Source organism: Lycium ferocissimum, chromosome 6 (assembly GCF_029784015.1).
Source record: "Lycium ferocissimum isolate CSIRO_LF1 chromosome 6, AGI_CSIRO_Lferr_CH_V1, whole genome shotgun sequence".
NCBI classification, from domain to species: domain Eukaryota; kingdom Viridiplantae; phylum Streptophyta; class Magnoliopsida; order Solanales; family Solanaceae; genus Lycium; species Lycium ferocissimum.
This window is the reverse complement of record NC_081347.1, coordinates 62,375,362-62,446,610: the sequence shown is the minus strand read 5'-3', so window position 1 is coordinate 62,446,610 and position 71,249 is coordinate 62,375,362. Positions and strand designations below refer to the sequence as shown.

The following is a 71,249-nucleotide window of genomic DNA, read 5'->3' as shown; positions in this document are numbered from 1 at the left end:
AGAACGGATAGAGAGAAAGAAGGAGAGTAAAAAATTAGGAAGATTATGAGGGATAATGTTTTCCAAAATTGGAGCCTGAAATTGTTCATGCTTCTAGTCCTCTTGTTGTACCTTAGTTTTACTCTATTTTGTGGAAAGATACACAAGGAGAGGGAGGCGGGGCAAGGGAAGAACGTGAAAAGTAAAGAGAAAGAGAAGGGAAAGAAAAGTAGGAAGCTTATGAGGGACAATTTTTACCTAAATTGGAGCCTAAAATTGTTTCGCTTGTAGGTCCTCTTGTTGTACTATATTTCTACTCTATTTTTGTGGGAAAAAATTGGAAGATTATGAGGGATAATTTTTATCAAAATTGGAGCCTGAAATTAATGGATATATCTATTCCCTGAAGCTGCCACAAAGAAAAAAATTGTTATACAGGGTAATTATTCGAAGTTAACATATAAAATATAATCAAAGCTCCTAAATTATCATGTGATATAAAATTATCAAATTTTTCTTAAATAATAGTTAAGACATCTGCCATATATCTAATTCAAAATGGTTAAATGATTTCATCTAGGCTTCTCCAATCAACAAGATATTGACGATAGTAATAAATGAATCAAGAAAAAAAGGAAAGAGTACACCTCTTTTATTTTTTATTTTCTATTTTTAATTACGGTCCAACTGGGCTATTTTATTAATTAATAAAGGGAAAAGCAAATATCTTGCAGAAATAAAGAATAGGAAAGAGACCAACCTAAAAAGTAACAGATCCAAACTCAAACCCTAATTTGAAACCTAGAGTTGCTTCTGGGGCTAATAACGAATTCCACCTCAAAATGCACTCCTCTTTCTCTTTAGATTCGCTGCTGGAGCTCCAGGATGATGGCGCGATTAAGTTGTAATCCATTCCTCTTGGCTTTACGATTTGAGTTTGCATTCGATGCTTTTGAGGGTGGTGATTTGAACATGAATCGCCCAGTCGATTGTCATGTCTAAGATGAAGATCCGCCGATTGCAACTCTTCTAGTATGTTTTCTAGTGTCTTTGTTGAATTCCCTGTGCATTTGTTAGAAATTGTGTTGGTATTTCATTTATGGCATTGTAACTACATCTGTATGAATGTTTCCATTGTTACTACTGTCTGTGGTGTTTCTTGATGTGTCTGCTCACCTTCTAATTTACGTGATATTATTTCCTTTTTTAGTTTGTTCTAAAAAGATTAATCCTTGTCTAAATTCATAAAGAATCCAATTTAACTTATCATTTTATCCTTAATAACAAACTAATATTATAATATTGTATATTTCAGTTGTCTTATGATCTCACAAATATTAGGATACGTTCAAAATCATAAATTTTAAAATATTTTATTTCTTAAATTTTGTATCTAACTAAATAAGTTCACCCAAAAAATGTTATGAAGGAAGTAGAAACTTAAAAAAGAAAAGAGAGAATGGTCAATAAGACACCTCAAGTATCACTTTTTTGTGAGTTTTATATTATCATTGCACTATCAAGTGCTTGCGTTTTCTACCGAATATTACTATCAAAACACACCCCCACTAATATCTGTGTTTGTGTTTAAAAATTTGCCAAATAAAATTAAAATAAAATAAAATATAATGGTCAAAAACTCATCTGAAGTATCACTTTTTTGCGAATTTGGAGCAGCATCAGATATTAGTCGAGGCGTATTTGTATAAATAGTTGGTGAAAGTTCAGGTAAGATATACGGACACTTGATAGTATTTGTGTGTTTTGATAAATGGTTGGTGATAGTTTAGGTAGGAAAGTCTATTTTTTAAAGAAGTACACAAACTACAATATTATTGATTACATTAATTATTATCGTGACAAAATTACTGTAATTAGTAAATTAACAGTTTAAAATCCAACTTGATTAATATATTACGTCATACTTGAGCTTAAGGTATTACTCCCTCCAGCTCAAACTAAGAGTTTGTTTGGAAAGCCACTTGGTGATTGGAATTGGTGTAATTACTAGGGTAGTAATTACACAGTATAGTAATTACGACGACATGGTTGTTTATCATAACATAATTACAGTTAATTACAATCGTACGATTTGGTTGCGCAAGTAGTTACACAGTTAAATTAAATTTTAAATAAAGTAATTATCGCAACTTAAAAGTTAATACGATAAATATATGCCTATAAATGATTTTTTTATAAGTATAAATGATATTAGATTTGGTATGTAAGATACATATTTTTTCTTGAAAATATATAAATTAGTAATCATATATTTATAACTAATATTGTAAACATAATTGATATATATTTTCCAAATTAATAATATTTTAATTTAATTAATTATAAAAACTAAAAGCACACGTTTTGTAAGAACGTCATGTAATGCATGTTTGATAAAATAAATTAATATTTATAAATATAATGTCATAACATTATTCAAATGTTTGACAAAACTAATCTATTAATTCTAACTAAAAAATGAACAACATGCAATGTGAAATAACAAGTCAATACTACTAAAGCAAGTAAATTGGAACCGTAATTATTATAATTCCAAAATCCAATTTATATATATATATATATATAGTTTAACATATGTGAAATTCCAACATAATATAAAATAAGTTCCAATATAACTTAAGTAAATATAATTCAAAAGAAAAAGAAAACATAATAAGTTTATAACCTCATTCAACAATGAAATTCTACTTTAATGACATCACTCATTATATGCCAAGTTTGTCAATGACTCTTTATTTCTAATATTAAGAGGTATAGTTTCACAAACTAGAATAATAACACAGTTTCGCTAAATGAAGAAAATAAAACAAATAAGAAACAAAAAAAATACGAGCAAGTACTTGGAATCACAAGAAGCAAAGGTAAAGAAAAAGAACAAAAGATAAATAATGTAAGAAAAATATATTTTAAAATTAAAAAGTAAAAATAAAAAGAAATTAGAAAATATAAAGAAAATAAATAAAACAAAAACAAAAAACAAAAAAGGAAAGAAATTGAAAAGTAACCTTGTAATTACGTAGTGTAATTACCACCAATTCTCACCTCCCCCTTGAGAATTGAAGAGTGTAATTACACTCCTCCAATTACACCCAATTTCATGTTGACTAAGTAATTTCATGACCAGACAAGCATGTCAAACTGTGTAATTACACCAATTACGCCCTAATCCAATTCCTAGGTGGCTTTCCAAATAGGCTCTAAGTGTCCGCTTAGCTTTTTTTACACCTCTTAAGATAACACTAACTCCTTGAAAATAATACTCCCTCCCTCCCAATTTATGTGATATAGTTTGACTGGGCACGGAGTTTAAGAAATATAGGAATGCTTTTGAATCTTGTGTTCTAAATAAGCCAAAGATATTTGTGTAGTTATAGATCATCTCGTTAAGCATAAAAGGTAAAGTTTGAAGTTAAATTGTTGTCAAATAAGGAAATGTATCATTCTTTTTGGAACAGGTTAAAAAGGAAAGTGTATCACATAAATTGGCACACAGGGAGTAGGCATTTTGATTGAATTATCAATTTTTAGTAAGACTCTTGCTTGTTTATTACTTTGAGTAAATAGGGGCAAATCTGAAAAAATAAGTTAATTCCTTCTTGATTTTGTAAATGGACACTTATACTGAACAAAAATAGAAAGGCTAAGTGGACACTTATTTTGAACCGTAGGGAGTAATTTTTATTGTTAAAATATTTCCGATGTCCTATATTAGTTGTCATGTTTTGCTTCTCGAGAGTTAATTTGACTAATATTTTGAGCTAAATTGGATTAGATTAATTCAATATTCTAAAATTACAATTTAGATACTTAAAAACTAAACGAAAACTACTATAAGTTGTAATTTTTCTCATATTAATATGGTAAAAAAAAATACATCTTAAAATGTTAGTCAAAGTTCATATAACTTTTAAGAAGAGAATTGTGACAACTACTATAAGCCGGATGGAGTAATTAGGCGAGCTAAATCCTAAAGTACAGCTTGGCTTAAAGCTCAGGCCAGCTAATTCTTTGACAATATGTAATAATCTTTTGTCTCATATGTTGAAATGTCAAATTAAGCGTAGATAAGAAGTAATATAATAAATAAATAAATAAATCCATCATGTATTAATAAGTTTTTATGAATATACCCTCATGAGCTAGCTTTTTGTGTCAAAATAAAAAAGAACAAGAAAAGTAACAATAGCAATAGCAACAGTAATAGTAATAACAAAAGCAAGGTCAATGAGACCGGGCGACATGGGTTTTTAGTCCTTTATAAACTTTTTTTATTTTATGACTAATTTACAAGAGGTTCATTTTTTACACATAAGAAATTTAAAGGGAAAAAAAATAAGAGATTTGAAAAAGACATTTTCTTCTATTCAAATTGTAAGAGAGCAAGAAATCTCATTTCCTCCTTACATTGGCTAGTAGTTCAATAGGACATTATATTTATGGATGATATTTCGCCTTTGCTATACTTGGTTGAAATGGAGAGAGGTGGGTTTTTAACCTTTTATGTCTTAAAATGGAGAGTTTCAGTTTTATATATATGAGATCTGAAAATGCCATTTAGTTCTATTCAATTTGCAAGTGGTCATAAGAGATCATTTTCTCATTGTGGGTAAATTTCTTTATTTTATTTTTTGCTTTTGTTTAGTTGGGAATAAATGAAGATGTAGTATATTTATTAGCTACTCCCTCTCATATACTGGATGAATCATAAAAATAAAAACAAGGTCCAGTCATTAATCATGAATAGGGCGTTATCTCAAGAAGACCATGTGATAAGAAATTCAAGCTTAAACAATATAAAACTTATAAGAAATGAGTATGGCTTCTACAGTATCAAGAAAATGCCCAGGTTCTGATATTTGTAAATCCGCTAAGTGGAATTCCATTTAAGTTCAGAAGAATGATTGAAAAATAAAATCCATCCAAGAGAAAAATGCTTCATATACACTTTTCAGTACTCACTAACCCGACTAATCTGGATTCACGCCACACAAGGTCCATTCATGCACACTCGCTCAAGTATAGACTTGCAAAGCTCAGACAGATTTGTCTATAGGTAGTTGAATTCCTTGAACAAGCATAAAACGTATCAGATTAGACAAGTAAATATATTGTGTGTGTGTGTTTATATATCAATCAATTACTATGCATCAGTCCAGAACAAAGTGGAGAGATAAATCGGTTGTAATACTATCTTAAAGAAATGTACACAATAGCAAGACCAGGAAAGCATTTCAGAAGAATTAAAGGTGGCAAATCTCAAGTCCATTCTACTTCAATAAACCTAATAATCATAACTGATAACAAAGAGACATGCAGGACTTGATTTTTTTATCGATAAAAGAAAACATTTTTTTTTAAATAATCACAGCACTAAACACGCTAAGCCTGTCAGAGTTCACATATTCTATCAAGGTCTCTACTTCATGAAGAAATTTCATTTTACACCAAAATGCTTGTACTAATAAATATGAACACTTGTATTTCAGGCTAAGAACGGATTGGGACATGCAGGAATTCTGACAGACCAAATGTCACTAATTGGCTTGGAGATGAACGATGTATTACAGTGCCAAGTTTGAAAACATAAGAGAAATACAAGCAACTACTAACATTTATCCACTAACATTTGAACATCAAGGATGTATCTCAATTTATACCATTAGTCCTATTACGAAAGAAACAAGGGACTGCAATGCTCACTTTACTGTGCCTCCCTACGCCTTCCTACCTCGACCATTTTGTTTCTTCTTTAACTTCGTAGATAATCTCGAGTCCCTCAGAAGTGTAGTACCTGGATCGGCCCCATCCTCCTGGCCCTTGGGAAGCCTCCCACGACGCTTATTTTTTTGTTGCTTCAAGTGCACCTCATCCTGAGAACCATCCAAACATGACACCTCCTCATTTGTTTCCAATGCCGAAATTGTACTATTACCTTGTTTGGCCCCATCCTCCTTGAACTTAGCAAGCCTCCCGCGACGCTGTTGTTTTGGTTGCTCCAAGTGCACCTCATGCTAAGGATCAGTCAAATTCAATGCCTCCTCCCTTGTTGCTAATCCCAAAGGCTCTTTCGTTTCCAAAGGCTCTTCCATATGTATTATATCTTGATCTGATGAGGCACAGAATGGCAATGGTTCCACACTTGAGAGGTACTTACTGATTTAGGTTCACCCGGGGTTTTTCTCCAGCGCTTCAGTTGTCTTTGTGCATGATCATTTTGAAATGACTTCTCAATGGATGCTGCCTCAAATCCTGTAGGACTTTGTAGAAGCAAAATATCAGGTTTATACTCCACATTGAGCTTCTCCGACGTAGTAGATCTTCCATCTTCTGGTTGCTGCTTCTTTTCAGATGACGGTTCAACTGTTGCAAGTTCAATCTCGTGAGATCCTTCCATCTTTGACAGTTCTGTCAGTTGCTGTGCTTCTCGCATGTTTGTCCAAATTCCCATAAATATCTGGAAGTATCATTTCAATTGGCTTATCTACCTGCTGCTTAGTTTCAAGTGAATTCTTTTGCTCTAAATGTTTTATGGAAAACACTTGAGGATGATGGAGGTTGAGTTATGATCCCTATTTGCTGAGTTCTTGTTCTTTTTATTCGAATGGACAGCTGATTGGGTTCTAATGTGCTCTCCAGTGCTAACTCTGAAATATGTTACTCCTGCTGCTGAGCTCCTATCTTCTTACTGAGGCTACAAGGCTTACCTACTTGCTGCTTAGTTTCAGCTGAATTCTCTTGCTCTAGATGTTTCGAGGCAAATAAATCTATCGATACTTCAGGTTGACTATTTTTGATCATTTTCAGCTGAGTTCTTGTCATTTTTTTTTGGAATGGACCGCTGCTTGGGTTCTGATGAGCTCTTTATTGGTGCATTTGGAGTTACTGTTCCTTTCCTTTGTGCCCTTGTCAAAGTCCGCGTTGGCCTCTTTGTTTGCTGTCCACCACGGTGCTCCTTTTGCTGCTTCTTAGTCTTCAACAGATCCTCAGCAACAGACTCCTCTTCTAACCTTTCAGTAGCTAAGCTCTGCTGCTCATTCTGGTTTAAGGACCAAACAGTTTCTGATGGCACAGATTCATCACTGGTGTGTCTTTGCTGCTTTGGACTCTCTTTAGACAATTTTAATGCATCGGACAAGTCATCCATTCTAGGTACTTGGTCCTCAGCAGGTCTCTCAGAACAATACAGTCTTCCTTCGGTGAGTCCAAACCTACCGACGAGGAGTTATGCGCTTTATTTGCTGTGGCATCCTCCTCCGCCCTAAACTCAAAACCTAGAGGCGCTTCAAGACTTAAAATTTGAGGCAGGTTAACTCCAGGTTGTTTGTTTGCCACAATTTTTGTGGACATAAGTTAATGATATCAGCTGTTTACTCAACTCTGCTGACACTAAACTTCAGTTGCTGCAATTTTGGATCCTCTAATTGCTCAATCTCTTCTGTCATTATACACCTGGGAGGTTCAACAGGCCAGATCCTTCTTTAGCATCAAGCTTGTGCTTCCCTTTCTGTTTATGTACTACTCTGATCCTTTGAGCTCTTTTGGGAAGAACTTTATTTCCAGTTACAGAATTTTACTGCGCATTTAATTGTCCATCTTCTTTATCTGTGCTCGGTTCTTTATGATGCCCATCCAACACCCGATATTCTTTATGTACTCGATTTTCTTGCCCCTGTTTTCCATCAACAGTGACTTCATTTTGTTGCTCATCCAGCTTCTTCTGTTCTTTAACAATTTCTACATCATCATGCTGCACACGCTTTTCCTCTCCTTTGGCTTCTTCCGCGGCTTCTTTTGTTTAACTTCCCAATCCGGCCTTCTCTTCCTCTTTCTTTTTCTTTTTCTCTTTTGATTCATGCTTTTGTTGTCACCAGGAAGCGAAAACCGTCCTCCATTAGTCATAAAGACTTCTCCCTTTTCAGACATCATCTGTAGATGATGTTTCAGCAATGATGAGTTATGAGATGTTGTAGTTTTGATGATTTGACAAACACACCAAGGACTAGGTCCTTGATAAGGTCCCCTGAGCACTATACGAAACATGATGTAAATTACTTGCACCGTTGTATGGTTAAAAAACCTATGACGTTAAAAGACAAAGTATGTGTGTTACTAGCTACTAGTCCTTGGAAAATCACCATCCATGGTCACATGTTTCTCACATGCTCTCTACTTTGGTCTCATATATATACAACATGTTGGGATTAGTTTGACCTAACACTTGCAAATCCAAAAAGATATATTTTTCAAGTGTACCCGCCACCCTTATCAAGGTGTTAAAACAAGCTCAACAAGCCAAAAAAGGGCCAGATCCCGTAATCAAGATGCTTTAAGTCCTTAGGTTGTTGAGTCTTTGTTTCTTTGTACTATAAATTGTAAACCTACTCTTCTCTTTTAAGAAGCTATTTGTAGGTGCTTGAATTCCAAGGGGATTGCTTGTAAGATGGTTAGCTTTACAAGTTCTGAGAGGTACACTAGGCTAGAGTTAGTCTAGGTGTATTAGTTTAAATTCTCAGAAGGTGTTTGCGGGCTGTTCACCCACTTAACCTTTTGAGTGGTACATTTGTCTAAGTGAAGGCAAGGTGTATTAGTTTCCTTGGCTAGAGATAGTCGAGAGTTGCTTACAAATAGAGCATTTATAAGGGAGAGGAATTAAAAGTTTAATTTCTAGGTTGCAATAGGTTGTAACTTGAACATTGCTCAGTTTAGTGAAGTTGGAAATCCTACTAGGGTAGGTCGTGGTTTTTAATTCCTTGAGCATGGAGTTTTTCACGTAAATACCTTGCCTCATTTACCTTCCATTATTATCTGTGAAAACAGCTTAGGGACCAGGTCCCTTAGACTGTTTTGGTGATCTCTCAGGTGGTGAACACTAAAAAGGTGAACTCATAGGTTCTTTCAATTGGTATCAGAGCATGTTCTTTCTAAAAGGGTAATACCTAGAAAGGATCCTTGTCATGGCTAGTTCGCCAAACATGGAGATAGGAAAATTTATCACAAGACCACCAAGGTTCAACGGAAAATGTCATGAATGGTGGAAGTCAAGGATGCAGTATTTTATCTTGACAGAGGACCCTAAATTGTGGTACACTATTTGTAATGGTCCTCGTGTTTTTGTCAAGGATTGTGAGGTTGAAGAAAAGACAGATCCAAAAGAAAAGAAGAAACTCAGTGACACTGATAAAGAAGCCATTCAAAAGGATCTTAAAGCCAAGAAAATCCTTATTCGCAGTCTTGGGTCAGAAGAGTATAATCTCATTGCCTTCTGCAAAACGGCAAAGGAAATCTGGGATGTTCTTAAAATGTCTATGAAGAATCTAGCAGAACAAAGCATCTCAAAACTGAGACGCTTACCACAAAGTATAATTTTTCAAAATGAAGGAAAGTGAATTTGTTCATGATATGTACACTAGATTCTCCTCCATCATTTTGGAGATAAATACCAATTAGAAGGTCTGAGACGACCCCCTTTAAATGCTTCCCCCTTAGAATAGAGTCAAGACGCCGAGGAGCATCTGCTTCCACCGGTGGCTCGCAAATGGTCCAAAGGACACGCCAACTTTATGGGAAGAGTCCAAAATCCACCGTTCCATTTTCCTTCTTGTTCATCAATCGGAAATCAAGACAAACCGGGCACTACGGCAGACGACAAAACACCCGATCATGAGTCCGATCATCTTGTTTGCAAATCAAGAACTCTAAGTGAGTTACAGAAAAAAATGAAGAAATCCATGAACCGATCATTGAAAGATGGAAGAAAAAAACGAAGAAATCAAGAAGCAAAGATAAAAGAAGAAGAAGAAGAAGAAGAAGAAGAAGAAGAAGAAGAAGAAGAAGAAGAAGAAGAAAGGTGTCAAACCAGAAGAGAAAAGTGATTCAAGTGGAGATGAGTTTGAAATGTTTCACATCACTAAAGGCTTGTCAAAGTTAGTAAGGAGAATCAGAAATGTCGAAGAAGAAAAAGAGCAGTACCTGGTCCCTGAGGACTAGCTCAACTCAAAAACGGAAGTCGACACCTTGGTTGACAAAGCTTTAGCTGATTGGGAAGATTCCTCTGATGGATCTGAAAATGGCAAGGATGCAAGGGAAACATCCATGATGAACACTGATGATGAAGATTTCGGATATAAATCTAACTTTACCCTGATGGCAAGATTAGAAGATGACAATGACAAGGAAAAGAAATATATCTCTGGATCTGAAGGATGGTGTTGGACTCATTATGATCATGCTGGTCATTCTGAGGACTTGAGTAAAGATAAAGTTCAGTCATCACAGAGAAACAGAGAGAATGTTGAAAGCAAACCAAGATGTGAAGTACATGGTCTTAAAACAAAGAAAAACTTGTTACCTGCATGGACAAGAAGACATCTAGTTCATCCATTCTATCATCACTTAGGACCCAAGCTGATTTGGGTTCCTAAGTTCTGTAAGTAATTGGAGAAATAGTGTGGAGTGAGAAAGGAGCAGTCAACAAGGTGTTGGTAAATATGACTGCTCTAAGCGCAAAATTGAAGAAATGGTTAACCTTCTCTCACTCAAGGCCTTGAAGGTGGGAGTGTGTCAAGTGGTAGCGTGAAGAGATTATGCACTCTTTATGTGAACAAAAGTCGGCAAGATCTCATGAATTTGAATGTGCATACCATGCTGGAGGGATGAATTGTAAGTATACTAAGATAGATCAGCTAATGGGAATTTATCATGGTTAATCTTATATTGTCAGCAGATATATGCGTGGTCCCTATCAATAACAAATAAAAAGGGCAAAAATTCTGGAGGACCAGGTTCATATGAGATCAACAATAAATGACAATAAGTGGTGTGCTAAAGATAATAGGAGGGAAATCGTGTGTGCTCTGTCTCTAGAACTCTTCACTATCTCCTTTGGGAAAACAAAGACAAGACTCGTGAAAAATCTGCCAAGACATGATGAGAGGTGGTATTTTCATTAGGCCTATGCTAAATGAATGTGTGTCTGAGATCCTGTTCCTAAGGATTCATCGTGAGATGACTAAGTGCAAAAAGGTCCAAGCTGAATTGTCTAAAGAGGTGTGAGTGTGAATCCTTCTATCTAAATGATCATGAAAAAGACTTGAAAAGAGCTCAACTCTAAGGGTATGAAGAACTCCTCTTTGGACCTTTTAATTAAATTTTCTGAAAAGGAACGAAGATCACAAAGGTAAGAGACAGGCGTAAGGTCGTAGATAAAAATTCAAGCAAAGGAAGAAGGTCCAGGTGTCCAAGGATATAAAAGAACCCGATCCCTTCGGGCCCACAGTGACACGAGGTTCTAAGCTATTATTTCAACTTAATAAGGTTGCTCACTACTCAAGGCAAGCACTTTAAACATCAAAAGCTCTTCACAAAGATGACTTGAGAGGAGAGAAGAGAGGGATGTCTAACTTATGGACAAAAAGTTCTGAACAAAGGATAGAAATCACTTCTTGTCAGAAGACATCACTAGCATGTTGGATATGTTGAAGTCCCTTGAATTAAGGTTTGTATGAATTTAAAGAGCACTCATGGAAAGTAGTTGAATATGCAATCAGTGATGTCATCTAAATCCTTGAAATGACGCTTGAAGCTTCATAGATGATGTCAGTGATGTTGTGGGTGTTCAAAATCATCAAATGGCTCCTCTATAAATAGCTTGTTGAGAAAAGAGGTACAATGCTGAAGTGTTTTTTTTTTTAGATATCTAACTCATCCTTATACCGTTACAGGTATGCTCACATGGCAATTCCAGAACAACCTAACATTGGAGACATCACACTCTTCAGAGTTCTCATGCTCTAAGTCAGTCTCTTCATAAAGGTCAAAGGACCAGGTCCCTATGACTCAGGTTAGTAGTCCTTTCAAGCATGTACATATTTTTTAATTTTTCCTAAGTGCCATGTCTTCATCAATTCCCGTTTCTTTTAAGCCAAATGTCTCTTTTTTTCTGAACCGACCCGGTTGTAAAACCCTTTTTTTTTATCAAACCAATAGAAATCGGTTCCTTCTACCATATAAGCCTTTCTACACTCCTCCTTCCTTTCTCACATAATCTCTTAAACCCTTACACTTCATCTCTTCACTCAAAATAGACCATGTCAAATTGTGAGCCCCCCTTCTCTGATGGAACAGAAATTAACCGCACTCTCTCACCTCCTAAAGAACCCATTCTAGCAGACCCACTATCATTCTCTCTTTCTCAAAAAGATCACATTTCCACCATCCAAAAACCTAATGTACCTTCACCTAAAACCGGTCGTTCCCGGGTCCCTCTAAAACTCGAAGCTGTTAATCAAAAGATTTCATCTTTGAATCTACAAACCCTTTTTTCCGACAAACCCCGACTCGACATCGCTAAAATCATTACTACCTCCTAACCCCTTGCTTCGGGAAGAAACGAGTGATAATGGTGATGGAATAGAGGTGTCAAGTCAAAACAACGTGCTTAAATCTATAGGCTAGTAAAAGTGATACATGAGAACGAGGAGAGGATTACAGAAGAACATCCTCAAAAATCGAAAATCCAACCCTTAACCGGTACGGAAGAAGTAAAAAGTTCCGAAAATGTCGATAACGCGACCGGGTAGTTGTGAAAAAAAGGTGGAGTTGTCCGTAAGGAATATTATCTTAGATACGGGGTTGAAAGAGGAAGGACGATGTAGCAAATGAAAGTGAGAGTTAGTGAAAAGATTCAGTAAAAAGTGCAAAAGATATAGCGGTCACCCAGGATAGTGATATTGCTAAAGTGAGAAGTGAAAATGTGAATGTTTGTTTAGATAACGCTAACATAACCTTGATGACATCTACGAAATATTGTAAGTGATATTGCGAGGAAAGAAGTGATCGAAAGGGGCTCGAAAAAGTAAGTTTGGAAGCTCAAGAGAAACCTGGAGAGATTAAGAAAAAGGTGGTAGAAAATGAAGTAGAACAGAGGAACCGTGGTGAAATAGAGTATGTGAATAAGGGACCTGGTCTCGAGGAACACTGTTTGGACATTGTAACCCCCGTCCTCCATTTGTGTATCTCTAGAAGGATGCTCAGGAAGGGAATTTGGTGATTTAAAATCATCTAGGAAAGGAAACATTACCAAAAGTAAACATATTGCCAAAAGGAAAGTGGTATCCCAGCCTAGCAAGAAACCCTTCACTATCAAACTCAGAACTCAAACACAATCGGACTCCACTTCTAAGTCTAACAAAGAGAAGAGTCCAAAGAGTAGAAGAAGAGTCGTGAGGCCAGGAAACAAAGAAGAGGCGAAAATGTGGTTGATGGCCAAGGAAAGAAAGAAGAAGAGTCTCACCGAGAAAGAAAAGCTCAAAAAGAAGGTGAAAGTGAGAAGTGAGAAAGATACTTCGAACTACACAAGTCTCGAGAAAATCTCTAAATCCTAAGAAAAGGAAGGACGTCAAATTGAGGAAACAGGTCCATCCAAAAGGAAAAAGGTGGAAGTCGGAAGGGAGCTAGTCCTTCACTACAGGACCACTCAAGAAAACGAAGAGATTTTGAGAATCAAGAATCGAGGAAAAAAAGTGTGTGTGTGTGTGTGTGTGTGCTTGATCCCGAAATAATTGGACATCGGGATTGAATGAATTGATGGAAATCTTAAAAGCTCAGCAATGGGATCATCTATTTGAAGGTCCTGCTCTTGCTTATGAAAGATTTCTTTGCAAATCCAAAGTACATTGCCAGCCATATCTTAGTATGTAGAGCTGGAGGAGTCAATTTCACTTTGGATGAAACTCAGCTAGGCGAGATTGGAGGTGTTCCAACTGAGGGAATGCAAATGATGGGAAATGAAAAAAATATCAAAGCCTGCGATGACTTCAAAAGTTTCATAGTTAAGATTGAGAACAAGTAACCACCGACACTCTATATGTAGAAGAAACGAAGCCACAATTTCAGCTTCTTTTTGAGTTGGTCAACAAGGTGGTATTGCCTAGAGCTGAGAAAAGGTGTATTGCATCTAAGAGGGATATGTTCTTGATGGAGATCTTGGATGAAGGACACTTAGTCAGTCTACCCTCCATCATGATTGCGCATATGATTAAAGTCGTAAATACAAAAGACATGAAAAAAAGTTTTTGATCACTCCATTTTTATGGTTTTCTCTTTGACCCAACACAAAGTTGTTTGATCACTTCAAGGTTGTTACTGGGAAAGCCACTAAAGGAATAAGGAAACAGATGTTCTCTTTGAGCACACTAAAAGAATGTGGCATATACAAAAAAAAAGGGGGGGGGGGGGGGGATAGGGGAGCACCTCTACTATCTCAAGTCTCATTGAGGCAAACCAGAAAATGTTAGTTGACATAGAGAGGTTGCAGGTTGAAAATGCCCTGTTAAAAGCAGAAAATGCTAAGTTAAAGGTTGGAGGACCTGTTCCTAGAGAGACACTGACGGAAGAGGTTGCCAAGTTAAGAGGTGAAAATTAAAATCTACAGCCGAAAGTTAGACGACTTCAGGAGAAGATATTGAAAAATCACAGAGCTGCAGATGCCAGGCTGGATATGATGCTCAAAGCTTTCAACCCTATCAAACCTGCAAACATATGATCCATCTCCTTTTTATACTTTTTTAGTCCCCTTGCCTACCCCTGGTTCTAATTCTGTAAAATCTCTTTTTGGCTTAATGACTATAGCACTATGGCACTATGGAAACTTTATTTTGTATGTTTATGCTTCAACTGACTGCTACTTTTCAATGACAATTGCTCTGCTTTGTGCACATGTTTTCTCCTTCTTTTGTCCGTTGTTCGTCATCGTTCCTTTCCGAGTTTCCCAAGTGGTCTGAGTTAATGACTTTGAACTTCTTCTAGCTTGTGTTAATATTTTATCCCTTTTTAATGATGCCAAAAGGGAGAAAATTGGAATTGATATTGATGTTAACGGACCACAGTCTCAGGAGGAAGTCCCAAATAAATTGTTGTTTGTGTTGTGTGGTTGTTGTCTGTGCGGTGTGTTGTGTTGTGTGTAGGTTGTTGTTTGGTTGTGATGCGGTGTGTTGTGGGAAGATTTGTGTGTTGTCAACCTGGTGTGATGATGAGGGATATGTCCTTAGGTCCTTAGGAGGAATTCCTGGATACAAGCTTGGTTGAATATTTAGGGGGAATTGCTGGATTCAAGCCGGTTGAATATTGCACAGCTGTAAAATGAAATGGGGATACAATTAAATTGGGGCGCACTTGTTGTTAATGGCCATGCCCCCAAGGGGGACATCAATTACAAGTTTGTCATCATCAAAAAGGGGGAAATTGATGAGTTATGAGATGTTGTAGTTTTGATGATTTGACAAACACACCAAGGACCAGGTCCCCTGAGCACTATACGAAACATAACAGCTGGTAAAGGCGTGCATGGTTCGCAAAACCGGAGCACAAACTTCGTATGTGTGCTAGGAGCTACTAGTCCTTGGAAAGTCACCATCTATAGTCACATGTTTCTCACATGCTCTCTACTTTGGTCTCATATATATATACAACATGTTGGGATTAGTTTGACCTAACACTTGCAAATCCAAAAAGATATATTTTTCTCAAGTGCGCACCGCCACCCTTATCAAGGTGCTACAAGAACAAGCCTCAACAAGCCAAAGGACCAGATCCCTGAATTGAAGATGCTTTAAGTCCTTAGGTTGTTGAGTCTTTGTTTCTTTGTCCTATAAATTGTAAACCTACCCTTCTGTTTTAAGAAGCTGTTTGTAGGTGCTTGAATTCCAAGGGGATTTATGGTTAGCTTTACAAGTTCTGAGAGGTACACTAGGCTAGAGCTAGTCTAGGTGTATTAGTTTAAATTCTCAGAAGGTGTTTGCAGGCTGTTCACCCACTTAACCTTTTGAGTGGTACATTTGTCTAAGTGAAGGCAAGGTGTATTAGTTTGCTTGGCTAGAGGTAGTCGAGAGTTGCTTACAAATAGAGCATTTGTAAGGGAGAGGAATTAAGAGTTTAATTCCTAGGTTGCAATAGGTTTTAACTTGAACATTGCTCAGTTTAGTGAAGTTGGAAATCCTACTAAGGTAGGTTGTGGTTTTAATCCCTTGAGCATGGAGTTCTCCACGTAAATACCTTGCCTCATTTACCTTCCATTATTATCTGTGAAAGCAGCTTAGGGACTAGGTCCCTTAGACTGTTCTGGTGATCTCTCAGGTGGTGAACACTAAAAGGTTGAACTCATAGGTTCTTTCAAGCAGGGTCGTATAAGCCCATGGCAAACTGTCATATTTTTTCTTGATAAACTCCGATATTAAGTCTTCACTTGATCCTCATCCATCCAATTCCTGCTAGGCCTTTTCAATCATCTATAGCAAGAGAAAACATTGGATTAGACAATAAACTCACATTTGTGGATGGAAAAATCTTCAACTATGTGGAAACTTTGGAAAAATCCCATGAATAGCTGGAAGTATCATTTCTATTGGCTTATCTTACCTGCTACCTAGTATCAGGTGAATTCTCTTTCTCTAGATGTTGCATGGCAAACAAATTTATCGATGATGGAGGTTGAGTTATGATCCCTATTAGCCGAGTTCTTGTTCTTTTTCTTCGAATGGACAGCAAAATGCGGAATTTGTTGTTCCCGCTACTGAGCTCCTCTCCTATCTTCTTACTAAGGCTACAAGGCTTACCAACTTGTTGCTTAGTTTCAGGTGAACTCTCTTGCACGCAAATAAATCTGTTGTCATGTAATTTTGTGTTTTTTTAAAGTAAGATAGTCAAGACTGTAACTATACAAAAATTTGGTTTTGATTCTTGAACTTCAACCTATACTGTTATAGATCCCTTTTTCATCTTATCTGAAATGATTTAAGTAATAACTACATTACAGGACACTAAAGAATGCATCTCCTCATTCTTTACTTCCTTCTGAATCCAAAAATCTACTATAATGGTTAGCTTTCACGGTTCTAAAATCATAAGTTGATATCGACCAAAATATGCAGTCAACAAAAGATAACATCAAAATTTTAGTTAAATTGTACTCCATAGAAGTCCGTATACTAAAATTAAGAGGTTTATTGAAAGAAATCATCACCTACGTAAAATAGAAAAGGTAGACAAATTTCATAAGATTTTTGTCTTATCAAAGAAAAAAAAAGACTTCCCCGAGATCTCTTAAACTTGTTTTCCTGAGAAACAATGGCCGCTAAATTACATGTCCATTTACATTCAAAGTGAAAAGAAAAAAAGCAAAGATCAGAACTCCAAGTGTACTCATATGGTTTTCAGATATCAACTGTTTGATTCCTTCATGACTTGCCTCTGAACTAACATCAATCCCATTGCTTCGCAACTTCTTATTTTATTCTTTCTTCTGCATCCAAAAAATCTACAACAATAGTTAACTTTTACGATTCTCAAATCATAAGCTGATATCAAGCAAAATATATAGAAAATTATGGAAAGAACTCATTATCATTCAAAAACAATTGAAGGACCAAATAGAAAATGTGAAAATATTCACATATCTTAATTAAATTTCATACACACATCAGGAAATTGTGAATAATGTAGCTCGCCTTATTTATCATATAGAAAAACTTCATAGTCAACAATACAAAATCATGGGAGAAATATCCTAAGTTTCCGTGAGCATCCATGATAATTTCTTGAAAACTCTACTTCTAATAATTTCAAATGGATGCAATTGTCACGCGAAGAATAATATGCTAGAAGTGAAAGATAAATCGAGAAGATGAATATACGTCCACGTTCAAAGAATAAAACATCAAATGGAGCATCAGCTAAATCCGATGTGTTAGCTTTTACATCAAATAATAATATAGCCTACAATTATATCAATTACCAAAGAATATCATCAAAAAATCCCCCCCTGTTTGGATGGTTGTTTCCCGTGGTTCATTATTGTATTGTTTTTTATGAAATCATGTTTATTTTCATTATTCTTAAAATAATGTTGTATAGTGTTGTAAAGCCGTTGTAATTTCGTGTTTCCATGAAAAACCCCAATTTTTGTAACCACGGATTTTGTGATTTTTGCGTGGTTACGTATTTTATTTCTCCATTATATCTCCACCCCGCCTACCCACCTCCATCACACCCAAACCCACCTACCCCACTACCCCACCCCCAACAATCCCCACCCCAATCACCCACCCACCACCACCCTTCCACCCAACCACCACCACCACCTACTTATTTTTTAAAGTTCATATTCTATCCTCTACCTAAGTTTTATTAATATGTACTAAAGGTTAGGGTATTTTGGTTAACTTACATATTATTATACCGTACAATAAAGTCAAACCAGACAATAAAAATGTTATTAAACCACAACAAACAAACGAAAAAGTCTATCCAAATATTGTATTCATTAATACAATACAATACAATATGATACTGTACATTATGAAACCATGGGTAACGACCATCCAAACAAAGTTTCAGCAAATGAAAACATACGTGAAGTAATACCCTGCATTCATAGTCCCAGTCCCATTTGAGGTTCTCCCTCTATGTCAAGCAAAGTACTTGTTAATGCGCCTTTTGGGGTTTTCCAACAGAGGGCAGTGACTGTTGTTTGTAATTAGTCGTGACTGTTGCAATTTAATTAATACATTAAGATTGAATGTAAAAATTAGGCTAAAACGAAAAAAAATGATAGTAAAAAAGATAAATAGCATTCTAGGCGTTAGAAAGCGTGTCACGTCAACATCAATTTGCACGATTATGGTCTTTAATTTTTGTCCCTCAAATTCTAATTTTTTGCCCTTCGCCTATATATAGATATAGAATTTGCACGATTGGCCTTATTCAAAAGTGTTTTTCAAAAAAATGCTTTTGGAGAAAAGCCACTTGTTTTTGAAGGGAAATCTAAAAAAAAAAATGTTTAAAAATTAAATCCACTAACCCGCCTGATTCGTTTATAGCTCCGCTTGGTCGAGCTTAAAATCACCCGTGTTCTTAGTTTAAAAAACCAAAAGTTTCTTGGCCAAACACCTCACTTTTTTAAAATAAGCACTTTTTGAGAAAAATAAGCACTTTTGGAGAAAAATAAGCTTGGCCAAACAAGCTACTCTATCATCCCTGCTTGTGCTTCTGGCTTGAAGGATTAGGGATACATAGGAGGATCATGAATGACTATAGAAATATTCAAATTTTAATGGTTGAAGTCATCGACAGACCCTTCAACTTGTCCGTATATTTCACTTAGACCGTCCAACTGACACTTGTACCATCTGAACCCTCCAAGAAGATATTTATTGGGTCACTTAAACACAAAATTAATATGCAACCAAACACAAAAAGAGTGTGCAATTCACACACCAAACTAACAAATAAAATCGTGACACGTGGATTTTAATTTAAACAAATAAAAAAGGATTAAAAAACAATTAAAACATTGTTTCTCTTTCTTCCCAAAAAAGACCACCTCCGCCCCCCCCCCCCCCCCCCCGCCGGTCCCTCCTTCTTCTCTGCCATTGTTCCTCTTCTTTTCCCGTCGAACTTATAGCTCCGGTGACGAGAAAAACCATTGTTTCTTGTGACTGTTAACATATTTTTTTAATTTCTTTGTTCTAATCAGTTGTTCTTATTATATTATGTTTTTAAAGGCAAAAAAGAGTCCAAATACAAGCCAAACGTGCTATTCCGAAAGTCTTTCCGTGATTTTTCGTTGAAAAGTTTCCCTTTCCCCCCCGACCTTCATTGCTTTCAGTGTTACCAGATCCGCCTGGGTTCGACGTTTTAGTGAATGTTTTGTACTTTTGACTGGCCGGAAAACACTATCTCCGACAAGCTTTGTCTTGCTTACGCTACTCCCTTAAAGCTATGGCTCTATTTTTGGATGCCTATTTAGCAACAAAAGTAGGGATTGTGATCATGGTGGTTATGGGGGTGTGGAGGCGGTTGTTATAATAGTGGTTACGGAGGTAGTGGATATGGTGGGGCGGAGGCAAAATGAAGGAGAAGAGAAAAAAGTTATATTTTTGGTTTGTTTTCTTAGTTGACACATGTCCATTGGGGTCCCACTTTGGTAGCATTATATATTTGTTCACGCTCCCATGAGATGTGAGATACGTGCACAATGCTATGTGTTTAAGTGACACAGTAAACATCTTCTTGGAGGGTTCAGATGGTCCAAGTCTCGGTTGGAGGGTCTAAGTGGAATATACGAACAAGTTGGAGGGTCTATCAATGACTTCCTACCAATTTTAATTAGAAGTTTTCTATTGTGGAACCTAGGATTTTTACGGATACTAATGAAGCTAGTGTACTAGGGCATATATGCTATTTTGACTTGTTTACTCTATGTTATACGCTTTCGCGGTTGTTCGTAACATAATATTGTTAAGTTGTAAAGATATGAAGTTTACATGTTTAACGAAAATTGAGCATGACATCCTAGTATTCATTGACATGAAGCAAGTTAGTCTTATTTGACGTTATTGTACGTGTTTATGACTTGTATCATGAGATAATAATCAAATGATGTTGTTATGTTTGTACTATGTCGTCGTACTTGCGCCATTTATTTGAGTTAGTTAATACTCTTTTTGTGATTTTGGTTTAGCCATCCTATCGGTGAGGCTATGCGGGTACATTTAGTCTAGTCATTCTAATGACAAGGTCCTACGATACTGGTCCAATAATTTTATTTGCCATAAAATAATGACTTTGAACTGGCAGTCTGATCTGTATATGGCCTATGAATTGGTCTAGTAGGTGCACACACGTGAATCTAGCGCATTATGTGGTTGTTATAGTATTTTATACTCATTGGTTAGTTTTTACTTGTTATGGTTATTATCAGATATTGTTATATATCGTGTTTTTCTTTCCATGTATTATTTTAAAAACTTGCTCCACAGGGTATAACGGAAGAGCGGATCAATGACCTCACTGGTACATGTGACTCACCATTTGTTGCACTTTGTAAATCCTTGTACTAGCAATGCTGCGGGACATACTTGATCTAGTTCAAAGTCGCATCAAAATTCAATTGAGGTAACTCAATCGCTTTGGTTCGTGATGGATGCTATTATCTATTTTTTTTTTTTTTGGTTCTTGTCCAGTATTATGGATGGGGAACCATGTCTTTCATGCTTCGATATTCATAAATGTGCCTTAACAATGTATAATGGGTTTGACTTGTGGGTTTTACTTTGAAATTCTAACTTTCTGCTGCTTATGAGATATAGGACTTTTTTTAATTTTTTCTAAAGTCCCAATTTTATTATAGTCGTGTTGACTTTTATTAATGGGATGATTTACCTAAGGGTGAGTAGTAGCTCCTTAGGTTCCGGTTATGAGTAGCGAAACTGAGTCGTGACAATAGAATATATGAAAGATATACATATGACATACAGTGATGTACATGTGACATGCACAACATATACCACTTGTATATCATATGTATGCCACATTCACAAATCACATCAATTCTCCAGGAAACTCACTCAAATTCGAAATTTTGACTCTCCGAGATTTCCAACCAAATCCAAAAACACCCAATCAAAAAAAACAACAACTTTGCAAACTCGCTTTTTTGAACCCATACCTCGAGCAAGATTCAATGGTGAACTGCTTAGTTTTTCACGTTTTGTAATTCCCAAATTAGTATATAACCAAGTCATAAGCTATATTCCGTATTTTCAAACAAAACTTGACATCAAATTTCACAAATACCCAAAAATATTTTCAAGTCCTTGTTATTTTTCTCATGGTGATTGGCTTAGATTTGTTGGAGGTTTCCATACAAGTGCTAGCAAGCTCCTTTTTTTCATACTTCCTTTTAGTGATTGGTTTTCATTAGAGTTCCTACTTCTAGTCCTCTTGTTATAATTTATATTTACTCTAATCTAGAAACTAGAGTCGATTCTGGAGCTTATAACGAATTTCATCTCAAAATTGCACTCCTCTTGATCTTTAGATTCGCTGCTGGAGCTCCAGGATGAAGGCCCAGTTAAGTTGTAATCCATTGGCTTTACGATTTGATTTTGAGTTCGATGTTGTTGAGGGGGGTGACTTGAACTTGAATCGCCTAATCGATAGTCATGTCTGAGTTGAAATCCATCGATTGCTGCTCTTCCGGTATGTTTTCTAGCGTCTTTGTTGAATTCCCTATGCTTTTGTTAGAAATTGTGTTGGCGTTCCATTTATGGCATGACTACATCTGTATGAATGTTTCCAATGATTCTACTATCTATGTTTCTTGATGTGTTTTCTCATCTTCTAGTTTACGTGCTATTAATTTCCTCTTTTAGTTTATTCCTAAAAGTCTAGATTAGTAAAGAATCCAATTTAAACTTCTTCTTTTTTATCCTTAACAACAAACTTCCATAATCACGCTAGTATTAGTAATATTTTAAGACTCATATTTCAAATGTCTTATAATCTCACAAATATTAGAAAACATTCAAAATCATAAACTTTAAAATACTTTTATTTCTTAAATTCTGTATCTAATCAAAATAAGTTCACCTAAAAAATGTTATGAAGGAAGTAGAAACTTAAGAAAGAAAAAAGTACATAACGAGTTGAAGGAGGAATCTTCTTTAAAACCCCCCAAAAAAAAAAAAAGAGCAGTAAGGAAAAGGGGAAAAGGGCCAAAATACCTTCAACTTTGTGATATAGAGAAAATAAATCCCTCATTAGAAAATGTCACACCCCAATCTTACTAGGGTGTGATGGGCACCCGACCCCACATTCGGAGCCGAGCGAACCCACTGACTCTTATTACATACATAAACTTTCGGACTCTTAATCAGACAAAATGATAAGTACAACAAATATTTTGGAAATATCCTTTGTAGTTTACAAATCGACAGAATCTGTAATCATATGGAATCTACTGCAAAATACAGAATGACACGTCGGCTGATGGAGCCGCTCACAGTCGACATTCGTAACCCACAACTCAAAAGCCTCTAACAGATAATCGAACACATAACATGCATAATCGACTCGGCAAAGCACTCCGGAGCAAATGGAGCTTGCCAACGCCGCCGGAACATCTCCTACAAAAACCTGTTTCATCTGGGTGTACCTGCGCGTGAAACGCGTCCAATATTATCAGTACGGAATATGTACTGAGTATGTAAAGCATAGAGACCAACAAACAGAATTATAACTAAACAGAGGATACGGAACATAAATGTAATAATCGGAGTATCAGAAATGCTTACTCATAACACATAAGCAAATGCATAGCAGAAAACATGCCATAGCCGGTCCCCATCAAGAGACTCGGCAAACAGAAAGTGGTCGCCCCCCCGACATTGGCGCCACAGCATATCAGATCAAATCAGAAATGTGCACATATCATAGCATATCAGATGGCCATATCAAATCATATCATATCAGAGTGTGTACATGGCACAGCATACTCCACAACCCATGTACATGTATACCTGCCCCCTCACATCGAGGCACGGCGAACAATGCAAAGGGAAAACGCTTGATAACATATCCCTGGCCCGGGCTCGGTGAAGGAAGCATTGAGGCATCCACGAGTGGAGTAGTGAGAAACTTATGCATCATAAAATATTTACAAAGACTCGACGAGTAATCCGATCATTTAGGAAAGAAATCGACGATAGTCATAGCACGTACCTTACGGACGTCGCGGGAAATTGTATCAAATTAAAACTTCTGGGGTTATTTGTGCATATGAAAATATAAGACGTTTACAGAAATTCGATGGCATAATTCAGATGACGAATCATATAAAAGAAATTGAGCGACAATCATAGTGTATGTCTTTCGGATGTTGGAACGGTTTGTGTCAAATAATCTTTCTGAAATCATTTTCATGTTTTAAACCTATTACGTCTTTCACTAAAATAATTAAAACGACTGTCATATAGTGGTTAGTGAAGGTAGCCAAGAGTTTCCCTTGAGTTTTTCCCAAAAACAAGTCAAGCGGAATATTACCGAAAAACTCGGGAATAGTGGGTCCGCCTCGGTCAAATGAGGTGGTAAACACATATTACGTACTTTAGACTTCATGACGTCACTTATAAGAGTTTTAGGGTAGTCGGATTCAATTTGCGCAAAGTCTTGATATTTAAACAATTTTTTTCCAATTGTTCACAAAATATTTTAATTCAATTCTACTGAATGAAAAAGGGATAAATTTGGACGTAGATTCCAAAGAGTAGAGTCGTCCCCGAGACCCGAATTCAAACCTATTACATCTAGGACATGCCAAGAGAAGGAAGGGTGGAGCCTTACATACCTTTCTTGCCTTTTATGCTCGCCAACATTCAATTTCCGTTTCGTCCAAAACCTACAAATGGTCACGTTTACCAATTGACAATTGTAAGGCTTTTAGCATTCAAATCTTTGACTCACTAATTGTCTATAAAAATTTGGGCAGCATCTCCCCTATACATACAACATCCCCGAGATTCAAACTCAGCAAAAACAACAACAGCCATACCAACAACAATATAAACAACACCAACAATCGACTAGAAACGCATTCTAGCGCAATTGGTTTTATTTTCCCAATTAATGCAACAATTCCAAGTCCAACTTTACACTTATAAATCAATATCCATATTTTCATGTTCACATACTAATTCAAAATCATTCAAACATAAACCAAGGGTATTTCAAGCCTTATATCCAATGTTCAACATTTTCATATTCCATCCAAAATTCCCATATATGCTAGAAAACCACCCCAACACATTTTCTACTTACTACTTCATCACTAACAACCATAATCCACACTTTAACAACTTCATTATCTTAATACCATAAAATCACATTAATAGGACATAATTCTCTACGTTTCATTTTCATGCCAACTTAACCCATATATCCTTCATTTACATTAATAAAGTCACAACAACACAACTAACATACTAAACAAAATAAATCCATCATGATTCCCCTATCACATACCACACGGCCTTAGGCCAAATTCCAACTTCATCCAATTTTTATCCAACTTTCATTTCCAATGCAAATTCCACAATAACCACAACTAGAATACAACATAAGATTTATTCATCTTGCCTATACAACATATACATACACACGGCCACATGCATATTCATGCAACCACCATGCAAACTCCTATATTCTCATGAGTTTCACCCTTTTCTACGTACTACAACATCAACAAAGCCTTTATAACATATAAAAAGGGATTGAATCATACCTTTTTCTTCAAACTTCTTCACTCCACCAAATTGTCCAAACGACGAAACGAACGACTTATCTTCCGAAATAATTATACCACGTTGGAGAGGACCCTTTGAATTAGTAGGAATACAACAAGAAAATAATTTTTAGAACAAGATTTCATGGGGGGAAAATTCCCCCATCTTGGCCGAAAATGGCCATGGTTCTTTCTCCTTGTTCTTTCTTTTCTTTCTCTCAAGTTTTCTTGAAATTTCTTAAGGCATATGATGAATTAATTCATCCATGTGCCTTATATTAAAATAAGTTCACCACACACCCATGTGCATGGCACATGCCACCTTGTTTCTATTTTCTTACTTTCTTTTTTTTTTTCATGAACAAAATTTGCCAATTCCAATTTTGCCCTTGGCCTTTCACAATATTTCCTTGAGCCACTTTGTGAATTTCCCTTTTTACCCCTAGTCTTTCCTAATATTTCCACATCCAAATTTTTCATAACCAACTTATGTATCAAACAAGGTCAAATTATAATCTTGTCCTTAACTTTGCCATTATCTCAAATTATCCGAACGCGAAAAATACGTGGTATAACAGAAAAGTAGTGCAAATATACCCTTTTTCGATTGTGGTTGTTGAATAAAACATTAGAGAGATATTTTTCTTATATCTGTCGGGTCTGGGTCGAGTCAAGAATAAAGACTAATAGGTCACCATTATTAAAGAAAAAATGTACACATTTTAATTTTTAAAAAGGGTAAATGATTTTTAATTCAAAAGCCAGGAGATTGTTAGCAAAAAGGTTAATATACACCCTTTGTGTAACAACAAGAGTATATTTGCATGAAAAATACCAACTTTATTTTTAAACCCGTGTGAGAAGCATGAGAAGGATTTTTTTTTGTTAAACCCATGTGAGAACTCTTCTCAAGAAAGCTCAATCAAGAAAAGTTATGCAGAAATCAACAAAAATCATGGGTGAAAATCATTTTCACTCTCCAACTTTGCTTTAAAAATCAATTCCCCCCCTCAACTTTGCTTTAAAAATTAACTCCCCTCTCAACTTTGAACAATAGTCATTCTCCCTCCTTTATCCTAATTAACTTTTTTAAATACCTATTTTACCCTTATATTATCAACTTGTCTTTTTCTTTTATTTCTTTAAAATCATGATGTTTTTTATCATCTTAATCTATGTAACTAATTTTCTATAAGAAAATAAATATTATTTTTGAGTCGGAAAAAGAAATCTAAAAGAGTATATAACTTAATTTCGTTCTATTATAAAATATACGAGAAGAATAAGATTTTTTTTAATTAATAATAACCAAAAATCTAACATCTGTATTTATACAAATAAAAATAACAAGTAATAATAACTTTATAAATATATTTCAATGCAAGTAATAAAAACTAATAAATAAAAATAGATGTATATTATTTAAAAATATTCCATTAATGACAACCAAAACTTGTTTATATATTGACAATAGAGAATAAGAGAGAACTGAAACTTATAATATGTATGTACGCGCGCGCGTGTGTGTGTGTACATGCATGTATATTAAAATATCAATCATAGTAACATTAGATTTTGTGATAAATTCATAAAAGGATTATTCTACTTATATATGAACTTAAATAAAAATTTATAAATACCTAGGTTAAAAAAATATATATATAATATAAAATGGTATTACATAGATGGAGGATTAAAAATGTCAATGGTAAAATAGATATTGTATAGGATAAAGGGGGGAGAATGTCTATTGTTCATAGTTGAGGGGGGAGTTTGATTTTCAAAGCAAAGTTGGGGGTGAAAGTGATTTTCACCCAAAAATCATTGATCCAAGAATATTTAAAAACTCAATATTAGCAAAAGATTCATCTCGAGAGTCTGTTTGGAAAGCCACCTGGTAATTGGAATTGGTGTAATTACTAGGGTAGTAATTACGCAGCCTAGTAATTACAAAGACCTGTTTGTTTTTCATAACGTAATTACAATGTAATTACAAGCGTGTTGTTTGGCTGCACAAGTGTAATTACACAATTAGTTTAATTTAAAAATAAAATTTAATTATCAAAAATTAATATTTGAAAATATGTGGCTTTATAAATGATATTAAATTAGGTATTTAACAACACATTGTTTCTTGAAAATATATTAATTATTAATCACATATTTGTAACTAATATTTTAAAATATAATTGCTATATATTTTTTAAATTAATAATTTTTTAACTTAAATTAATTATAAAAATTAAAAGCAGACTTTTTTGTGAGAATATCATGAATTGGATGTTTGACAAAAAAAAATTAATATTTATAAATATAATGCCATAACATAATTCAAATGTTTGGCCAAAAAAAAAAATCTATCAATTGTAAGTGAAAAACAAATAGCGTGGAATGTGAAATAACAAGTCAATAATCAAAGCAAATAAATTAAAAAATCAAAAATATAACCAAAATTCTAAATCTAAAAGAAAAAGTTTAACATAATGCTCTTATGTCAAATTCCAACATAAACATAAGTAAGTTCTAATATAACTTAAGTAAATATAATTTAAAAGAAAGGGAAAATATAAGTCTATAATCTACTTTAATAACATCACTCATTATATGTCAAGTTTGTTAATGATTCATTCTCTCTAATATTAAGATGTGTAGTTTTAAAAATTAGAATAATAACACAATTATGCTAAAAGAATAAAATAAAAAATAAAAAAAATACGAGCAATTACATGGAACCACAAGAAATAAAGGTTGAGAATGAGAAGAAAAAAAATGAAAGATAAATAATATAAATAGAAAAATATATTTTAAAAATATAAATAATTAAAAAGTGAAAATAAAAAAGAAATTAAATAATAGAAATAAAAATGAATTAAAAAAGAAAAGAAATTAAAATTAAAAAAAAAAACTAAAAAAGAATCCTGTAATTACACCCAATTCTCGGCCCCCCCCCACCCCCCCCCCCTCTCCCCTGAGAATTGAAAGTGTAATTATAACCTTTCAATTATCTTTGACTCCCCACCTAACCAAGTCAAACAAACGAGCTGATCAAACTCGAATTACACTTAATTCTAATTACTTGGTGGCTTTCCAAACAGGCCCTTAATTTTTATTATATAGAAATGTGAAGAAGTGGGATGACCAAGGGCATCATGGTCATTTCAAGAAATTCCTTCATTATTTGCTTACGCATCATGCTTCAAAGCTTGATCATAAATTTCCAATGACAAAAAAACCAAGTCCTCCCCAGTGATGTCAGATCTCACATGGACCCCGCATGTCCCCACTACAACTTTTCTTAAGTGTTTTGTGTCGGTATTCATTAATGATTTTTTTTTTTAAGAGAATTGCTCTTTTCTGTTCTCTTTTTATGGGGTAAATTTTCATTTTTATTTATTCGAATGTCCACACAAAGGGAAGAATGAATTGTTATTTGCACATTTGATTATTGCACAAAATAATTATTGTAATAAAAAATATTATCATATGTAAAAGGTATTCATCTATCCACGTCTTTTGGAAGCAATTTCAAATTGCAACTTTCATATATTTAAAAGTAGAATTTGTCAAACCTCATAAGTTAAAAGGTGATGAGTTTTGTTCATACTGTATTATGAGACTACAATTTCTACGCGTAATTAACGTGAGGATATAATTTAAGTAATATAATATAAATAAAGAATTTTTACTATCAGGTCACATAAGGATATCTATAAGTAAGTCTTCAGAAAAAGTAAAATTTGTAATTTTAAAATATGACAGATTTCACGCTACAATAGATAAATGAAACTTGATAGTGTAAAATTTAACACACGAACAATATATATAACATAAACTCATTTAATATGTATTGTTTGCACTCGATTTCCATGAGTAACTTTTAGCTATTAATAAATTGTCTTAAGAATTTTTTTTTTTGTAAACTCATTATGAAAATTAACATATGATATATCTATACAAACAAAAAAAATGATTTCATCTCCTTAATAATGCATTAATTTATTTACTTTTACTCTTATACTATATTAGGTAAAGAAGACTATACTTTCTTTATTGTAAATGATTTAGAATACGTATTATTTATATGGAATAACATCCAAATGTTTATTATCTTATCACCAGTTAATGTCACTTTTAAAAGAGTTATATAAAACATAATTCTACTACCTCATTAAATTACTATAATTTATATCAGTTTGATCTTTGTTAGTGCCTTTTAGTTCTCTTTATTTGAGATAGTACATTGCCTTATCATATATGCAAATTCCTTTAAAAATTCTATTTGCTTACTGTACTAAATTATTCTCTTAGATTTTGTTGTGTATAAGACATGAAGTAAAGTCGTAGTTTCCTTTTGTTTCTCTCCATCTTTTATCATGTTACAAAATAATAAAGTTTGTTTTAACTTTCATCAAGTGTGTGATTATTTTCACAGATAAACACTTGCAAGACAAACTTACACGTATTTGAGATTAGTTTACATGTAGGTTGATATGTTTTTTGCTTTGTCTAATTCTATAAATTTATTAATATAAATGAAGACTATCGTTGTAATCTATACTTGTAGAATTTTCAGATACATTATGAAAAGGATGCTATTGAAATTAATTTTTTTAATTTGATATATGTTTTTTACATAATGTTGAAATGAGTATTAAAGCACATAATCTTTTGATGTTAATTGTGATAACTAGATAAGTTATATTTAATTTTATAGAAATAGAAAAGACAATTTATTGTAGCGTGATTCCTATTATAATTCTCTATCGTTCTTAGCTGGAAATAGATGATCAATTTATTGTTCAGGAAACATAATTGAACACCTAATACTTTTTAAGATTATAATATTGGGCCCATAAGTGGGCCCCTTCATATTTAGTGAAGAAGCAAACAGTTGTAGAAGTTGCTCGTCAACTAAACCAAAAATTTAATACAGAACCAGAGCAATCTCTGGGCGGAGCTAACTGTCCGTTAATATTTTGAGAGTTTGTTAGTTGAAGGATCAAAATCATACTTATAATATAATTGAAGATCGAAATAGTGGTATGTTGGATAACACAAGCACTAAACTTAGAATATGACATTAACACGAGAACTAAGAGCTCGTTTGGTTGGGAAACAACTAATCCCGGGATAAGTTATCCCGGGATTAGTTATTCCGCCCTCAAGGTGGGATAGAATAATTAATCCCGGATAACTAATTTCGGGATTAGTTATTCGGATTTTTATTAAAACCAAACATGAAATAAGGAGCGTTAAAATTTTATCTTGACTATTTTTTATCCTTCACACCGAATGACCCCTAAAAGTGCTATTTGCCCCCCCCCCCCCCCCCCCCCCCCCCCCCAAAAAAAAAAAAAGAATCACACTCTCACAAACACAACTATATCAGGAAATTCTAATTTTGATCCTTGTGATATCTGACTAGGCATAATTACCCTTCAATTTATGAAATGTATGCTTTTGATCCATCTTACTTGTGAATATTATTAGCCGTTCCATCACTTAATTACTCATGTATTATTTTAAGCTTGTACTATTACTCAGTATTTGACGGCAATATAATTCTAAAAGTAGTTCAAATACAACATAATTCTTACATAAAAGGACTAAAACACACATTTCGATTAATTGAAAGTTAAATATGCTCCATGAGATATCACAGGGACCAGACCGTAATATACCTATCATTTTGGGACTAAAACTGCTATTATCCCAAAAAAAAAAAAAAAAAAAAAAAAACATGATACTCACTCATACAGTTACACATACACACTCAACGCATCAGTTATCTCTTCAAAATACTGCTCAAAACCCTAATTTTTCTGGGAAAAAGAATCAAGAAAAGGGTATGGATAAGTTAAGAGAATCAATCTTGAAACTTGCAAATAGCGAACCAAATGTACCATTGAGTGCTACCCAAAATTCACTTCTTCAAGAAAAACTTAATCATTTTCTTTATTGTCTTCATACTGGTCCAGATCATCCTCCTTATACTTGGGTAAGTCATTTTTTCATGTAAAGTTCGTATTTTTTGTTGTAAATTTAAGTTTTACTGCATTCATTAATGTATTTTTGGAAAAATGAGTATAAAATTGGACCCAATTTGTGGAAAAATGTTTTTGTTGATGTGGATGATGATGATGATGTTGTTGCTGTTGTTGCTGTTGTTGTTGTTATGGTTGTTATTGATGATGATGTTGTTGTTGTAGATGTTGTTCTTCTTGTTATTGTTGTTGTTGATGTTGATGATGATGTTGTTGTTGATGTTGTTGTTGATGTTGATGATGATGATGTTGTTGTTGATGTTGTTGTTGATGTTGATGATGATGTTGTTGTTGATGTTGTTGTTGATGTTGATGATGATGATGTTGTTGTTGATGTTGTTGTTGATGTTGATGATGATGATGTTGTTGTTGATGTTGATGATGATGTTGTTGTTGATGTTGTCGTTGTTGATGATGATGATGATGATGTTGTTGCTGTTCTTGATGATGATATTGTTGGGTAAAGTTTTACTGCACTGGTTAATCTTTTTGAAAAAGTCGGTATGAGATTGGAGAAAATTAGGGTTAATTTTAAGAGGGGTTATCTCTTAGATGACTCAAATTATTAAGCCATGGAGAAGTTGAGAGAATGTTGGTGTTTTTTCACGTAAAGTTGGTATTTTTCATGTAAAATCGGTGTTTTTTCATGTAAAGTTAGTATTTTTCATGTAAAGTTGGTATTTTTTCATGTGTAGTTGAAAGTCGGGTTATTTCATGTAAAATTGTTTTTGTTTTCATGTAAAGTTGGTTTTTTTCATGTAAAGTTGGCTTTTTTCATGGAAAGTTGGTGTTTTTTATTGTAAAGTTAGTATTTTCCATTGTAAATTGTAGTACAAGTGATTGTTGGGTACAGAGTTTTTTTGAAAAATGTAAATTGGAAAAAATTAGGGTTAATTTGAGGAGGGCTTACCTCTTAGATGACTCAAATTGTTAAGCTATTGAAACTGTGCCCTAAGCTTTTTAATAGCAAAGCAAGTATGCGGAGGGTCCGGTTATGTGTCTGATATCTTTTGTAAGGTACATTGTCTTGTTCTAAACAATGATGGCAGGTATTTCCCATTTGTATGAGATGCATATATGGATCAGGTTTTTTGTGTCTGTATTTATCGTGTTTGATAAATAATTGGATAAATTTATCATGTGGGTCTGCTGGAAAAAAATGAACTCTTGGATTATAGTTTTCAGTTTGACTGCTTGGGAAGTTAACCTGCCTATGTGTATATGAGTCCAGATTCCCTGATTATGTGTTGGGGTTAGATTATTCGGTAATCATTATTCTTTTGAAAAAGGAAATATTTATTCTCATTTTTGTTAACATGTGTTTGTCATAGTTTTGTTGGTTCTGTTCATTTCACATTATTGGATTTGTATGTATTCGGGAAAAAGTGAGATTTTTCATTTGTTATTATGATGTCAATACCTTCCTCAGACACTAGCCAAAAGATTTGTTTTTGAAAGTTTTTTCTTAATTAAGTGCTTGATTAATCAAAGTAGCAATCCAAGTTCCGAACTGGGAGACTTGATTAGCTATTTCTCTTCCCATTCATTGCTTAACGAGTAACAGTGAATAGTTTTGAAGCCTCTATATTTGGATTTTTGTAAAGTTTCCATTGTTGAAGCTTTTTCCATCCACAAATGTGAGTTTATTGTCTAATCCAATGTTTTCTTTTGTTATAGATGATTGAAAAGGCCTTGCAGGAATTGGATGAAGGAGGAGGATCCAGTGAAGATTCAATATCGGAGTTTATCAAGAAAGAATATGACAGTTTGCCATGGGCTCATACGATCCTGCTGAAACGTCATCTACAGATGATGTCTGAAAAGGGTGAAGTCCTGATGACAGATGGAGGACGGTTTTCGCTTCCTGGTGACAGCAAAAGCATGAATCAAAAGAGAAAAAGAAAGAGGAAGAGAAGGCTGGATTGGGAAGTTAAACAAAAGAAGCTGCGGAAGAAGCAAAAGAATGGGGGAAAGCGGGTGCAGCGCGATGGTGGCGAAGTTGCTAAAGAACAGAAGAAGCTGGATGAGCAACAAAATGAAGTCACTGTTGATGTGAAACAGGGGCAAGAAAATCAAGTACATGGAGAATATCGGGAGTTGGTTGTGCATCATAATGAACCAAGCAGGGGCAAAGAAGATGAACAGTTAAATGCGCAGAAAAATTCTGTAACTGGACAGAAAGTTCTTCCCAAAAGAGCTCAAAGGATCAGAGTAGTACATAGACAGAAAGGGACGCAAAATCTTGATGCTACAGAAGGATCTGTGCCTGTTGAGCCTCCCAGGTGTATGATGACAGAAGAGATTGAACAACTAGAGGATCCAAAACTGCAGCAACTGAAGTTTAGTGTCAGCAGAGTTGAGAAAACAGCTGACATCAGTAACTCATGTCCACAAGATATTGTGGAAAACGAACAACCTGGAGTTAACCTGCCTCAAATTTTAAGTCCTGAAGCGCCTCCAGGTTTTGAGTTTGGGGCGGAGGAGGATGCCACCACAAATAAAGCGCATAACTCCTCGTCGGTAGGTTTGGACTCCTCGAAGGAAGACCGTGTTGTGGATCAGAGTTCTGAGAGACCTGCTGAGGACCAAGTACCTAGAATAGATGACTTGTCCGATGCAGTAAAACAGGCTAAAGAGAATCCAAAGCAGCAGAGACACACCGGTGATGAATCTGTGCCATCAGAAGCTGTTTTGTCCTTGAACCAGAATGAGCAGCAGACCTTAGATACTGAAAGGTTAGAAGAGGATCTGTTAAAGACTAAGAAGCAGCAAAAGGAGCAGCGTGGTGGGCAGCAAACAAATAGGCCAACGCGGACTTTGACGAGGGCGCAAAGGAAAGGAACAGTAACTCCAAATGCACCAATGGAGAGCTCATCAGAACCAGAGCAGCCGTCCATTCCAAGAAAAATGACAAGATTTCAGCTACAAAAGATCAAAAGTCAACCTGTTAAATAAAAAATAAGCAAAAACTACTCAAAATAAAAATACTAATTAGTTTCGATAATAATATATATGCATTTGTACACACAAACTATGTTGAAATCCTCTTTCATATATACTCACAAGAAAAATCCCATCTTCACTCTGATTCTTTCTTTTACTTGGAAAATTCAAATAATGCTGGTCCTTCCCTTTGAGAAAAATGGTAGAGAAAACAAAGATGGATCATCAATGCGAAAACCAAACTGATGAACTCAAACTTTAAAAAGTATAGTGAATATATTATTCATCATTAAATTGTTGTAATTTCTAGTCTCAGTATTATAATTTCTTTTTCTATATTACAAATTTTATTTTTATAATATTCACTATTCAACACGAGTTCTACCCGAGCTCAAATTCAATTTAATATGAAGCACATTTGGACATACAAGCACACATCTCATTTGTTAATCATTAACACATTTGAGAAATGAACCGCCGCTAATGGCAGATCCAGTTGGAATAAGTTTTGCTAAAAATATTTCGACATGTAATAATTTGGCTAGAGTCTGGATAGGCAACTGGGACACCAACGAAGGAGTTTTTAGAATGACTTCAATTGGCTGACCATTCGAGTATCTCAAGTCATGATACTCCTATAATTGTAATGACTTTTGTTATTTAATGTTATCTTTTCTTACAAAACGAAACGAAAAGGAGGATACATCCAAATACATCGAGTCACCACAAAATTACGTAGCTAACTTACACCAATTAGGTGTCCTTGAGGTTATTTATGTTGAGTAATCATAAACTTTAATATTAGGCAAAGAGTGGTTAAGGTGCGTGCAAACTGATCCGGAGACTAGGTGTGACGTGGTCAATGAAAGTGGGTTAAGAATCGTGTGCTTTCAGGTTCAAATCCTACCAAAGGCAAAAACACGAAGTGATAGCTTCCTATCTGTTTAAAATTTGGCGGACAAAGTTATCTAATATCTATGTTGCTGGGAGATTGCAGGTACGCTTTGGAATTCATCGAGATGCGCACAAGCTAATCTTGGGCACACCAACATAAGATAACATATCAGAGAGCAGAATTTGTTCAACAATGAGTTTATCAAGTCAATCTCATCAGTAAATCCGTTTCCTTGTTCTATGTATCTCGTTTGCTTTCTTTGAAGAAAACTAAGGTTTATATCTGTCAAAGCTTACACTGTCTGATAAAAACGCAGAATGTAGTATTGCAATTGAATGACAATTTAGAATTGATGCTTATTCATAAAATTCAGGCATGCACAGCGAAACAAAAACAAACAAACAACAGCCACAAAATGAAACTCATGGAGAACATCCTCTTTCCTCGTCTCAAATCAAAATTTTCAATGTGATCACATGTTTATTATTATTAGAAAGTGAAAAATATGTATATTAACGTCTTTGGCTTTTTAATGACTAATGAGCAACATAAGAGTTGGTAAGTTAGCATGCAAAGTCTATCTTAATACAATAGCTTTGAAGAAAATTCAATGGGATATATAGTTCAAGTGAAAGAGGAGAATGGGATGCTCCCTTTCAGTAGGAAAGGCTTTAACCTCATACCGTGCTTTTAGCACGAATTATAATTTGTTGGGCCAATGAATTTCGGGAACCAGATAATTAGATCGAGAAAAAAATTGAAGCACTTTAACAACGCTAAATAAAAGGAGAGCGGTTGCCTTAACAAAAAGAAAACGGAAACCAGGGATTAACTTAAGTTACAGCTCTTACAAAAAGGAAATGTAATTAGACGCAAATGATTCTTATCCACCACTGATCTTTATGTGATTGCATAGGTTTCCAATGAAAAATTGAACTACAACAGGGTCGAAGCTCATTCAGCAACAGCACCTGCTCCACTACTTCTAGCTCTGTTCTTGCGGTTCCATATTGGAGTAGTCTCAATGAGCTTATGAGGGACAAGACGTTTTTCGCGTTTGGTTAGCTTTTTGATGTTGTGTACTCTCAACTTAGTTATCTCGGCCTCCTCCTCCGGTGTTATTTCCCTAACTACCACTGTCAGTCTACATACAGGCCTCATCATCATTCCACACTTTCCTTTGGCATGGTATGACAACCTTTTCTAATAAAGCCCCTTCCCAAGAAATGCTTCAGCTGCACCAGACATAATGAATAAGGATGAAGTACTCCAAGGGTAGAAATGAGATGAAAACATGTAAAATTATTTTCTGTCAATTTTACCAACAAGAGGACGATCCGGGTAAAATCCATGGTTATAAACTGCATTTGCCCGAGCTGAGTGTATAACCTACACAACAAATGTTCCCGTTATGTCACATTTGAACTATAAGTAATGAACCTCTTTATACTTCAGTGTTCATGTCAGACAATGGTACAACAACTTGGTGTTTGGGAAAGAATAATTGTCAACGATATTATACAGTTTGGCGTGCTTTCTTGTGAATAGACAAAAAGCTGTCATAGAAACGCTTGTGGTTTCCTGTTTTGACAAACCGAGGCAATATATTTTTCATAGAAGCAATCTTTTAATATCAGATCTTCAGTGGCCTGACCTGATAGAAAGTTTTGGCAGCTCGTTTTACCGTCACTTGCAACTGTAACAATGAATCTTCAACAAGCATTCCACGAACTAATGCAGCAACCAAGTTCACCTTCTTTGGGCTCTGAAAAAGGACGACACATTAAAATATAAAAGAATAGCAGGTGTAGGATTATTAGCAGTTGCTGCTGATGGGGTAACATCAATAAAAATTGTTAGTTATCCCAAACTAACAAATAGCAGAACGCTATAACTACCACATGCACTTCTAAATTTGGAAAATTCATCTAAAATCAGACAAGACTTTGGACCAGGTAAAACGGAGCTGTCATGGCTGGTAAAAATGCAAATATACAAGGTAATATAAGCAAGTTATAAATGTAGAAAGCGCCAACAAACTGTTTCAATGATAGATCAATCAGACTCGACAAAGCATAGCCGGTTACAAGCTCAATTAAACCAGTAAGCAAACATGCGTCAACAAATTAAATAGCTTATCTATAGTTTAATTATGATGAATCTTTGAGAATAGATGATTCAAATAGGCAACCACAACTATTTTGAGATTGAAATGTAGTTGATTGATATAAAAGTTGAAATTAGTCCTTTCGATAGAAGACACATTTGCTGATATTAAGGATTATAATAGATTGGGAACAAAAATTGTTAAGAAAAAGCAAGAGAAGACGATATAGGGAGAGTTTCCAGCCCGAGGGTGGCGTAGCGGTCAAAGAATTGGAGTCATAACCCTGAGAACCAAGATTTGAATCCCAGTAGAGGCCACCCTGGTGAATTCTTCTTATCTATCTAACTAACCTTGGTGAGTAGAGTTACCTGATAACTATGCTAGTGGGAGATAACAGGTAAAGTGTGGATTAGTGAGGTGCGCGTAAACCGTCCCCAGCACCAAAGTTATCAAAAAAGAAAAGCAACTCCGCCTAACCTTGATCGTGAAGAACTATTTCCTAAAAATAAGTCCAACTCCCTTGCCTGAAAGAGAATAGATGAGATCTAGGATGGCTGCTCTGTAAGGAGAGAATCTGGTAGAAGACATTTAGCAGTTATGAGGCTTCGGGGCAGGAATGGGAAAGAGTGCTGTGAACAGTAACATGAATAGTAAAATTGTAGAAATCAATATGACGAAGAAGAAAGATGTAGAAGTTTCCCCTAGAAAGAAGCAAGAGACCATGTAATTCTCATAAAATCAGAAGGCTGTGGCATCTCATACCTGTTTTATACCCCTCAAAACTGCTTGAACTTTTAAAGGTTTAGAAGTTGCTTTCTCTGCTTCCGTACTTCCAGTAGATGTTACCAGTGGTGTTAACGGAGAACAAATTGGCATGGCATCAGCTGATGAGTGTGCAAGTAATATCCTTGAACTAGACAGCCCTTGTCAAAAAAAGAGTAAATATTCAAAAATAATGAAACTGTTTTGTTTTCTTTTTCTTTTTTCGAAACTGTATTAAAAAAAAAAAAAAAAAAACTATTTGAGCGGGGGTTCGAACCAGAAACCAAGAGGTTCTAACGAAGGGCAAAAATTAAAGACCACCAATTTAATGGGCAAAAATTAAAGACCACCCCAAAATAAGGGCATTCCTGCGAATTGTCCACTAATTTCGGCCTATGGATTTTAGATCCATAAGGGGTATAGTCCTTCATTTTTTTCTGTGGATTGTCCTTCAAAGGCATTGTTCTTTAATTTTTGCCCTCAAATTGTTGGTCTTTAGTGCAACCAAACAAGAGAAAATAAGAAAACATTTTCCGTCATACCAAACACACCCCTAACGTATTTGTCATATTACGGGCTGATAGTGAAAAAGGTAATGTCATCCTTGTTTTAATCGTTTTGTAGGATTTCTCAAAAGAGGAAGCAGTATGATCAAGTTGAATAAATATTACATTGATATACGTCACATTATTTACATTCATTAGTAAAACAAAGTTGTACAATTACATTCATGAACTTGCTAATGAGAGAGACAAAGAACAATCAGATTGCTCATGTTCTTGTTGGTGGTTCAACTAATACAAGAACTGTGCCATAATTGGAGAAAAATAGGTTTTTAACAATTGGAGTTGATAGTACATACTTCATCTGGGTAGATTCTACTGAAAGAAGAAAAAACCAAGCATTAATCAGAACATAGCATACAAACTAAATCTAGGATGATAAAAGCTAAAGGAAAAGAGGGGGCTAGCCTTTCGTTAGTTAAAGGCCGACAATATCAAGAAACTTTTTCTTTCATTCACATAATTAATCTTAGCAACAAATGTGACAACTATTGTTGATAACCAAATGTGAAGTAATACCACAAAAGATTAATCTGTAAACTTTCAACGAAAAAGTTCATTTCTGGCTTTTATTTGTCAGCAAAGTAATAAATCATACATGGTATGATACCTAAGAAAACAACTACTAACTGAACATGTTTTCCAAAGCAAGCTACTGGAAATATATGGTCTTACCCCGGTTATATTGTGATATTTCAAGTTATTTTCAATTGATAAATTAGAAGTAAAATTTTTAGAAGAAGAGTTTTGGTATATACTGAAACTGAAGTGTAACAACAAGAAATTAAATACAAGTGAGTGTGTTGTCATGCTTTGTCTACTTCTGCAAGCTTTCAGAACAAGGAAGTACTTGCAAACGTTAGGACTGTATATACAATGGATCAACCAAGTTACCAAATAATTAGTCCATCAATTACAAACAAATTCCCTTATAAGTTTAGTCATAAAAGTTAGCCGACCAACCAAAGGTCAGAACTTTGAACCAAAAGTACTTGTACAGATATTTGTGAAACTTTTAAGTGGAAAAAAGAAAGTACCTTTTGACTTTAATTACCTTTGTTCTATGAAAGTCAAAAAGTAATTGCAAAAGGGACTTGGTTAACCTGCGAATATTTTAATAGACAAAATAATGAATCAGGGTACAATAACTTAACTATAACCGCTATCGGCGACTCTATTGTTGCATGCGGCCTAGGACTTGACCCGTCACTCAGCAAAGCATTGGCTTTACCTTTGACATGTAGTAAGTTATTTGAATGCTAAATTAGTCCCAGGTTCCACTAAAACAGTTAGGTGGATGAGAATCACATATTTGAATCAAGCAAGCATTCAGTTAAGGCATCAAAACTACGAACAAACATAAAGTATCATCAAGAATATAATGCTAAATTGAACTTTTATCATCACTGGAATGATTTCTCAATAATATCATGATGCTTTACCGAGGCATGGACTATAAAGCAGCAAAAAGTGTAGGTGACGGTGCTGATGGATTCTGTTCCACTGTATCATATTGTGTTATTGTGTATGTTTGACATAAAACATGACATAAAACATAAAACATGAAATTGGAAAAAGAAAAATATGAGTAATATATATTTGATATAACATGTGATTTTTCCTCCTTAATTATTTTTTTCGTTGTTGAGTGGAGGTCTTACTTCAAGTTTCAGGCTTTAATTTCAACAAAAAAAATAAAATAGTGGAGGTCTTACTTCAAGTTTCAGGCTTTAATTTCACTGCTAATCCCACAGCAACATCAAAGAATTTAGCAATTTTCACCATGCCTTCCTCAATAAATACCTGGAAGTTGAAATCACGGGGAGATAAAAATCTCAGCAAAACTCTCAATTAACATTAAATCATTAGCAAACTCATTTTTTCCATTCACCTAGTAGTATCTATTATGTGGACAAAGAGAAGAACCCTATCACATTTGAATATGATAGAAGTGACTAAACTAAAATACAAAAGCTGAAGGTATCTCATTCCCTCAATTTTCTTACTCTACCTCTTTCTCTTGATTCTGCCTTCTGTTTTTCTAATCTACCAATTCACCTCTTCCCTATCTGTAGTCGCATTTCTTCTCCCCCTTTTCCTCTTCTATTTTCTCCATCACTCATTCTTCTTTCTTGAACTAATAAACACTGAGAAAACAAAAGTGCAAACTGGAAGATAAGAAAGAGAGAAGTACAAACCTGTGAACACAGAAAGTGGCCTGGTTGCTCAGTTGACAATGTTCCTTACTAAAATGTGAGTAAGACCAACATAAGAAACTCCATCACAAAACTCCATAATTCCAAGACAAATTATTAAAGTGATCACCAGACATTTTATTAGACAGACCACTCACCAGACAAACTAAGACCACATTCACTTTCTGAAACTGCCATGAATTATCAGTTATTTGCTTAGCCCAAACTACAACAGAAAATTAAGGAGTCCTTATAGATGAGTTTACATAATCATTGCCTGATAAAAAATGAAATTACGGCTTCAATCTTTATTCGTACTACAATAACACACCTCAACTTTAACAAAAATGGTGTATGCGCAAAAAGTGTAGAATATTTTGAAAAATAACATAAATGGCTAAAAATTTCAAAGTAACTAAAAGTCCAAATGGCTCTTAGAAATAAAAGTACGACTGAAGAGAGAGCTTCTGAATGTCTCTTGATCTTGGATCAGCTCTTCCTTCCAACTCTTTTGGTCTCCGAGTTATATTAAGAAATGTAAATCTGTATCAATGTACCAAAAGATATTGCTTTAGCTCAAGTCTTCTTCTATCAATATTTATCCTTGTACAACACAAAAAGTATATACAGATGCAGATATTATATATTCAAAGTAAAATAAAAAAGCTTAACAGAGGTAAAACACTAACCTCGCCTCGAAGCCTCATTCATGTATGTTATAGTATTACACCATATTTATGATCTACATATATTACTCAATAATCTGGGAACCTAAACATTTAGTTCCATGACAAAGTAAAATTGAAGGGATACCATTTGATTAGTTTACCACAAACAGTGCGAAAAAGTGTAAGCCCGTAAACCCAAACTATAATGGGCAATCTGGTCACAAAATCGCCATGCCCGGTGGAGCATTAAATAATTAGAATAAAGATTAGAATACCCTGAAGGCCAGATACATACGCCAAAGTTGAACAAGAAAACGAAGGGTTGATAACTGGGCAAAACATCTACAACATTTATTTTTCAGTTTAACATTGTAGTCTTCCTCTAGCTTTATTTTCAAAGCATAAACATCACTCCCTCCGCATAAAAAAGAGCGTCCACTTAGTCATTTACACACCCCTTACCCTCTGTTTGGATGGTTGTTTCCCGTGGTTCGTTAATGTATAGTATGGTATGGTACAGTATGGTGTTGTATTGTATTGTACTGTATTAATGAACACCATGTTTGGATAGACTGTATCGTTTGTTGTGGCTTAATAGCATTTGTATTGTTTGGTTTGGATTGTATAAAATCTTGTATAATAACTTGTAAGTTTACTAAAATACCCTTAACTCTTAATTAGAAATTAGTTTCTATATATTAATATAACTCAGGTAAAGAATAAAATAGGAACTTTAAAAAATAAGTAGGTAGTGGGTAAGGGTGGTGGAGGGGCGGGCGGTGTGAGGTGGGTGGTTGTGGGATGAGGGTGGGGGTGGGGTTGGGTGGTGGTGAGGGGTAGTGGGTGGTGGAGGGGTGGGTAGTGTAAGGTGGGTTGTTGTAGGATAAGGGTGGGGGTAGTGGGTGGTAGGGTGGGGGTGAGTTGTTGTGGGGTGGGGTTGGGCGGTGGTGAGGGGTAGTGGGTGGTGGTTGGGGTGGGTGGCAGAGGAGTGGGGTAGTTGGGGGTGGGAGTGGGTGGTAAGGCGGGGGTGGGGTAGGGTAGGGGTGAGTGGTAGGGTGGGGGTGGTGTGGGATGGATGATAGAGGGTGAGGCAGGGATGGGGTGGGATGGATGGTGGAGGGTGGGGCAAGGGTGGCGTGGTGGGGGTCAGTGGTAGGGTGAGGGTGGGGGTGGGGTGGGGTATAATGGAGAAATGAAATATGTAACCATGGAAAAACCACCAAATCCGTGGTTACAAAAATTAGGACTTTTCATGGTTATATAACCATGGAATGAACCACAGGCTTACAACACCATACCACATAATTTTAAAAATAATGAAAACAAACATAATTTCATAGAAAACCATACATTAATGAACCACAGGAAACCACCATCCAAACAGGGTATTAAGAAAATACTAACTCCTAGAAAAAAATAGGTAATCTGATTACACTGCCCTAATTAAATAGGTATTGGAATTTGATCACATAGTACTTAATAGGGGCAAATCTGAAAAAAATAAGGTTAAATTCTTTCTTTATTTGATGAGTGGACACTCTTTTTGACCCAAGAAAAAAAAGTTAAGTGGACACTCTTTTTAATTTGGGGGAGTATTTGGAGAAACACACAGCGGGGATTAAACCATGGGGATTCATTCATGGTTTAATAACGTCAAAATAAAGTTTAGAAAATTACCTGTCACAGTCAAAACAATAGTCCTTTTCCCCTCTTGAGAAACTCCCAGTTTCAAGAAACTGTGCATGCATTCAAATATTATATTCCAACTAAATGATTTTTTTTTTTGATAATATCATGTATAAAACATTAAAATCCATTGCATTTATAAGCTACTCCCTTCGGATCAAAAAAAGAGTCCACTTAGCCATTTGCACACCCCTTAAGAAAATACTAACTCCTAAACAAAAATAGGTAATTTGACTAAACTACTCCTAATTAAATAGGCATTGAGATTTGATTATATAACACTTAATAGGAGCAAATCTGAAAAAATAAGGTTAATTCTTTCTCGATTTGATAAGTGGACACTTTTTTTGACCCAAGAGAAAAAGGCTAAGTGGACACTTCTTTTGATGCGGAGGGAGTATTAAAGTATCACTTTTTTCTTTCCTGTTTAGGAACTGTCTCTAAGGCATCTCCAACCCATTACACCATTTTTTGCACCAAAAAAGAATATTCTTTTTATATTCTTCTCTCTCTTTTATATTATATTATTTTCTTTTACTTAAATTTTATTTTTAATTTCATAAAAAAAAAATCTTTTTTTTCTTTTTTACATATCCATCCCATGTAATTCATAATCCTTTGTTTTATAATCATTTAATATAAAATTATTTTATACCATAAAATTTTAAATAATATAAATTGTAAGCAAATATTATACGTTATACATATTAATGGATAATTCAAATAAAAGTGATTCACCTCTAGTCTCATGTGTGGGATATGATGAACGATTTTGAGAAGTTTAAAGATGTCGATGCTGGAAGTAAAAAAGTTCGAAAGCAAGGCTCTTCTTATATATCATCAGAGTCTGAGACTCCTACTCCTGATTCACCTCTGGTATCATCTCCTAACTTATCATCATTTTCACTAAATTTGAATGAGGATGTTGCAGGTGATTGCACATCATCACAACGACCTATTGGGGTGACGAAAGCAAAATTGAAGAGAAAAATCGAAAAAGGTTTTTCATCTGCTATGCAAATGGTCTAATCAGAAAATAATCGGCTTGTTGAGTTGTTGGCAAAGTCAGGTGCAGACAGGCAGCGAGATTTGGAGATGAAAGATAGAACTTTGAAACTAAAAGAATTTAGAGAAGAAAATAAAATTTTATTGTCGAATTTAGATTCTATTAGTGATCCAAATATTCGTGAATTTATTCGACAAGAACAAAAAAGAATAATGGATAAAAGAAGTCAACAATTTCAACAGCCACAACCACAACAATCCTCTGCCCCATACACTCAATATTTTAATGATATTGGTGGATCTGGAAACGACCTACCAGAGTACTAAATTATTGTTATAATTTTCTAAATTATTATGTTGTTTAATGTATTTTCAATTTTAATGTATTGAACATTGTTATGTTATTGATCATTGTGTTGTTATTGAGCATTGTGTTATAATTGTGTTATATATTCGAAATTATTATGTTATTGAACATTGTGTTATTTATTAACAACATATTATATTTTATATTTGTACTTTTCATTTTTGTGATGGTTATATTTTTTAATACAATTATAACTTATAATAAAATTAACTTACAATTTTATATAAAATAATATATACGAAAATTAATTTATAAAACTTACACTCCAAAATTAAGATGTAAAATTAATATTATAAGATATTACATAAAAAATAATTAGGTATATTAGGAATCTAAAATTATAAATTAAAATTTATAATATGTTAAATTAAAAGTGTTATATAATAATAAAATAATAATAAAATATTAATGAATAGTAATGGTGTAGATGAATAGGTATATTAGGAATCTAAATGTAAAAATTAAAATTTATAATATGTTAAATTAAAAGTGTTATATAATAAAAAAAAATAATAAATTATTAATGAATAGTAATTGTGCAAAAAATACTGCAAGGTTGGAGCTTCAAAATATCATTTTTTTACACCAAAATAGCATTTGGTGCAAAAAATGGTGCAAGGTTGGAGATGGCCTAGCGTCACGTCTATAGACAAAAACCTCTGCCTCTTCCACACAAGAAACCCCAGTTTCACAAAGCAGTGGCTTCTCCGCATTTCATGTATAACCCCTCCATTCAAAAATTCTTCAAAGATTATCTTCCGTATATATAACCCCCCATTCAAAAAGCAGTTCAAACCTTAATTACACCATTTTGGATGCATTGGAAAGGAGGGCACCACCAGATATGAAAAGGAGGAACTTAAGGCTGGAGTTGAGTCTACAATAACGGCATGCATGTCAAATTGCGATAAAGGACAAAGCAAGTATATGTCCCTGATAGAAGAAAAAACAAAGCAGAGTTCAAAATCAGCAAACTCTGAGAGAGTTTCCTCTCCACCAGCAATAACATGAAGTAGAGTGATGTGTCCTCATTCACACATTGATTCTGTCCCTACAACAAGTTGTCAAATTAACCATCGTTTTCAAAGCTAAGTGAAATAACATTATCATTTCCAATATGGCTGCAAATTCTATTTCTTTTCTTTCAAAGGGTTGAGGGATTGAGAACTGAAGCAAAAAGTGGGGAGAAGCAGAAGTGAAGAAGAAAACTCCAGAATGAAAGGAAACGACGGGTGTCCACGATGAATGTCACAGAGTGATTTACCAGTTTGCCCATAAAAACTAATAGGTGTTTACCGAAATACCCTTCGTCGTACCAAAACTCTCACTTATTATATAGTTATTGTTAAATAAAGTGAGTGGTTGCTTGTCACGACCCCACTAGAGGCCATGACGGGTACCCGGTACTAGCTTACCGAGCACCTCTGGTCTAACATTCCACTTTCACTACTAAGCGGGCCATATGGACAATTCATGCACATCTCACTTAATATAGGCATCAATAGCTATACCCGTAAGCACATGTCAATAAGCTTTACCAAAATATTATACAACAACAAGGACGGACAAAGTTATGAAACATCTATCCACATACGCCTGCCTACGAGCCTCTAAATAAGATACATAAATCCACGAGGACGGGGCAGGATTTCACCATGCCCAAATATATACACAAGAGTAGTACCAATAAGCTGTAGCTCTGGGACAACTGGAGCGCTTTTAAAATGCCACTGATGGAGCTCCTAAGGATCAGACGCGTCAACCTGCTTACCTACGGGCATGAACGCAGCGTCCATAAAAGGAAGGACGTCAGTACGAACAGAGTACTAAGTATGTAAGGCATGTATGATAACATATAAGGAAGTATGGAAGACATAAGAAGAGAGTACAACTGTAACTACTTGCCTCTTAAGGCGGAATCATGCATGCTCATCTTTACCTTTTAACATATTACACATTCATACATAACTGTCTAAATCAAATAACATCATTAGCCCGCGTCCGGGGTAATTATCTCACGCCGCCCACTAGTGGTGCTGCCCGTGCCATATAGACACGGTGTTATTATCATCATCCATAAGCCACCCACTACGCCCAGCGTAGTGGTGCTGCCTGGACGTATAGGCACGGTGTAATCATCCATAAGCCGCTCACTACGCCCCTCCGTAGTGGTGCTACCCGGCCGTATAGGCACGGTGTAAGCATCACAACATAAGCATGCATAAGAGCCCAATCAAAATCTATAACTCCATCGGAGTGACGTAAGGTCGGTAACCTCCGATTGTATTATGGAATAATCATGATCGTCATGTCTCACCTTAAAGGGACTAGCATTATAAGGCAAGACTATCAATGAAGAATAACATCAAGGGAAAATGTAGAGTAAGATCATAAGTATCATAAAGCATCAATTCATACACTTTGGAGCTTTTAGAAATAGAGTCATCATCAATGAATAAAATTAAGAAAATCAAGAAATAGCTCAACATTCTCATATTATCATTGATCTCATAACTTGAGACTTTTAAACATAAAATCATCATTATCATAATCATCATAGAGATGTGCTCATCTTTGACATCACCGTTATCATTGTAAAAAAACACATGTCCATCGTTGTTGTCATAAGAGCTTCCAGAATCATAAATCTCTGGTTTGGAAAATACGGACATTTTGGAAAACATTTATAGATTATAAGGAAAGGAGTCATGCCTTGAATCATGAACTTCGAACGTTTAGAAACAATGAGGTTATGGAAACATTTATGGAATCAAACATAGGAATCATGCCTTTGAAAGAAAGGGACGAGCCTTAACATACCTGTTTGACCTCCTACTAGTTACGCTTATCCGTCCAAGCTCGTAAATCTACATTCGAGAATATTTACACTAATGTTAGACTCTTTATCGCACACTTGTTCCAAGTTTTCAAATCAAACTATTTTATATTAGAAAATCGAACGGCATCTCCCCTGTTTATATGCCTAGCCCGAATTCTCAATTCAACAACCAACCAACAACAACAATACCAACATCAATAACATCATTTCCAACACTAAAGTATTCCATAAATCAGCCCACACGCTTTTTTCAACTTCCATAACTAACCAACTTACTATACAATTATTTAACCATTCTATCTTCGTGAATAAACCGGTATTAACGTAATTAGAAGGAGCTTCATACCTTATTCTCGTTGAAATAGCAATATCTCCAATATCCGCTTTGAATCCACGCTAGAATCCACCACAAAATAATACTAGAATCACGACCACGCGCTATCCGAACCTAAACTAATACTCCATAGCTTAAAAATCACTCAATTTTATGATAGGCTCACCTCCCTCATCTGTTTTTTGGGTTTTTCTGGAAAAATCTGAGCAAAATCTGGTTAAAAAAAAAGGGGTTTTTACCCTTTATATAGGGGTCAAATTCGGGCTGGGTCACTGTAGCAAGTCGGTTGTTGTAGCAGTACTGTAGCACGCGTTTCTGCTTTGTCAGCTGAACTTGTAACGTTCATAATTCTCTACTCTGATGTCCTATCGACGAGCGATTTATTGCGTTGGAAACTAGACTCGACGAACTTCATTTTAAGGTTTTGAAACACCTAAAAACTCCTAATATACTAGGAGATATGCCCCTCCAAAGTTGACCAAAAATCTGCCCAAAATTCTGCCAACTTTTTTTTTTTTTCCAAATTTTTTGACAAATTTATTTTCTTCAATTTGCTTGGTCCCGGAACCTTTAGGCATTTGTTGACACTTTTTAAGAGTATTCATTAACCTTATAAGGGTTCCATGACCTCTCCGAGCTTACTTTAGTTTACTTACTACGCAAACGACGCGAAAATTTTTCGAGGTGTAACATTGCTAATGTTAATGTATTTATAGTTGTGGATGATGGGAGTTGTTCAAAGGAAGGCAAAAGCCCTTTAAATATTGGGCATGAGGAAAATGGTATGGAGTATGTAAATATGTAATCCTTTGTTTTGGATAAATTTCTCTCATTTTTTTCAATTTTCGTAGGAGGAGATTTCAATGGACACATTGGGTTCATTTAGAGGGGTTATGACGATGTGTAGGGGGGTTTTGCCTTTGGGTACAGGAATGGAGGAGGAGTCTCACTTCTGGATTTCGCAAATGCTTTTGGATTGGTGGTAGCCAACTCGAGTTTCCCGAAGAAGGAGGAGCACTTGGTAACCTTCCGTAGCTCGGTGGCTACAAGGCAGATAGATTTTTTGCTCCTTAGAAAAGATGATAAAGGTCTTTGTAAAGACTGCAAGGTCATTCCGAGTGAGAACCTTATGACCTAGCATAAACTCTTGGTGATGGATTTGGAGATAAAGAGGAAGAAGAAGAGGGTCGTGAATGACAGGCCGAGGATTAGGTGGGGGAGTTTGACTTTTGTCTAGTGTTGGGGGCCTGGGAGAGTAAGGGGCGAGCAGTATGTGGGATAGGACAGCCAGTTGCATTAGGGAAGCAACTAGAGAGGTACTGGGGGTCTCAAGAGGTCGCCGTGGTGGATACCAAGGGGATTGGTAGTGGAATGGAGAAGTCCAAGGGAAAGTGGAAGCAAAGAAGCAGTCGTATGCGAAGTTGATAGACAATAAGGATAATAAGGAGAAGCAGACAAATAGGGAGAAGTATAAGATGGCGAGAAAAGAGGAGAAGTTGGCAGTTTTGACAGCAAAAATGGTAGCTTTTGAACGCCTTTATGCAGAACTAGAGGATAGAGGCCGGATAAGAAGTTATTTAGGCTTACCAAGGCGAAAGAAAGGAAGGCAAGCGATCTGGATCAAGTAAAGTGCATCAAGGATGAGGATGGAAAAGTGTTGGTGGAGGAAGCTCTCATTAGACGGAGATGGCAGTCATACTTTCATAAACTCTTGAATGAAGAAGGGGATAGAGACATTGTGTTGGGAAATTTGGAGTACTCGAGAGGCATTGTGATTTTGGATATTGTAGGAGTATAAAGGTTGAGGAGGTTAAGGGTGTTGTTCGTAGGATGCGCAGGCAGAGCAGGTTTGGAGTGGCCGACTAGGTTGTTTAATGTCATTTTCAAGAAGGCAAAGATGCTAGGATAATGGAGGTGGAGTACAATGATTCCTTTGTAAAAGAACAAGGGCGACATTCAAAGCTGCAACAACTATAGAAGTATCAAGTTACTAAGCCACACTATGAAAGTGTAGGAAAGGGTGGTGGAGATGAGGGTGAGGAGAGGCGTGTCTATTTCAAAGAGCCAATTCGGATTTATGTCGGGGGGCTCTACTACAGAAGCCATTCATATTGTAAGGAGATTGGTAGAGCAGAAGAGGGACTTGCACATGGTATCCATCGACCTAGAAAAAGCTTACGACAAAGTGCCAAGAGAGGTTCTATGGAGATGTTTGGAGGCTAAAGGTGTACCTATGGTGTACATTAGAGCGATCAAGGACATGTATGATGGAGGCAAGACCAGGATAAGGAAAGTGGAATGAGACTCGGAGCAACTTCCCGATTCGATGGGGTTGCATTAGGGATCAGCTCTTAGCCCCTTTTTATTTGCCTTAGTGAAGGATGGATTGACGCGACAAATTCAAGGTGAGTTTCATGGTGTATGTTTTTTGTGGATGATATAGTCTTGATTGACGAGACTTGCAGCGGAGTTAACGCTAAGCTGGAAGGTTGGAGACAAACGCTGGAGTCTAAAGAGTTCAAGTTGAGTAGGACCAAGACAGAGTACTTAGAGTGCAGGTTCAGTGGTGTACCACATGAGGTTGATGCGGAAGTGAGGCTTGGTACCTAGGTCATCCAAAAGAAAGGAAGTTTCAAGTATCTTGGGTCTATTATACAAGGAGATGGGGATATCGACCATGATGTCACACATCGTATTAGTGCAGGGTGGATGAAATGGAGACTCACTTCTGGAGTGCTGTGTGACAAGAAAGTGCCACCAAAACTTAAAGGCAAGTTCTACAACATGGTGGGTAGACCGACTTTGTTTTATGGGGCGGAGTGTTGGCCAGTCAAGAACTCTCAGGTCCAGAAGATAAAAGTTATGGAAATGAGAATGTTGCGGTGGATGTGTGGGCACACTAGGAAAGATAAGATTAGGAATGAAGATATCCGGGACAAGGTGGGAGTGGCATCGGTGGAGGAAAAGGTGCAAGAAGCAAGGCTGAGATAGTTTGGGCATGTGAAGAGGAGAGACACATATGCCTCAGTGCGGAAGTGTGAGAGGTTGGCTATGGATGATTTTAGGAGAGGTAGAGGTAGGCCAAAGAAGTATTGGGGAGAGGTAATTAGACAGGACATAGCGCAGTTTCAGCTTACTAAGGACATGAACTTAGATAGGAGGTTGTGGAGGGCTCAGATTAGGATAGAAGGCTAGTAGGTAGTCTCACTTATTCTTTCGTACTAATAGTCGTAGTTTTGCTCTATCTTTTGTTGTCCTTTGATTTCTGCTTATATTTGTTGGGCCTTTTACTTTAATTATCTTATTTATCTATGGTAACTACTGCTCTTTCTTTCCAGACTGTTTTATCATGACTTTCTCGCTTTTTTTATTTCTCATTTTCATATTGTTGTGATATGCTTGTCCTTATCTGACCTTTTTTAGTCATTCTTTCTCTTGAGCCGAGGGTCTTTCGGAAATAGCCTCCCTACCTTCCAAGGTGAGGGTAAGATCTGCGTACACTTTACCCTCCCCGGACCCCACATTGTGGGATTCCACTGAGTATGTTGTTGTTGTTATTGTGTATTTATGGGTTTCCTTGATTTGTGAAATGATCAAATTGTTTCTGGGGAAGCGTTGATTAGGAAATTACTGCTTCTTGCTCATTAATCCCATAGATGATGATGGAAAAACCAATTACTTCAGGTAATTCTTTCTTTTATGTGGGTGTATACCTATGTTCATATGTATTTTGGATGAAGAGTATATTTATATATTCAATTCAATCAAATATCCTTAATGCCAACCTAGTTCGGGTTAGTTTTATGAGTTCTTTTTATTCGTTTTGCTTGGTTCGTTCACCATAATTAGACTATTTGTGGTGAATGTGTATAGTTCTGCATATGGATAGTTCCTTTAGCTTAGTTATTGGACACAACTTTTTCATGAGTCTTGCTCTTGTGCTTGGAACTTGTTGAGGAAATGAAGAAATGAAATTGCAATTTGATAAGAAGAATTTAGTTGGCATTTTGTTTCCAGCATTATGCAAATCTGGTGGTGCCATTCTCGAAGTAAATGATTGCTTGGTTAATATTAGCTCTGTATCTTCGAAGATACCTTCCTGCTTGTCTCTGTCAATACTCAAGTCTCAACAGAGTTCTGCCAGAAAATGGTGGCTGACATTCTAAGTGTGCATTGGACCATAATTTAATATGTTTGTGTAGAGTATCGACCAATAGATGCGTTGTTAGTAGGGAAAAACGTGACATAGGGTGGTAGGGGAAATCTGTCATGGCTGTGCTTTTGCGATTAATTTCCCTTTCTATGTCCATTGATTGACAAAATCAGAACATAGCACATTATGTGTTGTGTACCAAATGAAGGTTGTGTTTTCTTGCTCTAATGTTTGTGCGTGTCTTTTACCCAGTTTAATAGTTGTAGACAAATTGGTTGTTCCAATTGCTTACACTGAGCTGTTTCCTTGTATAATCCTCACTTGTTTTCTGTCTATGTTGTGGCAGGAAGTATTGAACATTTATTCAAAAGAACTTCCGACCATGAACTATGCTGCAAACACAGGAAAAGAATCACAATCCCTTGAAAGATGTGTATCAAATGGGTATAAATATGTAGTTAGATATATGTTTTCTCATGCTCTTTTAGTACAATCCTGCATTCTTGCTATCATTTTTGCAATAAGAATTATCAAAGTATGCTGGATTTCACAAAATTTTTGGATGAATTATAATCTGCATTTTGAATGTTGATTGCTTTTGCAGGAAGTACTGCACGCTAGTTCTGAAAACCAAAGGTGACATAGACCCCGGGGAGGTATACGCTCAAGCAATGCTGCACTTGTACTTATATTGTGCTTGGTGCGATAAATGGAATTAAAAAATTCCATCCTCCAGGTCATCGAGCTTGATGGCATGTATATAGATGATTTCTATGTATTAACATTACTTTAGTGTACAAGTCTTTGTGTTTCTAAAGATTTGCTGGTTTTATACAATAGTCTGTCCCTTATATCAGTAGTTATGATCTACTGCACATTGCTTTAACTGAAATCTACATCTAATTTTTTTTTTCTCTTTTCAATTTGTCAAGGTCATTGCTGCAATCACTTATCAAATAGTCCCAGCTGACATGCAATTTGCTGAGGTTCCTCTTGCGGCTGTTAAATCGGTGTACCAACTCAAGGTCATCTAGTTGTTCCCTTGCTTTAATATGAATTAATGTTGACTTGTGATTGTCCCTTTGATTCACAGTCTGGCTTAAGAATGTAGTCATTTCTCTCATGCTTTCGAGAACTATGAATGCAAAATTGCATATATTGCTGTCAGAACTGTGAACTTAGTGACAAACATAGATGTAGTTTTCTGTTTAAACTAGTTAAACTTTTTGTTCTTTATTCCTTATTTACTCTTTTCTGTCCTTTGTAGGAGAGATGCCTATTACAAACCCAAATTAACCAGTGTGGCTGATTCCATGACTCGAACCCGTTACCTATATTTCCCTTCATGTCATAAATCATATGAAGGGAGGCCTTGGAAAGAACGGTAAAGTTGTCTCTATGTGACCTATAGTGCACAGGGTCGAGCCATGGAATCAGTCACTGATACATGCATCGGGTAGGCTATCTACATTATACCCCCTTAGAGTGCAGCTCATCCCCGAGCCCTGCATGAATGCGAGATGCTTCGTGCTGCCCTTTTTTTCGCATTGTAATAATATTAACCAGTTTTGTCAACAGAAAAAGGGAAATCAAGATTTTAAGAAATTGAAAAAACAAACATTTTCAGTTCTTGGTTTTGCCTCAGGAATGAAAAGTAGTCTTTTCACAAATGTAAACCAGCTTTTTCTCTTTCCCATTTTAGGATTTCAGCAAACTGTTTCATCAAAACAACATGCCACCACCTTCTTTGAACAGTACTCACCTTATTCTTGATAAGAAACCGACAAAACTCTTTGAGTTGGCAATTCTATTTCTTTCAATGAAAACAAAAAGTTCCAAAAGACTTTGAGCCCGTTTGGCTTAGCTTATAAGTTGCTGAAAACAACTTATAAGCTGTTTTCAGCTTTTTTGAGTGTTTGGTGGTAAGAACATAAGTCATTTTGTCTTAAAATAAGCCCAAAAAATTAAATTGGCCCGTTTGGCTTAACTTAAAAAAAGCAGCTTATAAGTTGAAAATAGCTTATAAGCCCAAAAAACAAAAATTGACCTACCCCATTTTTTTTTTTGGCTTATAAGCTGTTATAAGCTGCTTTTTTTAAGCCAATCCAAACAGACTCTTTATCTTTGAGAAAGAAAAAAACAAGAAGAATGAAAAAGTCATGCACAACTTCTCACATCAGCAAATTGTTCAATTAAAAGCCATAGTAAAACAATATTGGAAAGGAAATTCAGTTTCGCTTCTCTTGCATAATGAGCAACAAGACATTCTTGTGATCATGCGGGTGGAGTAATAAGTGCTCTTCCATTCGTAACCCAGAGGTCTCAGTTTTGATCTATGGTACAGACTCGCTTTTATTGGGGAGCACTTTATTCCTCCCAAGGTGGGATTTCCTGGCAGAAATCCGAATTTCTCAGGTCCCAGTATGAGTATCGGACACCAAATGAGAAACCAAAAAAGGGAAAACTAGCCATTCTTGTGATATATAGCAGCTAAAGTGAAATCATTCATGAGACTAATCAAGAACTTGAAATCTTATTGGATAAATTTTCATAATATTTTCATTAAAACAAGGTAATTATGAAGAATCTGTTTAGAAAATTCAACCTGAAAATTTAGGACACATACCAAATTTGAAGGACACGTTAAAGATTTGGAAAAATGCAAGAGTGTCTTGAGAACTGATTCTTGAATTATGATCTTTATTTCCCTTTCATACATGTCTTTTATATATATATATATATATATCCAAGAATAAACTGTCCTTTACTAATTGAGAAGCATACCATCATGATAGATCACAATCGTAAAAGATCATGTTGTTCATAAGAGAATAATTGAAGGGAAAAGGGTCTAATATACCCCTCTACTTTGTTTTATTAGCTAACTTTACCCTCCGTTAGCAATAGTGAACAAAAATACCCCTGCCGTATGTAAACTTTATACTTGTACCCCTATTTAGATGAAAATCCCCAAATCCTCTTAAATTATCCTATTTCAAAAAAAAATCACTCACTTCCTCTGCTGATCCGCCTCGACCCGCCTATCATCATCATCATCATCATTTATCCAGCTTCTTTCATGGAGAAAAAAAAAAAAAAAAAAAAGCAAAAATACACACCCAAATGATAAACCCCAAAGTCCATTTCACCTTTAAACCCATGATTGTATGTACATACCCTAACTACCTAGAAGCCTGGAAGTAATCACTTCCACTAATCATCACTGCTAGAAACTTTTTTCTAATTTTTTTTTCTTCGATTAATTTCCCACTACCCTGTATCGAGTTTCGCCAAGCATTGCCAGTCCCAAACCAGGATAAAAGGACGAGGGTCGTAGTAAGATGAACTTTAAAATAATCGACCTATGAATTATTATGAATCTTTCAACCTACATAAAGCAAAATGAGTATTGAGGCTTTATCCAATTAACTGGGATTGACGCGATGTTGATCGACTGATTAAATTTTCTTTTACTATCATTGATCACATAAAAATCGAAGAGTTGTGCCAGCAAAAAAGAAAAGAGCTAAATGTAAACATAGAATTCATATAACTAGTTTAAAAAATTTGATGAAAAGGGTCAAATATACCCCCGTACTATTAGACAAGGGTTAAATATACCCCTCGTTATACTTTGAGTTCAAATATACCCTTTCCGTTATACTTTGGGTCCAAATATACCCCTCTGTTATACTTTGGGTCTAAATGTACCCATACTCCGTTAAAATTGTCCAAGGTGGACATAACGTCTGATGTGGGGCTGATAACTCGGCGAGGTGGACAGCACATGGCATGCCACCAGCACCCCAACCCATTTACCCCTCTCTTCCCCTTTTTCTTCCATCACTATCATCTCCTCCCCTTCACAACCTTTCACACCACCATCTCCATAGTCAAGCTAAATAAAACCTGTGTTTCTACTTGTGACTAATTGGACCAGCCAACATAATTTTTAATGGTATTTTTGGAGGAGATTTCTGCAGTATCAAAATTTGTCAAATCTCCATTTGAGTTGCGAAATACTTGGTCTGTACACAGTCAAAAGTTCACTTCACAAGCTCTAATACTCTCAACTACTGTTGGCAGTATTGCTGTGCTTCTTGTAAAGCATGCAACTATTAAGTATCTTCTTTTTACGTAGATGTGGTGAACTTTTTAAGGACTGATAATTGGTTTAACTGAATTACTATGATTAATTCCCTTTTATGATAAATTTCAGGATCATTCCTAACTGTAGTTCATTATTTGTTCAGGTTGTCCCTTCAATAGCTATTGCTTTTGTAACATATGAGCAAGTGAAAGATCTATTGTGGTGGTGCTAATGATGGCAAGGGTTGTGAAGGGGGAGGAGATGGTAGTGATGGAAGAAGAAGGGGAAGAGAGAGGTAAATGGGTTGAGGTGGTGAGGTGGCATGCCATGTGATGTTCATCTCACCGAGTTGTCAGCGCCACGTCATATTTTATGTCCACCTTGGACAATTTTAACGGAAAAGGGGTATATTTAAACCCAAAGTATAACAGAGGGGTATATTTGGACCCAAAGTATAACGAAGAGTATATTTAACCCTTTTCTAATAGTATAGGGGTATATTTGACCCTTTTCTGAAAATTAAAAGCAAATACCAAGAACAGAAAAGGCTCAAATATACCCCTGTACTATCGGAAAAAGGCCAAATATACCCCTCGTTATACTTTCGGGTCAAATATACCCCTGCCGTTATACCTTCGGTCCAAATATACCCCTCCCATTATACTTTGGTTCAAATTTGCCTTAATTCTATGGAGGGACACGTGTGAAACTCATAATCAAATGAGCCATCCCCAATTTTAATTACCCAATTTCTTTAGAAACCCACCCGTTTAACCCAACCCGAAACCCTTTAATTCGTAGTTTTTTTCTTCCTTTTCTCTTTTTCATCCAAACTCCATTGATGAAAACCTCTTCTTTCTCTCTCCAACCTACAATCTGCAATAGAGGTTGGATGAACAAGAGAAGAGGAAGAAAAAAATAACGAATTAAAGGGTTTCTTGCCCAAGTTATACAAAGGGTCTCTAAAGAAATTGGGTAATTAAAATTGGAGATGACTCATTTGATTCTGAGCTTGACACGTGTCCTTCCATTAGAATTAAGGGAAAATTTGTACCAAAGCATAATGGGAGGGGTATATTTGGACCGAAAATATAACGGCAGGGGTCTATTTGAACCGGAAGTATACGATGTGTATATTTGCCCCTTTTCCGATAGTACAAGGGAATATTTGACCCTTTTCCGTACCAAGAATCATGGGTTTAAAGGTGAAATGAATTTTTGGGTTTATCATTTGGGTGTGTGTTTTTGCTTCTTTCTTTTTTTCTCCACGAAAGAAGCTTGATGATGATAGGCGGGTCAACAAAAGAAGTGGATAATTATTTTAAAATCGGGTAATTTAAGAAGATTTGGGGGTTTCCATCCAAATAGGTGTATAAGTGTGAAGTTTATAGACGGCAGGTTTATTTTTGTTCACCATCGCTATCGGAAGATAAAGTTAGCTAATAAAACAAAGTAGAGGGATATATTTTACCCTTTTCCCTTAATTGAATGTAACATAAGAAATCTTACCCATGTGACTACAATTTTGTTCTTAAGAGATCATATTCTTGTTCGCAAGAGATTAACCAAATATAACGTGACAGATCAAACACATATTCGTAAGAGATTTAAATCATGTTCGTAGAGATCGATACTTGTTTGCAAGAGATTAATATCATAAACCTGAGGGAACATGAGAAATCAAATCCGTAAATAGAAGACGACATTGAATAGGTAAACCATAGTAGATCAAATCCATAAACGACACATATTGACAACATTGAATCGCCCTAGCAATTAACTGTAATACATCCATATAATTTAAACTAGTGATCTACGACAACTCAATTTATGATCTTTTGCAACCAGATTGCTCGTACGGAAAAAGACCACCCTTAGTATGGTCAACTTTACCCCCAATTGGGGAGGGCAATTCAAATAACGATCTTTTGGCATGCAATTGTTTTGGATTTGATGTCTACTATGGTATTACAGACCAAATACTCATAAAGCTAATTTAACAATTATCCCTGACTTTCATTCTTATGCTCGAGTTCCTTGCACGAAAGCCTTTTATTTCTTCAACTAGTAAATCATGCATCAACTGCATTCTCTGAATGGTCACGAAATTTTGCATTCCTCGCTTCAATTACCTTTATAGCAGCGCTAACTGCATCCATTACATCCCCAGCGGTAACATGTGGAAGATCGAAATATTTTGGATACGTCCTGTAATAAAGTCAGATATGTTTGAGACTACATCTCAATTCAGAAATATACAGACTACCCGTTAATCTTCAAGCATGTTGCACAGGCATCAACAGAAAAGAGAAGGCCAAAGATACTTGACATATGTTTCTACATAAAGAATAGATATGTTCTCATAACCTATCTAATCGAAGTGACACAAATTAAGCTGGAACCAAGAGGAAAGGTAAATAAATAAGTGTTTCACTGCCTGGGAGCCAATAATAATAATGTTGGCATTACTAATCTGACACACTAGCAACAGGCCCAGCTTAATTTTGGATCAGGGAAGAGCAATTCTTTATTGAACTATGACTCAACTAATTGGAAGGCCACTGAGATACTATTTACATTTCAAAGACAAGACAGGTATGGCCCCAGGTAAGAACAACATAGGACCACCACTACCCCTGATTTGTACATTCACTAAAATTTGGGTACGGAGGGATAGTAAAAGTTGTATCTTGAAATGAAACTGGAAATCCGAAACGTATAACTGTTCAATAACTTAAAACCGAGGTTAGCCGAGTAAAGAAGGAAGTCAGGCAGGGCCTAAGCCACAAATAAAAGTAATATAGATATCTTGAACCCCCTTGAAACATGAAACAAGGCTGGTGCAGTTAGCGAGGGGGGTCAAGTTTAGCAGAAGGTCGTTTGTTCAAAGTTCATTCATGTTCCCACTACTAACGCCTCTCAATATGTGCTCCTATTACCAATTCACTATTCACTAGCGAGTTAATTTTTCTTAAACTATATCTTTCAACCATCCTAGTTTGAATTTAGTTTATTATTTTATAATATGTTTTTACCTTTTTCTTCCTCTAAATGCGTTGCACATTTTCTTTTTAAATATTTTTACAAAAAAGTTAGTTCTGATCAAACATATTGTTAGCTTGATTTTAAACGATGACTTCAAAGAAATTATGAACACCTTTATAGAAATTTTTTAATGTTCATCTCTTCAAATCCTGAACCTCTTCATAAATATCCTGGATCCCCGCCACTGAAGTCAAGAAAAAACTAAATCCAAAACCATGTATGCACCAAAAAGAGAGAGAGAGAGTTCAATAGTTCGAAAAAGAAATAACGGAAGTGAAGAAGCCATGACAAAATACTATAGAAAGCATGATAAAGCAGAAAAAAAAAAAAAAAAAAAAAAAAAAGAGCAGTAAAGAACAGGTAGTAACAGAAATTGAACTACAAGAGCCCCCATTCTTGTTTAAAGTGAAATTAATATCACCATGAGAATGCAAATACCAGTGCGCCACCTGACAGGTCAGATTGTAAACAAATATTTTTCCACTGTTCAGTCAATCCATCTTTTAACGGGGGTAAATTTCTAACCATTAAAATTCACACTTGTGGTGTTAAATGAGTCAAATATATTTTGTGTAGCTATAAATCATTACATAAAGGTAAATTGTTTCCAAATATAGAAAGAAGTCATTCTTTTTAGCACGAACTAATAAAGAAATAGGTTCATACGGTACGCCAGTATCAAAACGACCTGTAAATGAAGCGTGGACACTGTCAAAGAGGGGAGGAGGCGGTTCCACAGAGGAGCAGTTATCAATCGCATGGAGGGCAACTTCAATAGGACAATGGTGATCATCGCAATTTAAATATTTACTGGGGATATAATATGTCTGCTCGCTTTCATTCAGATGCTTTCGCCACTTGATGAAAAACGCATTGAAGGTCGCATGGAGGATTATTGTTATGATGATACACCACTCTCTCATGATATAGCCACGGCGGCAGCAACACCATTCGTGTCGCCGCCCACCCTATACCTAAAACTCCATTTCCCACTTGTTTCAACGTCATCTTGTGCTTTTGCCCTAAACTTAGAATTCTGCTTTAGGTTTAGGCCATTTGTGTCTATCTATATATCAATCTATCTATATCTACATATATTAGAAATACGAATAATTTTCGCTATATGTTGAACGACGAAATATTCGACTTTTATGCCCTTAAAAATTTAAGTTAAATCAGGAAAAAATTGTAATCACCATAATTATAGTCTAACCCTAGAATGTACTTTGATTAAACATTTGACTGAGGGAAGGACACAAAAACGCAAGTCACTTTTTCAACTTAAAAGTTGACATGGAGTAGTACTCCAGCAGTACAGATCTTTTCGGATACTAATCCCCACCAACATGCATTCTTCGAAGGATATTTAGAGTCCTTAATGGTTTTGGACAACATATGTTAGGTATACGCTTATATATATGAATCCGTGTTGATTAAGAATAAGCCAAATAGCTCTCTATAAAAGAATCTATTGTTCTATATTATTCATCATAAAACTTTTAAGGAGTTATTGTTGTAGAAAGAAGATAACAAAATTCGACAAAGTTCTCGACAGATATTATTTTAGTTCTCTTTTGTTCTTTTTCCCCTTTTTTCGAAATTGAGTACTTCTTCCGTTTAGAGTCATATGTATGTACTAATATGATACATGTCTGCAATCTTTTCTTTGTTTAGTTAGCTGCTATACAACAGTAATAGTGCACACGAGTGATCTTAATTTTTTCGGTGAATAATTTTCATTGATTCTTCTTTACTATTAAGAGTATAGTTGAAATAACTGGCTTTAGTTTTGAATTCCTAAAATTATTTTGAAATAATTACTTTTGAGCTAAAGTGACAATTAAAATAGGATGGAAGGATCGAGTACAACGGATTTAACACCATTCTCTTTGGTTTTCTCTACTTCCTTCGATTTTCTAACCGATACAACTTAAAAAAACAATGGACATGCATTAGTATAAGGACTTTCAGAGATTGTGTTAATAGGGATGTGTGTTTAGCTTTTGGATAGGAACGTTTTTTTATCATGTATGCGTACAATTCCATGTCGTCCCTTCCGGGACATCCGATAAAAATGCGTACAATTCCATGTCCGTCATTTTGCTTCATTATGTTCTTAATTTTAACTTTCTGTTCCTTCATTCTCATCCAGCTTCGCTTATCTAATTCTAGAGAAATTGCAAGGCTATATTGATATAGTTGACATAAACAAAGACCAAAATTTGTTCTCCTATAAATAGAAACCAAAATAGGCTAGAAGTTCTTATAGTTCAGCCTGCCAAGTCTTCTCATATTCTCAAAGAAGTCTTCCTTGCCATTTTGTTCATATTCAAATTAACTAAAAAGTGAAAATAAAATAAAACATAGTACTCCATATGGTATGAATTAGCTTAAGAGTAGTGTCTTTATAAGTTGTATGAAGTCAACTGTAATATTAACGATTTAATATTTACCTCTTTGTTTTTCATCTTTTTCTCTCATTTTCTAGAGCATTACGTGAATACCATACTATTTTACATTTTGTCCGTTTCCTTTTAATATATAAGTTGTGAATACCTTTACCATACTTATTAAGAAAATTAAATTTAAATGGCAAAATCAATATTCTAAACAACATGGGTGCTTGAGAGTATTTTATGCTTAAGTTTAGATTTTAGACTTTAGTTCCAACATTTAGGATGAAGACGAGCAGATACGAATCTGAGGAACATGAATTGCACTGGAGAAGAGATTTAAATAACCAAAGGTTTTAAGTGTCTGCCATTACGAATAAAGAAGATTAATAACAACGAAAAGTTGTATACAATTCACGCTAAATTTGAATTATTTTCTTGAGTTAAAAACAGTCACTTTGAAATGAATTATTCTTTTTTGTGGTAACTAACTTGTTTTATTAATCACCAAGTGCAGAAATACATAATAATAACAGTGCTATCACAGCCTGTTATCTCATTACATCAACTCTTCTAACCAAGGCCCTAATACAGAATTAAAATGGTAATCTAGTTACAGCAGTCCTGATTCTATCTGAGGCCCTAACATTACATACTACTACTATTTCTCTAGCCATATTCTCCCAGTTTCTACTCTTTTTTTCAAACACCCTCATGTTTCTTTCGATCCATATCCCATGTACAAACTCTGCATAGACCATCCTGAAGATTTGAGCTATTCGGGCTTTGCCTTTTGAATTGGCAATGACATATTGCTTAAACTGCTCCCAGTTCACAGCATCTGGTACTAGCCTTTGTAACCATTCCAGCAACCTATTCCACACTTTCTTGGCAAACTCACACTGCCTAAAGATATGATCAGTTGTTTCATCCTGGATTTTGCAGAAAACACATTTTGTATCCACTTCAATTCCCCACCTTGTGAGCCTATCTGTTGTAAGCATCCTTTGTTGAATTTGTAGCCACATGGTGAATTTTACTGTAGGTCTAGCAAAGATTCCTGAACATGAGACACTTCCAAGGGACCCTGGGATTGTCTCCTATGAGCTTGTTTATGGTACGATCGATGATGCTTTTACTTGTCGTTCTTGGGGATCGCTTAAGATGTCCAACTTACTCCTTGCCTCAAAGATTTGCCTAAGCATCCAACATCCTTGTTGGGGGATAGGCATAGTATAGGATGATTGGTCCTTTATATAGTATGAATGCACCCATCGGATCCATAGCTTGTCAAGTTTATGTGCTAGGTCCTAACAGGTTCTTGTAATTGCTGTTGTATTCCACAATTCCATGTTTATCAAGTTGAGTCCACCTACAGCTTTTGGTGTGCACACTCTACTCCAAGCTACTAAGGCTTTTTTGGTGATTGAATTTGCTCCTGACCAAAGATAGCTTCTGCAATAGGATTCAACGACCCTGATGATAGTGGTAGGAATGGTAAAGAGTTGAGCCCAATATGCTTGCATCCCAAATAACACTGATTGAACTAATTGACTCCTACCAAAGATAAGAGAGATTTTTTGCAGTCCATGAGGCAATTTTTGCAATAATCTTGTCCACTTGTGGCTGCCATTGCATAAGTGTTAGTTTTTTTTAGAGAGGGGAATACCAAGGTACTTAAATGGAAGATTTCCACTTGAGTAACCTAGGAACTGTAGGATTTTCTCTTTCTCTGTTGGCGTTACTCCTCCAAAATATATTGAACTCTTATTTTGGTTGGCTTGAAGTCCTGATACTTGTGAGAAATGCAAAAAGCAGTTATGTAAAGCAGTGACTGATTTTAACTCTGCTTTAGCAAATAACAACAAGTCGTCAGCAAAACATAAGTGTGTGATAGCAAGCCTAGCATTTGGGGTGGTATTTAAACTTCTAGCCTATTTTAGTCCAGCCAAGCTCCTACTCAAATATTCCATGGCAATAGTAAAGAGGAATAGGGACATTGGGTCACCTTGACGCAGTCCCTTTGCTGCATCAAATGGTACTGAAGAATCCCCATTTATCAAGGCTGTACAGTTGACTGTCTTGACATATTCAAGTATCCAGTTCACAAATTGTGCAGGAAATCCCAACTCATGCATTACCTGTTCTAGGAAGGGCCACTCCACAGAGTCATATGCCTTTTGAAGATCAATCTTCACCATACACCTAGGGGAGATGTTTTTCTTGGAATAAAAGTGGACTAATTCATGGGCCTTTATGATAATATCCCCAATCTTTCTTCCTGGGATGAATCCTGCTTGTGTGTCACAAATAATACTTGCCATCACTTTGTGCAGTCTAGCAGTTAGTATTTGTTGAGATTATTTTGTAGAGCACAGGGCAACATGCTATTGGCCTGTACTCCTTTGCAGTTACTGGCTCAGCAACTTTTGGGATCAAAGTTAGTGTAGTACAGTTGACTGCCTTACACAATCTTCCTGTTTGGAAGAACTCCTTCACAGCTTTTATCACCTCATGCTTGATAATGTGCCATGCCTTTCTATAGAATGTGGCATTGTAGCCATCTATGCCAGGGGCCTTGTCAGTGCCTATCGATTCAACCCTTTTTCTAATTTCTTCCTCTCTAATACGGTTACATAGCTCGATTCTTGTCTCTAGTTCAGCATAGGCCCTCTCTTCATGATCAATTTGTTTACTGCTGGTAAGCTAGTAGCTGCAGCCCCTATTAAACTTTTATAGAATCTCACTATTTCTGCTTGGATTTCTTTAGGATCAGTAAGTTTAGTTCCATTACCATCAGTAATAGTAGTAATCAGCTTTCTGTTATTCCTTTCTTTCATAACAGCAGCAAAGTAGTGTGTGTTAGCATCCCCCATCTTCATCCACATTGCCCTAGACTTCTGCCTTATAATGCTTTCTTCCACCATAGACCATTTCTCCTGGTCTTGTAGCAAATTTTTCTCCTGTGCAATCAGTGTGTTAGAGCAGTTTATATTCATCATGCTTTGTACTTCTTCAAGTTTAGTTCTTGCTTTCGGAATCCTTTGAGTAGTAGCCTTATAGGCAGAGTTATCTTAAAGTATGGTTGAAGTGCCTTGAATTTCATCCAGATGTTTCTCATTGCATTTTGATGAAGTTTCCTTTGCCACACTGCAGTACTATTGTTAAGAAGTCATTATGTTCTGCCCAAATATCAAAAAAGCTAAATGGGACTTTGATGTTTTGTGAGGCACTTTGCACTTTCAATAACATTGGGGAATGATCTGAAATATTTGGAAGATCATAGTTTATCTTCAAGTGTCCCCATTGCATCATCCATTCATGGTTCCCAAAAGCTCTATCATGCCTACTCCATATCATGTTTGTACCTGATTGCTTATTTGTCCATGTATAGAATTCACCTATCCAAGGCAGTTCATTCAATAGCAAGTCATGTACATATTCAAAGAACTCCTTTACCTCATCATAAGCCACTGGATTCCCAAATAGCCTGTCATTTGTGTGTAGCAATGCATTGAAGTCACCACAGAGCATCTATGGTTGGTTAAGTCCTTATGCTATTTCCTTTAGGTGTTTCCATAATTGTCTTCTTTGAATGACAGTGTTGAACCCATATATAATTGTTATCAAACCTTCAAAACCATTATGTATTCCCTTTATTGTGCAATGCAGCAGCTGAGCCTCTTCTCTATGCTTTGTTACTGTATAATAATTTGTATCCCATATAAGCCATGTTCTTCCATTTTCAGCTGACATATAGTTATTGTGCATCTCCCATCCATCCATTATACTCTTTAACACTCTTACTGATTTGGGGGCTTTTACTCTAGTTTCAATTAAACCTGCAAGCTTTATATGATGCTTCACCATGTAATTCTTGAGTTCTTTCTGTTTATATCTCTTATTTAGCCCCCTTATGTTCCAGAATAACCAAGTCATAGAGAAGGTGGTTGGTTGTCCCTTTTATCAGGACGGACAGCTTTAATCCCATTCTCTTTTCTCACTGTTGCCTCATTTTTATTTCTAGCAGCTCCTATACTCAAGTCAGGGAAATTCTCATTAGTTAGTTCAGGAGACTTACTACTAGAAGCATTATTCCCAGTTTGACAGGTGCTTAGTGCTTTTGTTATCACTTGAGAGACTAGCCCTATTATTAGAGGCACATTTGGCTCCTTTATATGTTCTTATGGTAATACTTTCTCCCTTGGTATTCCCTCTTGGTGTTCTTTTGATTGCCACTGCATGTTCCCTCTACTTGTCATATTCCTTCTTAGTTCATGGGGTTTTTCTTTGCTTAGTTAGCCTTAGGAGCTTCAGTTTTCTGTGGTTCAGTAGAAGTATGCCTAAGTTTGTGACATTTTCCACAATACTTGGGTTTCCAGTCATATGTCACAGTTTGCTGAAATACTCGACCACTTGGATCCTGCATTTTTACTTTTGAGGGCAGTGGTTTAGTCATATTCACTTCAACCAGCATTCTGGCATAAGACACTCGGATTTGCTTGGTTGTGCATTCATTGCATAGATCGATACCCCTACTGCACTAGCAATTTGGCTAAGTGAATTAGTACCCAAGCAGTTCATTGGGAGTTTTGGGAATGTTAACTAAAGTGGCACTTCAACCAAGCATTCATCACTAAACTCAAAATCAGGTGTCCATTGCTTCAGAATTATTGGCCTATAATTGAAAGTATAAGGTCCTTCATATAGGACTGTGTACAGGTCATCTATTGTGTGGAATTTTGCTATGTAGTATCCTTCATCATGTAAGTAAAGGTCCGGGGATGCAACCTTTGTCCATGTTTGTTCAACAAATCTCTTCATTACATTATATCTTGGGGTTTCTTCGACTACATAAACAATCAGAGCTCTTTTCCATTGCTCTGTTTCTGCCTCTACCTCTTCCTTATCAAGTTGAACTACTATCTCTCCATTGACGATTTGGGGGGGGGGGGGGGATATAGGTTAAGTGCATACCATTTTCGACTGCCCAATTCTTTGTAAATGGATTCACCCATGTTTTTTGCTGCTCCTCTGTAACTGCCCCTTTTCCTTTGTTCCCCCCTATTGATGGTTCAACTGCTCCTGACTTTCCCTTATGCTACCCCTCTGGTGTCTCCTTGGTAATTTCCAGTAGTCTCTCAGCTGTTGGTGCTTCAGTGACCACCACTGATGCTCCTGGTGAACTTGTTTTCTCTATTGGTCCTTCACATTGCAGGGTACTAGGTCCACTCAACCCAGTAATTTCCACTGATTTGTGCCCTGGAGCTACTTCTCTTGTTGTTGAAACACTGTTAGGGCTTTGTATGCTGTCAATTTGTGTTGGCAACGGTGACCCGCCGCCGTTAGGGTTTGCCTTTGTTTTTCGATTTTGTTCATTATTTGGTAGTTTTGTCGAGCTTCCTTGTTGAATCGCTCCAACCGCACTCCGGAACGATTGGATTTGTATAGTTTTTGGTCGTCCTCTTCCTCTAGTTGCCATTTCCACACCGACACAGGTTTAACTAATGTGCGCTGAGAGCATTAAGAATATTACAGGAGTACTATTTACTTGAGTATGTTTTAATCTTTTTTCCCCCAAAATGAATTATTCAAACATCACATCCAAAACAAATAAGTTTAATCAAGATAATTTGGAAAACTATTATTTGAATCTAATAATAATATGAACTTTTACTAAGTTAAAAATTACGAGGCAGCAGTGAATAAGAGAGAAACTAAATCTTTTGATACATTCAATCTAGAAAAGTAAAATAAAAAATTACATCCTAAACCATGGAAACCTCCTGATCCTGGTTGGGTGAAACTTAACTCTGATGGATGCTCTAAAGGCAACCCTGGCTTGAGTCGAGGTGGTGGTGCTATTAGAGATCACCTTGGCAATTTGGTTATGGCTTATGGTATAAATCTCAACATTTAATCCAACAATTATGCTGAAGCAATTGCATTAAAGACTGGAATTGATTGGTGCGTCAATAATGGTATTAGAAAGCTTGTGATAGAGACTGATTCTATGATGTTTGTTAAATAGATTCCGGACATTGCTTCAACTCCTTAGTCCCTCCAGGACATCATTTTGCAAATCCAAAATCAACTGGAATTTTTTGAAGACAAGAGCATTGGTCACTGCTTTAGGGAATGTAACAAAGTGGCTGATTGCTTGGCAAACTTTGGTCCGAATCGCAATGGGACCTCATGGCTCAACAGCTTTCAGATGCTGCCCAAAGATGCAAAAGGAGAGATCAACATGGACAAACTCCAACTACCGTCCTTCAGAAAGAAATTCACAAAAACTTCTTCTCTCTTGACAGACAGATCCTCAAGATGTATAGTTTTGATGTTCCTTAATTTTGTGTTTCTGTGCATAAGAGCTTTCCCTGTTTAGGGAATCTCTGTTTTCTAGCGTTATGCTAATTTTTGGGAGCTTAAACTGATACCTACATCCTATACAGATTGGAGATTGTTCCTTTCTTTAATAGGACTTGGAAGAACTGGTTTCCCCCATCTTCCCTTTATGTACATCCTGTTTTTAATAATATATCCTCCATGCCCTAAGGAGTAGGGATGGAAAATTGATATAAGAAAATTAAAAAAAAAAAAAATCCTAAACCACGTTTATATGAATTATTCATTTGTTATGGTATTAAGTTATGGGTTCAATATGAAATATTGTTAGCCCACTTTGGTCAAGAGCAAATATGTAATTGTGGGAGAAGTAGAAGACTTATAAGTCATAACAAATATGTATTTGTTGGGAGAAGCAGAAGATTACATTCGCCAAGTTCAAATAAATGTTTTATGTTAAGGACTAGCAACGGATGCCCGTGCAATGCACAGGCCTAGTATGGTTAATTTGATTTTCTAGTTTACCTACGGTCTTTCATTAAAGTGTTGTAATTAATTTGAAAAAATTCTAATTATCGTTGCATTATACTACCAAATGTGTTTGATTTACCGTCGATTTAGTTATAACTACACTAAGTAGAGTTCAATAACTAATTCGAAAAGAAATTCAAATATCCCTATAAAACCGAAACTAAAATGTAAAAACTTTAAAATGAATTCAGAATTCAAGCCAAAAGCAAAACAAATGCATAAGACGGATAAGAGGAAGAGGAAAATGGTTGTTCAAGATGGAGACTTACTTTTTTTTTTCTTGCAATTGGTTAACACAAGGGCCAAAGCCACAAATATTCATAGAATAAACATAAGAAAATTTGGTATCTTTTCTTGTATTTAGCTTACGTTTCAGTCTTTTTATTAGTTTATTACTTACTCTTTTCGACTTTTTGAATCAAATTCTTTATTTTTTTATTTTATTCAATTTTTTTTTAATTCACAATTATAATTATAGCCTGTTTCTGTAAGTTAGGAGTGGAATTTATCCTTTATTTTGTCCTTTCCATTCACTCGGATTTCTTCCTTTTCACTACTTCTATATGTTTAGTAAGAATTTATTTCTCGCAATGTTTTTATTTTAAGAAATAAATTTTGTTTGAGATTTTAAAAAATTACATTTAGGCTTCAAGATGTAACACTAAAGAATTAAAGGTAGAGTTTCAAATTTTAAATTAACGATTTAAGTCGTCAATCTCACATCGGCATGCATGGTTTCATTTTATACTCATGGTTTGCGCCATACGGTATGAGGGAGGACCCATAAACATTACTCTTTTTGTTTAAATTTGTTTGTCTTAGTCATCATTTGGACAGTCATAGAATATTTTCTTCGATCATAATTTTTTTAAATATTTTGAATTATTAACGTTGTGATTTATAGTACTTTTTATGTAGTTTCTAAATAAGTAAAATTTATTTAAAAAGTTTTGAAAATTCTATTTCAATTCAAACTGAACATTAGTTAAGTTGACCTCGTATTCCCAATCAAGTCAAACAAATTAAAACAAAATGAGTAATATAGGAGTTGGGCTTTAAGTAAGTTCCTTTTATTTATTTACTTCATCGTTTTAGCATTTTATTTTTTTATTTTTCACATGTTTTTATTTGTAAAGCTTTGATATAAGTTAGATAGAACATCCGCATAAAAAGAAGCCAACAATTTTGGATTTTGGATATAAAGAGGCCAATAGTCTGTCTGTGAGAAGGTAAACTACTAATGTTGGATTGGAGAGTTATAGCCTAAGCTGGTGAAAAGAAAAAAGAGTTATAGGCTAAGAAAAAGGCGTGTAAACGTGGCTACATAAAAAGAGTGCAGAAAAAGCTGCTATGTACCATCAACATGAAGGCAGTTAATTTTTAAATTAAAGATAAATTAAAAGTTTCATTCCTATTCTATTTAGACACTTTTTGCAAAGTAACACTAAAGGGGGCGCCACCTCATTGCACATCCAACCAGCCAAAATTTTTAATGGTCAAAACTCCACGAATTTACAAATTAGTGAATTTACAATTAAAATGAGTTGGTACAATTTAATTGAGTTGGCACAATTTAAATGAGTACCGACACAATTTAATTGGCCACCCAACAGGATAACAAAAAAAAGTTAAATAGTACAATTTCTAGAAAATGTTTTTGTACAATCAGCTGTTTGTCGATGGGTTTGGCCTAAATTAAAAGTTTCTTAAAGTGTACAAAATTTACAAGAATACTAAGGTTATCTACGGTAAAAAAACGGCACCAACAGGACAAAGTTAATAGTACAATTTAGAAAGTTTTTTTTGTACAATCAGCTATTGCATTCTTCGTCCATCTTAGCCGTTTATATATAATACTAGCCATATATGCCCGTGCACCGAACATATTTATTCACTTTACTTAATCTGTCTTTAAGGTTTGTATTTTGTAAATAATTTTTTTAAAAATTTCATAATCATGACAATGAAAGCTGTTCATCAATGTGAAAACGAAAATTAGTAAAAAGGTGGGGAAAAATTAATATTTTGATTTTAGATTTTTTTTAAAATTGTTTAATATCTTATATGTATACCGACAAGTTGATAACCATCTCAATCAATTAATTGTTCAGATCCAAACATAAGAACCATTGTTATATATATTGGATTTTTTAAAAGCAAAACTAATAAAATATTTTTATTAAATTAATTAAAAAATATGAGGAAATAAATGTGTCAGATAATTAAAATTGAAGTGCATACGTCTATGGAATAAATATTATATGGCATATTAGAAATGTAATATGGTATATCGTAAATCACTAAATTTTAATTCCGAAATGAAAATATAAAGTAATACACTTTATAAATGTAAAGAAACAATAATCAGAGAATGCAAAGGAGAGTAAGATAAGTAAAGTATTGACAAAGTTTTCCTTCAATCTTAATACTTTAAACGTGAAAAGAGGACGAACAATAGCAATGCAAATTTGTACCAAAAGTTATATAAAGTGTACACTTTAACCAACTACTTTTTTATCCCACTTAGACATTTGTCATAGTCTCTCTCGAATAGACTATTTTCAAGAATATTTATTAGAAAGGGTTAATTTTATTTTGGTTTTATAAATGAACAAGTAATTTGGACACACACATATTATATTTTTCAAAAACGCAAAAAGTCAAGAGTGAACACGTAAAAGTGCACGGAGGAAATAAATGTGTCGGAGAATTAAAATTGAAGTGCATACGTATATACATAGGTTTGGCATAAAATACGAAAACCGAATGCAGAACCGAAGGCAGGCTATTTCGGTATTTCGGTATTAGGTATTCGGTAATTCGATTCGGCATTCGATGCGAAATATAAAATTTAGAATTTCGGTTTCGGTATTCGGTATTTACCATTATCTTAGTTCGGTAATTCGGTAAATGCCGAATACGAAATTAATTACCAATACGTACGGGGTAAGGGGCTAAGGCTAAAGGCCCGTTGTAAAACATTTCAAGTCCGAAAACCAATATCCAATAGCCCAAATCTGGAAATCCAATAGCCAGATATGGCCCAGATCGGTAAAAATCCCTAAGAGCTAAGACCCTAAGTCCCTAACACAGTAGCACTTCACCAGCTCACCTTCAATCCTTCATCGTCTCATCGTCGTCATCGATCAGTTCACCTTCATCCCTAAGTA

The 71,249-nt window shown here is 35.4% G+C and overlaps 2 protein-coding genes, 2 long non-coding RNA genes and 1 pseudogene across 4 annotated transcripts; 4 read left to right on the top strand and 1 right to left on the bottom strand.

Annotated features, from left to right (window-relative positions):
- The first annotated feature begins 16,577 nt into the window (after positions 1-16,577).
- LOC132060886 (uncharacterized) lies at positions 16,578-21,987 on the top strand. Its single transcript, XR_009416057.1, has 3 exons — positions 16,578-16,631; positions 20,814-20,949; positions 21,875-21,987. It is a non-coding gene; the product is annotated as an uncharacterized LOC132060886 (long non-coding RNA).
- An 8,867-nt stretch (positions 21,988-30,854) lies between these two features.
- LOC132061501 (uncharacterized) lies at positions 30,855-34,244 on the top strand. Its single transcript, XM_059454304.1, has 2 exons — positions 30,855-31,112; positions 32,836-34,244. Exons 1-2 carry the CDS (start codon positions 30,855-30,857, stop codon positions 34,111-34,113), a joined length of 1,536 nt encoding a protein of 511 aa, XP_059310287.1. The 3' UTR covers positions 34,114-34,244.
- Positions 34,245-35,643: 1,399 nt separating this feature from the next.
- LOC132059975 (uncharacterized) lies at positions 35,644-39,920 on the bottom strand (annotated as a pseudogene).
- An 859-nt stretch (positions 39,921-40,779) lies between these two features.
- On the top strand, positions 40,780-41,177 carry LOC132060885 (uncharacterized). The gene is made up of 2 exons (XR_009416056.1): positions 40,780-40,869; positions 41,088-41,177. It is a non-coding gene; the product is annotated as an uncharacterized LOC132060885 (long non-coding RNA).
- Positions 41,178-43,739: 2,562 nt separating this feature from the next.
- On the top strand, positions 43,740-44,309 carry LOC132061500 (uncharacterized). The gene is made up of 2 exons (XM_059454303.1): positions 43,740-43,908; positions 44,011-44,309. Exons 1-2 carry the CDS (start codon positions 43,740-43,742, stop codon positions 44,307-44,309), a joined length of 468 nt encoding a protein of 155 aa, XP_059310286.1.
- Positions 44,310-71,249: the final 26,940 nt, after the last annotated feature.

Excerpts from the sequence above, each read along its gene's own strand:
- LOC132061500 (XM_059454303.1), top strand. The coding sequence starts at position 43,740 with ATGAACGATTTTGAGAAGTTTAAAGATGTCGATGCTGGAAGTAAAAAA. Across the intron at positions 43,909-44,010 it reads TTTGAATGAGGATGTTGCAG|AAAATAATCGGCTTGTTGAG; the intron begins GTGATTGCACAT and ends TGGTCTAATCAG.
- LOC132061501 (XM_059454304.1), top strand. The coding sequence starts at position 30,855 with ATGATACTCACTCATACAGTTACACATACACACTCAACGCATCAGTTA. Across the intron at positions 31,113-32,835 it reads ATCATCCTCCTTATACTTGG|ATGATTGAAAAGGCCTTGCA; the intron begins GTAAGTCATTTT and ends CTTTTGTTATAG.